General features: G+C 38.7%; 1 protein-coding gene across 1 annotated transcript; it reads left to right on the top strand.

Annotated features, from left to right (window-relative positions):
- Positions 1-11,392: 11,392 nt before the first annotated feature.
- On the top strand, positions 11,393-43,993 carry LOC137272843 (glycine receptor subunit alpha-2-like). The gene is made up of 8 exons (XM_067805250.1): positions 11,393-11,552; positions 34,948-35,021; positions 36,556-36,623; positions 37,114-37,334; positions 39,630-39,712; positions 40,168-40,305; positions 41,006-41,388; positions 42,531-43,993. The coding sequence occupies exons 1-8, from the start codon at positions 11,476-11,478 to the stop codon at positions 42,753-42,755; spliced, it is 1,269 nt and encodes a 422-aa protein (XP_067661351.1). The 5' UTR covers positions 11,393-11,475; the 3' UTR covers positions 42,756-43,993.
- Positions 43,994-72,089: the final 28,096 nt, after the last annotated feature.

Raw genomic sequence — 72,089 nt, forward strand, 5'->3', positions numbered from 1 at the left:
TTGTACAATTTTCCTGATTGTTCTGTTTAAATAGCAATGATAAAGGTATGCTTTTAAGGGGCAATTTTAACCTTGAAATCACATTTCAACAGACAGATCTGTTGAGTCAGATAAGAAACAAGGACGAACGCCCTGTCAAAGTGGAGAAGGGTTTATGTCCTGAAAGAGTTTGTTCCGTTAACATTTAACTCGTAACGATAACCACATATTCTGAAGCAATATTGTTCATTTCTTATTAAATGTTGTATGTTGGTTTTAGGTGTGAGTGAGGTCGTACAGTATTCCCAATGCCTCCTGCCAGCGAGGGGAATCTGATCAGGTTGTGTAAGACGTTAACCTAGGAGTGAGTAGGTTGCTAGGGTTAACTAGCGTGCGAACCCCTAACCAAAGGTTTCTGGTTAACTAAAGGAATAACACCACGGCTCCGACAACTGGACTATCCGTGTGGCTTTGCTGAGGCATTGTAATTCACTTTCCCAATAAATGAAGTACAGATTATAGTACTTTTGTGTCCAGTCATGAATTCGAACCAACTCTTTCGAGTTCTGTGATTTGTCTTGGTGGAAGCCACTATTGTATTGCTGGCTTCCATATCTAACCAAAGGTGTATCCCTTAGGTGCTATATCTAGAAGCAGTGCATATAGGAGAATAAGAAATTATTCCCACGGTGAGAAAAACGGTTACAAGATGTCTGCCATATAATACAACACGAGGAACGTTCATGCAATATTGTTTCTCACTCATAATGAAATGCAACATGCGTTCCTCATCGTAACTAGTGACCATTGTCAGTATTTTCATATTCTTCTGTTACAGACGGGTGAAAGCATGTTCCTTTGAAAATACTAGTAAATTACATATAGAACAATATCTACACTCAACATTTGTAACTGTTTTCAACTATATAAGCATTCCGAGTCCACAAGACACATTCAGACCATAAGCTTTCACATAAAAGCTATCAAAGTAAACAGAACTTGCACTATCTCACTAAGACATGTTTAAATTTGCTTATCAGCATTATAAAAAGCTTATAATTGCTAACTGATTGTTACAACCACACCGAAACAAATGTATGTGTTATATGCCTTTGTCTGAAAGGAGTCCCATGCATTTTGCATGCCCGTTATCTTTTAGCCTGTGGCTAATAGCCGTTGTCTCCTCGTGGTTAGACGTCAGTCTAGACGCGATACATAAACTAGTATCCTTCTTTAGAGACACCATACTCTACCCCACATAGCGCTCTTATCAATTTGTGACTTCCTTTTAGACCAAGAGACGCTTTTGCACATTAGAATCGAGTAGAAGGCAGTCTATTAAGCGAAAACACTAATCTTTTGGTCACATATCATCACATTGCGTTGCTCCTGTTTGCAGTGCGGTACAGAGTATAGACGAATGCCAATCCATTGTCCATGTGTGTTGCATATAGTACCTTTCAGCGTGTGGGCATTTATGAGAATGCCTGTCAGTAAGCTATTCTGTAGACGACACACGATGAGCTGGTTGGTTACTAATGACTGAACAGAAGTTTAGTAACACTATTACAACGTGTGGACCTGATATTAATATCGTCCTGCAGGGATACGAGTATCCAGATAATCATAGACGTAGTCTTCCTTTGTAGTTCTGAAGGAAAGTATCAATTCACAAACGAGGTCTAGGCGATGATGGACCACATTATGAGGCGCATCTGCACCAACGCGGTCGTATTAAATAATAACACGAATCTAGGCATTCCGTGACACCAAAATTCCCGTCTGTTGCTAATATAAGTGTACGTACTTCAAACAGAGTAATAGCTAGGTACACACAGACAGCCTAATCCCAAGGCTGACACCAGATTCGTTTAACAGCGAAGACCTTGTGTATGATTGGAAGTGTAGACAGTGAGTACATAAGACATCAATGTTGATGTTAGGATCACAACATGACCGCTCCAAGATTTCGCGTATGTCTTAAACGACTACTGACCATAACTACAAGTGGAAAGAAAAGAAAAAACCACCGAGAAACGACTTGTTGCTTCTAGCAGTTGCTCGACCATCTACATTTCAGAAGTCCATGCAATCAGTATATCTATGGTGAATGCTTTCTGCAAACATTTCCGAGTTTGAATCCATTGTCATTGAGCACTCACCAAAACGCACCAAAATGTGTTTTCCCCAGTCAATGCAATAAATTGTGAACGGGAAGAAATTCATGCGTTTCCTTTTGCACGCACATATCATGCATCATTTCCAATAAAAGTTGGCCAACACGTGATCGATCCCTTGTGACCAAGCCCGCTTAGGACAAGTTTATTCGGCTTCGACATTTGCGGAACAGGTTCACCACAGCATCCTCAACAACATCGGTAGTGCCAGGACTCAGCACAATCTCTGATCAGACTGTGAGGAACCGCTTACGTGAGGCTGGTATTCGTTCCAGAAGACCTTTGCGAGGACCTGTCCTTATACGTCAAGATCGGCATCAACGCAGACAGTGGTGTCTCCTATGGCCATAGCAAAGGTGGAGAACTGTTATCTTTAGTGATGAGTCACGTTACATGCTGCGATGTCCCGACTGAAGAGCACGTTTATATCGACGTTGTATCGAACCCTATTCTGCATATTGTGTACAGGAAGTGGACAGATTTGGTGATGGAAGTGTCATGGTTTGGACTGGAATCTCATACAGTGGCAGGACAGATCTCATTCAGGTCGAGGGAAATTTGACAGCTCGACGTTACCGTGATGAAATCATCAGGCATCGTGTCCTTCCTTTCATGAACCACCAGAACGTCATTTTTAAGCATGATAACGCTAGGACGCATACAACAAGGAAAAACAGGGATTTCCTTGCCCAGAACAACGTTCAGGTTCTTGATTGGCCCTCACGATCACCGGATCTTAATCCTATTGAATATTTGTGAGACGAATTGGATAGAATTCGTGTGCGATGGCGTATAAATTGATAACAATTTTCAGCTATGCGTGTCTTTTTTGTATAGTATAGCATGGTTATACTCAGCAATAGATGTACAACATTAACATTTAAATGTCGATCAAGGACGGCACTGGAAAAGAATACTGAAAGACGAGATATCGAGCTATTACATTTCTGTGAACTAAGCCACCGGCTAGATTGCCACCGTATAGATTCAACATCAAAGGTTAATGCAAGTGAGAGATTCATCCGTACATGAGGGTTTAGGATCTATAATTCTGAAGAAAGATACCAAATATGTCAAAATAGAATCATGCCGCCATAAACGTACATGAATTCGACTGTCACTTTTGTCACGACTGTCGAAAGTGATACTGTCAGTCTGAGAGGACGAAGAAGCTTTGCATTTGAAAACTAATCAATATGACAGTGTTTTGAAACATGGCGTAAAAAATAACATACAAAAGTTCCAGGTTTGAAGATGTAGCGTTCCTCTTCACTCACATTTAGGAAAGATTTGTAATGTAACTGTTGCTCATAATATTGTGCAGTTATCATGTACTCTGTACTGCGATTGCAGCTATGACGTCCAGCTGATGCTGCTGTTTGACAATATTCACGTTTCGTTTATGCCTATGAGAATTCGATTTGACGTTTTTACCACACAGCATTGCAAACGGTTGGGTTTTTTCGCCAATGACTTTAAAATTCCATGCCCCCATGTGTTACGCTACCTAATAGAAAGTACTTGTAACTTGTCAAGTAATAACATAATGACACTACTGTATATTAAAATAACACAAAACATGTCACAAAACATTGTATAATCACAAAACATGTTATTAAACAATAATTGTTTGATGGATATCTTAATAATATGTAACCGATGAACCCCTTCATCTCTTTTAGTACCATAAAGGAACGCAATAACGCTAATTTTTATTAATACACAACTTCGTGCACAATCATGAAATAGGTCTTAAGAGGGTCACTATTTGATCCATGTTAGACCTTTTCTCGTCTCTATAGCTATCTTAAACAGTTAACAGATTCATCATAATAGCGCATATACTAAAGTATATTTTATGCATTAATCAAAGAAGTGGCTTAATTTGAATTTGAAATTTGACTCAGCAGCTCTCTCTTTGATGGACGGAAGACCTCTTTCTCACTATCTGTAATACATTGGTCAAGCCGGTGATGCACTTTGAAGCTGCTTGAACAATATTTCCAAAATATAATTATGAAAAAATGCTTCTGTCTAAGGCTTATCCTACCTACGAAACACGATTTAACTTGAGTCCAGTGTAACCCACTACTGAGTCAGATATACCCTCTGAAAAGACCATGAATATAGACCCCAATTACCCTCCAAACAGACCTCACATATCCCCACAGAGAACCACGCAACCTCCTGACAGACCTCAAGTCCAGGTTTAAATTGTCTTCAAACAGCCCATCCATTTAGGACATCTATTTGCAAAATTCCACGTAGTTGTATAGCTTAAAAATGATCAGATGAATTAGGAAAAGGTCATCTGATGTTTTTTTTTCAACAGTCCACTTTCAAATCGAATGTCATGTTAAACGCGCAACACCATCCATGTGTCCGTCATAGCTATCATCTACCATTGTCTAGCCATGGTGATCCTGTTGTGTGTCCTCTTAACGAACTGACATTCTGTGCTGAAAAACATTTTGTCCTTTGCTTAAACTGCAATTCACGTGTTATTTCCATCTCATTATGAGGTATGTCCGTGAGCATTATTATTGCACTTCAATCCCATCACATTGTTTGCTGTTTTCAGTGGAGTTTATGGTTACGTTTTACCGTCATTAATTATTTCTCTTAGACGAAGTTTCTGGCTTGGAAGCAGGTGCCCCGGCAGAATTTAATGTCTAAACTGCCCTTACGGAGCTGTTTACGCAACAGGTATTGTTTGTATCCATTAATCTTTTCAAACTGGCATCCACCCCACTTGCACATGTGTAGATTTGTAATTTCAGTCGGTTGGGTTTTATGTACTAACAAACAAGGAAAACGTGTTGCTTTCGTGTATATATTTACCTGTTCGGATGTACTTGGTAATGTTGTAATCCTTACTTAAGTTAGCATGTTTTTTCATAGTAACATTGTGTTAATAATCGTTAAAAGATCATGTGTTAATTTGTGAGAAGGACAGCCATTTGATATAATTAACAAGACCTCCATCGTTTCTTCTCAAAGAAGGAACAAGCGAAACTTTTCAATAGGCACCATTTCTACTCGTTTATCATTACATATGTTTTAATAGGTGCAAGTTCAAAACAATTACTCTGTCTGGTACTATTCAGTTTCAAGGACATCGGTCTATCAAACTCACCGAAGGCACATTTGTTAATCATTGAGAAAAGGATTACGATAAAGAAGCACACCAAAGCCGTCTGCTTTGCTAATGGATTATTGCAACCAGGATGTGACAAGCGAAAGTATTATGTGTCTTAAGAGGTTAGACCCTGTCTGAAAGGAGTTGGGTGCTTCCCACAAAATCCTCATCGACTCTAATGCCATTGTCTCATGGTGGTTAGAAATTGGTATAAACATAAACTTGTCTGCATCTCTGCAAGTGACATATCCTTTCACATATAAATTGCGGAGAACTGTGCGTTAAGCTTATGGAATTTGAATCTTTGGAGACGCTTGTTAGAAGGCCTGTCTACATGTTGACGATGCAGTCATGCTTAATGCCCGTACAGATTGACTAAGGGCCAGACAGGAACATGTATATTTGAACGGTGCAAGAGTAACTCATTTGTCCATGATCGACAGTGCGAATACAGTTGTGATATATATGCAGCCATGAAAAACAGACTAGCTTCTTTGACGAAGTAGTGAAATATAAGAAGTAGGTATCCATAATGTGTGTTCAGTTGTGAGTTCCTAGATAATTCCTAGAAAAGCATGCAAGAGAAAGGAATCAATTCAGGTCTATGACGTTGATCATTTGAGTGAAACACTTGGGCACAGAAACCAAGAAACATAATCGAGTTGACCCCGGCATTTGGAACATGAATCAAAGGTTTTTGGATAATTCATTTTTAAACACAAGGGGGAACAGCTGAACAGTCTTGCTTCAGCTTACACTTCCCCAGTAACTAGTACAGATTAGAGTACGTCTGTGGGTCCCATCCAGCATTCAAACCAACTATAGCATAATCTCTTTCGATACAAAGTACATGCATGTCATAGTGTCTAACACTCCTCATGACCCAAATGCGTGGCCCTGAAACCATTATCATTACATATTCTTTTGTCTGCAATGAATGACTGTTAAAGTAGAAGTTACAAAACGTTTATGGTATCGGCTATGCTATCCAAATAAACTAGATAAATCGCCAACCTTTAAAGAATCTGGTATATCACACATTCAAAACAACATCTACTCTCAACATTTTTAACTTCTTTCACCTCGAAGCATCCCGAGTCAACCAGAAAAATCAATGCACTGGCTGTCACTTATAAGGTCACGGTATCAAAGACATGTTTGCTAATCAAGATCATAAGAAGGTTACACAGAGGAGCATAGCAAGAACGTCTGAATTGCTAATTGATTGTTACAACCAAACTGGGACATACGTAAGTATTATGTCTTCGGAAATATCACTTTGTCTGAGAGGAGTTCGATGCATTTCACAAAACGTTCTCATTTATCTTATGGCTCATGGCTGTTGTCTCCTCGTGGTTAGATGGCAGACTAGACGCGATACATAAACTAGTCTCCTTCTTGGCGATGCCATACTCTACCCCACGAAGCGCCCTTGACAATTTGTGACTTCCTTTTACCCCCAAGAGACGCTTCGGACATAAGAATTAAGTAGATAGTACATTATTAAGTGGCCACACTGATCATTTGGCCATAAATCATCACACTGAGTTGCTTCTATTTGCAGCGCGGTATAGAATATAGACAATTTCCAATCCAATGTGCTGCATAAAGCAACCGAACTACAAAATCTTGGAAGACGAAGAGTTAACTTTCATCCTGTGGGCATTCATTAAAATACCCGTCTGTAAACTATTTTAAAGACGACGCATGATGAGCTCGTAGGTTTGTAATGACTGAACAGAAAAGCTTAGAAACATATCGTCTGGGTCTGACGGTAATATCGTCCTGCTGACATGTCACACGAGTCGCCAGATGAGCATAGAGGTATTGCTGTCGCCAGAGTTTGCAGTTCTGAAGGACAGTGTCAATTCACAGACGATGTCTAGGTGACAACTGAGCACACCTTGAGGCACCAGGAGGTCATCTTAGATAAATCACACCAATGTAGACATTCTTTGACACCACGAAAGTAAAGCGTGCGTACAGTGTATGTTATTCGAAGAGAGTAATTTAGTGGTTGAACACAGTCAGGCTCGTTAGTCCAAATCCCGAGGTTGACCCAGGGTTCGTCATGACAGCAAGGAGTGGACCTTCTGTTTATGGTTTATGGAATGTACGCAGTGCGTAAATAAACACATATCAAGCGTCCATTTTGTATAAGTGTAACTCAAAGAAGTTGAAACGCTAACCTAACCACTGCTTGACCATCAAAATGTCAGAAGTCAGTCTGAGACAACTGATTTCTATGCTATTATTTTGCTACTTACGCTTAGGACTATGAACTGATGACATCTCTTGTGCCGGTTTCACCCGGTCCAGGTTAGATCAATTTGTTAATAACTGTTCGATCAAGAGGAGAAAATGTTTGCTGAAAACCTACATGATACGCTAACAAATTAGTGCTATAATACACGACCGTATCCAGGGATACATATGGAACATTTTAACGTTCATAATGTCGGTAAAGAACACTGTAAGACAAAGAGCCATTTTATTCCTGTGATCCAGGCCACCGACACTGCATAGATTCGACGTTAAAGGATACAGCAATAATCATGCCATATGGTGGCGGTCTGTAAATAATCGAGTCTGGACCAGACAATCCAGTGATCAACAACATGAGCATCGATCTGCGCAATTGGGAACCGACGACATGTGTCAACCATGTCAGCGAGTCTGACCACCCGATCCCTATAGTCGCTCCTTACGACAAGCATAATCGCCTTTTATGGCAAGCATGGACTGCTGAAGGCCTATTCTACCCCGGACCTTCATGGGGCTACAATTGATAGATTCAGCCGTCTATGTGGGTTCTAATTCCGAAGGAGACTAAAAATGCCCAAATCGAGTAATGCCGCCATATACGAGCAAGACACTGGGCCATTACTGCCCTTTATGGAAGTGTTATTTTCAGTCTAAGTGGATGAGGGAGCTTTGTATTTGAAAACTTAACAATACGTTAATGTTTGGGGATATGATATTGTTTTGAAAAACAGAAACGTTTCATGTTCAACCGTTTAACGTTCCTCTTAAGTCGCATGTGGCAAATGTTAATGTTTCTGGTGCTCATAATAACGCGCAATCATCATGAAGCAGTGACCTCCACTGAGAGTTGATGCTACTGTTTAACAACATTCACATTTCGTTTTGTTTGTGGTCATGGTAATCAGATCTGACATTTCACGCATGTACATCAGAATGAGTGGGATGTTCCGTAGCATTGACGTGCTTCATGTGAAAATACTTCATTCACTTGTCCAGTATTAATAGGCCATGCAAAGAATAACCTGAAATAACAATATTGTTTGGTAAATATACTGATAATATGCAACCAATATTGATTTGATTACGTTTTTGAAGACGTCTTTGTTTAACTGTATCACCACTAAGGGAGACAATAAAGCCTTGAATTAGGGAACTGCAGTGTGAGGACAGTTATAAATCAAGACCCCAGAGCATCACTACTTGATAGACATAAGGCTTTTCTTACACAGTAGCGAGGCTTGTCATACCATCGAATATGGCATATTCGATACACCATTTAAACCGGTTTTCTCTGAGTACCATAATTGGTTTCATTCTGAAGTTCATTCTCGCACCTCGGAATCTATCTTTCAGTTTATTGAGAAACTAAACAATGGAAACCGATCTGAGTCTGATCACTCTCCATTAGAACTGACCTGTAATTTCGCATGTACACTCTCCAGTAGAAATACTTCTAATCTAGAAGAGAAAATTGTGTGGAATGATTCACTCAAGGATACATTTTTATCCATCTTGCGAATTAAACTATCTATATTGCATGATGTAATCACCGATACGTTAGATATTGACATAGAACTAGCAATAAGCGACTTTGTCAAAACTATTTTAGAAGCCGCACAGTATATGAGGAAGACAACTAACCCTGACTGGAAACCTAAAGTTAAACTTAACAAAGAGTGTAAAGCAGCTACACAACGTGCTAGAAAAGCACTCAGAATATTTAGATGTAATCGCTCTAATAACAATCGAGTTTTATATTGTAGTGAAATAAATAAATATAAAGCTTTTTGTAGACAATTCCAAATACACAAGTGCAAAAAGAACCTAAGAAAGTTAAATGACTCTTTACATCATCTATCCCTTTTCTGGATACGAGTCGGCTCACTGAGACAAACATCAGGCCCCAGTAATCAGTTATCAAAATCAGAATGGCTTGTCCATTTTAAGTCAGTCTGTAAGAATGGCAGTATCTTTCAGATTATCCAGAATGAAGAGATCTGTACAGATGACCCCCTATACTCGGTGACATAGACAGACAGGTGCTAAGCTGCCAAATTACAGATAGCGAAATTTTGAATGCCATTAACAGTCTTAAATGTGGTAAATCACCTGGTTCTTGTGGAATGTTGAAATGTTTAAATTTAGGTAAAGCGTTTAATCTATTCTCAGTAATAGACTTACAAAGTGGAAAACATGCAAGATAAAACCGTTAATGTCGTAAATCATTATAAAAGGATATGGGCCGGTGGCCTCACATACAAATAAACATATTTTGACTTTGACTTTGAATAACGTCCTCCGCCGAGATATCGCTTGAGTATTTCTTAAAGAGGTGTAAAACAAAACTCACCCACTCACTGAAATCAGGAGAGCAAAGGCCACGTCACAATTCACAGACACAATGAAAGCAAATAGAATATAGTCCCAAATATAGGCCATCCAGTGACACTATCTCAAGTTTATGGCTAACTGCTTAACCAGTGCGTAGTACTACAAAAAAACCAACGAAACAAAACAGGTTTTATAAGTGTCAGGAGTAACACGACTGAGTCCCAAATACACATAAACAAACCCAATGCACAGATCCTAAACGCCGTCCAAACAAACTCCAAATACCCTCAAGCAGATCCTGGTAACAGAAAGACTGGCAGTTTCGTGACTAATGCAAGAAAAGACAGTCCTATAACGAATGAATCCACCAGTAAGGATACCTGTTTTTAACATTTAAGTCAAATATAGGTCTTGAAATTTAAGAAACAAGAGATCAGCTATAACCTACTTTATCGAACTCTAGATATTACGGTCGAATTCATATTTACTTTATGTTATGTGATTGCCACTTAGTGTCAGTAAAATGATTTGGGGCTTGATCTTTAACTGAATTAACTTCTTAATTTAAACACCCAACTTCTCTTTCATCCAACAATTTAGATATTCTACGCTCATTCAAATCAAATCCTAAGAATATGGTAATGTTGTTACATAATCATCAGCATTCATGTTGATGTAATTATAGCTACAGAAATGTGGGTTCCTGCCTGCTCGCGCTAACAACTCCCAGTATTTACCACAACCACTTCTTTGTTTAGCTCAAATGTGTCGTATTATAAAAATGACCTTTGATTTCAGAAACACCATTCAGAGGTCTTTGCTAGCTTCACTGGGTATATTTTGGCATCAGAAATGAAAAGCAATCATTCACTAGAACTGAAAACATTCAGACGCGTGCAGTTTGAGGTTTAAAATTGCATGTAAAACGAGCAATTAACCCCATTTCGGAAACATATTCAGTTTGGGTACAAGATAAGGAATCTTCGGTTTTATTTTCACGTAAATAAGTCTTTGAGATTGTAAATTTCACCAGGGGACCTGACACCCAATAAAGGCTAACCTTTCAATGGCAGCGTCTTTACCAGGGAGCCTGGTTGTACATCCGTGACGAGAGCCATCGATCGTCTCACAAAGTCTAGCTCGCACTTCCCAAACTCATTGTCCGGGGGAGCCGCTGTAGAGACTCCAATGGGCTTGTATCTGGACAACAGTGCACCAAACTAAGTTGGTCTGTTCGGGGCTGTTCTGTGTAATGAGACCACCACGCATGATCAAGGACAACTTTGCTCCAGGAAATTCTAGACGTCATTAGTTAGTGTTATGGCTATATGATTTATCCAACAAGCCAGAGATCGGTGTGGATCGTTGGCAGTTTATAATTTCTCTTCTTCTTGGGGCTTTTAGTATAAGCAGTAGTTATGTAGTGACAAAAATGATGTCTTTGGGGATGAAGAGATGTGGACTTAACAAGACAGATGAGCTGCGAAGAATGTGTGATTGATTGATCGTTGTTATACAACGTGGAGAAGTAAAAGAGGCAGGCAAAATGTGATCTTTTCTTTGCCCAAGGATACCTAAACAGACATGACTACATCCGTCGCACTCGTCCTGAGTTTGCTGCTCTTCCACATAGGAGAGTACCAAACCCTGGAAGAAAAGAGGTAATATAACACGTGCATGATTTTATGTAAACTTTCAGATACAATATGATATTCCTGCCAATTATTTAATCGTACATTCGTGTTCAATGATAATTAACACAGCAATATATGTATTCAAGATCTGCTTTCATTTTCAACTGCATGGTGTTTCTACTGAAACGAAATCGTATTCCCTTCGGATGGAAGGAATACTGTGTCCCATATTACATGCTTACATGCTTGTGGTTGCTTTACCTTTTCTGGTATGATCATGGATTTAAACACTAAAATACATCTGGGTACTATGCAGATACACTGTGCATGTCACTGCTGCATATTTCTCTACTTTGTCGAAAGTAAAGAACCCGTGTTCCTTTTGTCTTTGCCGAGATTCATACACACCCGTTACTGTTTCTAAGAGAAGCCTGCCTGCTTAAAGACTCATTTTCTTTGTCCTAGTGAAAGCATGTTTTTAATCATCATATAGCACTATATGATTATTTGTAGAATGTGTTTCAAAAGGAAATTTAACCTTCAGTATGTATCTTAAGGGTCAATAGAAAAAAAATGTTCGCCTGTAACCTGATTTGCACCACGGTACTGCCTGCAGGCGTCTTTGTACATTTGTATGTTAAATACATGTATGAACATACCAGTCTAGTCAGACGTATATAAATTTATTTGAGGTTGTTACCGAGGTGGCATAATGTGTTAGAATTGCAATTGTTCGTGTCCTTTCCGATATGCTGATCACATCTACAGTACATGTGAAGGTGTAGCGGTGTCTGTAATTTATTTTTATTCTTTCACGATGTGCTAGTATATCGTTACAGACACAAAGCCACAATCAATGTTTCATTAGATATTTGAATGCGTTTCGCCAGGGAGAAAAGAGTCTCATTTCTCCTCCCGAACAACTGTTGTACCCACTGATAAAAAATGTGTATTCAAGTGTTATATCATTTGTAGCTGTATTTCATGATAGGCTTATAATGCCCAACTTTATCTTCATATAACTCGCTCCTTTCATCTATCACGGTTGTTCAGGCTTAATGAGCTGTCAATTTTGATAAACGTCACTTTTCTCGACTTTAGTAGTAAACACATCCTTAATGGTTGTTCTTCAATCAAGAAATATGTCCGCAGCTTGGCAGTTACTGACTCGACCTAGCAACAGGAACAATTGATGCCCGGTCACAGGGTGAACAAAATGACCCGTCCTTTAACACAACTTTCTAGCGTGATTAATGTTGTCTCGAAGAATGACGTTGCTTTGGATAACCGTAGAGGTAAAACATTGCACCCAAAAAGCACCAGCAGGCAATGCAGCAGATCCACAGAATCATGATTCTCAAAGTGTGTGCTTGACTGAATGATTTAATGGTAAAGTTATTATTTCTGAATCTGCACTTTCGCAATAACTACCACGTATTTATTCGTACACGTAGCCCTTGGAGAGTTTGAATCGATCAATAAGATCATTTTAAAATCATTACAATTATGAGGAGGCTGCACACACTAACATGTTTTCACGACGTTATCTGTACGGATTCCGTTTGGCGTTTGGGATTGCCTGTATCGATTTGGTGAACACTAATATGAACAAGCTTCCAGATGTATGTGATTACTTTTCCTGTCTATTTTCAATCAGCACTACGAATACTAGACAAAGAGGCCAGCTACTATATGGTCAGCCATCGATTGCCTCGACTTCAACCACAAGTAGGACTAAACTAGTTACGCACTACTACTACTACTACTACTACTACTACTACTACTACTACTACTACTACTACTACTACTACTACTACTACTACTACTACTACTGATGCTGCTGCTGCATCTACTACTACGACTACTACTACTGTTACTACAACGATTACTCATTATACTACTACGATTACGCCTCATTCCTCACTCTGTTTTGGTATTGACGGCACGTTCCCCATTATTCCACAGCCAAAGTGTATAGGCATTGGTTAATATTATTATTTGCACTGTTAAACCATCGTGGGATAATGGGAAGCAATAAAACCTTTCACGGAGCTTGACATAACCCACAGTGAAAGCTACTGGTATAGCAAGATATGCTCATCCGTTTCTTGTTCGCTCGGCATTCTTAAAGTTGGCTAGTTAAAATGAGGTCCTCTACTTTATGTAGAAACAACTATTTTCGTTTAAATCCTTAGAACGTCATCAAGTTTGAATCTCTTATTAGAATATGTATGGCTTCAATGACAGATATTTATATTGCCTAAGATTATTGTTGATAGCCAACACTCATTGCCACGATATAGCTGATATACTTTTAAATTTTAACTCACCCACTCACTCAAAATCACATCGATACTTTGTTGCCCATCTGTTTCGGTTGTGTGAACACCCGGTGTCATAATAGTTAGTCTTTCCTTTATTTTTTCTTACATTTCTATGGGTACATTCTTCCAGCATGAATAGAACAGTCTCTGAAACGTGAGTGAACCATCACTAGCTTCCAAAACTACTAGTCTGAATCACTGAGGAATTCCGCCGAATTGTCATGAATTCTGAATAAACCAATAGTAATACATTTGCTATATGATTATTCAATCATTACAATACAAACAATCTGACGGTAGAATTACACAATTACCTACTTTACGAACGCAACAAATACAAACTAAGACCTGTCCACGCCATTACCGGCCAACGGACATGACCTAAATTTAGTTTTAATTCAGTTCATGCTAATATAAACTCAAAAGCCATTCAAGTATAATCACTTGCAATTTGTTAGTGCTCACAATCAAGAAATTAGAGACAGATATAAACGGTAATATTATGAGGAGTGTGGCCTTTGGATACCTTTCTGAACAGATTCCAAACAACCAAATAATCATGAAAATGATCACTGAAAGTTATCGATGACACCGGGTGTTCAATGTTTAGGCCATTTTACACGTGTTCATGGTGTTACGTTGAACCATTCCAATCAGCCAGTTCACTCTAGGAATTTAACTGTGGTTTGAAACTGCTAGTTTGCCAATCAGAATCAAATACTTAACAGATCATTCACGTTCCACCTTCTTTGTGATATTGATTTTGATATTCCTCACATATTCAAAATCACCCCAAGTAAATTATGTTATTCTCTTGCTTCTACCTTTGCATTTATTGTCTTTTCATAACGGCCAGTTGCTAGATATTTGTGTCAAAATACGTTAAACGAAGTGAGGGTATTACGAACTAGAATCACTGGCAACATTATGTTCGTGATAACAGTAATACACTGCATGTTTATTGCAACAAATACTACCACGAACAAACGTTTCCTACTTCAACCAGATACAATTTTCAGTTATTTATAAACATCAACCCTATCATGTTGTCCCAGGAGCCCACGTAGTCCTCGTTAATCTGAAGCACGTCTAACAGAGCAAACGGAAACAGTCTCCATCAACAGGAAACTTGCAGTTTGTTCTCAGTGCATGAACGACCATGTATGTACCGAAGCACCACTCCCGTGATGTAATAAGCGAGGAAATGATAACACTGAGCTAATTTCGGTTGTGCACATACGTCATTTATAACAATGATATAAAAATGGGAATACCAGTGGAGTTTGCTTGGTGTTGAGAAGAGGAATAGGCAGTTCTATTTGATCTTGCTCGATCTAATTGGTCTTCATAAAGACACTGTACCAATGAGAATTTAATAATGTAGATTTATGACTTTGATTATTTCTGTGACGGCAACTGTTGGGCATGTTAGATAGGGGTGTCTGATGCAGTTAATTAACTTGTAGCGAAGGACCTGTTCCTGCAGTCCGTCATGATCAGTTGTGATAAACGAGACTGCGCAAAGAGATTTTAGACAATTGTGGATGTTTAATGCAACATGTCAGTATCGGAGCTCTTATGGTAGATTCTGATTAAAAACATAAAATTTGATAATGTTTCTCCTTAGAAATTGTGAGCTGGGAACTGAATTTGATGACAGTCAAAGATTTTGAAATGCCGATGAGGTAAATTGTACTTCTTTCTCATACGTTATGAGATGGCAACTGAATTTGATGACATTCAAAGATTACAAGATGCTGATGAGGTAAATGTTTGTTCTTTCTCACACTTTGTTAGATGGTAACTGACTATGATAACATTGAAATATTTTAAGATGCCGATGAGGTAATTAATACTTCTTTCTCACACATAGTAAGATCTTGACTGAATTTGATGACATTCAAAGATTACAATATGGTGATAAGGTAACTATTCCTTCTTTCGGTGTTGGACAGGAAAGGAAATTCGGATTTAAGTTTCTATTTCTGCTTTTCACTTGGTGTATATTTATAAGAAGCATAATGCACCCATGAAAGGTTCAACCCTTGTCCACTGCATGTCATTTGCAACCTCTACTCCACCATAGGGTATCAAGATCCAATGCGGAATTATTACCATTGTTTCTGATCCATCTGATCCTATGACCAGTGATCATAATATTTGAACCTGTCACGTGGCTTATGTAGATGTAAGGTAACATTTTTCATCGTTCATACAACTGCAACACATATATCGACGTTTGTTCTTAAACTACAAGATGTAGAATCAACCCTTGCCTGGATGCGCTCAGAATCTGATATCCAGTTTAAATATTGCAGTAATAGCAGCCATTCTGATTAGATTAGATTGGGTTACATCAGATTAGATTGCAGGGCCCCCATTGCACATTATTTTGGAATTAATCTGTTTGAAGTGAAGTGGTCTATCCTATGGTTTTATTTTTATTAGTTACACTTACAAGTCAAATGAAGACTTCACGAGCAATCTTGGTCTTGTCTATTATCTATTAGCTTCGATAATGCAGTTCGGGATCTATTTCCGGACATCATATTAAATAATGAGCGGAGCTGTGTTTGTAAGTATAAACATGATAAACTGGTCAAGGCGCTTGATCGCTAATGATTACACTCATGCTTTTACGCAAACTGGTTACTCGTTTATGTGGCGTTAGACGACGTTGTCGTAATATATACAGGCGTCATATGATGTGAGGATAGGAAACTACAATTGGATGCACTACTCCCACACCACAGTATCTCAGTGACTAGAAAATGTTTTATTACATTATTGCAAGTAGCAAATTGTTTTTCCTAAAATATTAGTGATAGTATTTATAACATTAATTTTACATCATTCTATAACATGAGCCTGCATCCGTGGTGCAGTGGAAGGAGCGTCTGCCCGGAGAGTGGAAGATTCATTTATGGTTCTTCTCATACAGAAAGAAGCAATACAACGCTTGCTATTACCCTGAATGACGCTATACATATATGGAGTACACGAAGATGTGGTTTTGAGTCACAAACCCTCGTCAAATATCTACAAGAAACAACATGAGATGCCACTTTTGTAATGGTCATTGGAAGATATAAGGTTCAGCCATGTTGTGTTGTGAAAACAGAAAATCCCAAACATGACATATTTCTAACTGGCATCGTGTAATCATAGCTTCTGGCCATGGAAGCGGTGCCAAGTTACATTTATCAGAGGCTTACACAAAGTACACAAAGTACGCAGTACGCGGTGGCTGGTCGGGCTGAGCGTAATCCCAAATATGACAAAATCACTAGTTTCAATGACCATAAGAAACCATTTTCGGTATGTCTGAATAAAACTATAGCAAAAGGCAAGAAAACCTTTCACTCAAACGTAACAGGATATATAGAAGTCAAAATCTCCATGTATATCATGAAATATTTAATGAATAATATGAAAGTACAAAGCCGTTTGCACACAATAAGTTATGAAATGTTTGCACAGGTTTAACAAACAGAAAGGTTTTGTTGTTATAAACTGGTTTACAGGATATTTCTACATTTGATGCACCTTCTGCAGTGAATAATACATTAATATTGATTTGTGACACAAGGATGTGTTATTAATTTGTTGAGAGATATCTGTGATCTAAATTACACATTTCTTGAATTTGAAATGAGTAGTGTAACTTTTGTTTCAGGCAGTGGATGTTCATGTAGACATAGACATGAGTATATTCATATACAGCACAAGGACCATCAAGACAAATAGACAGAACTTCATGTGAACATGCCTTGGTGAATGTGGCAATGACTTTAGCTGTGACAGTAAGCACAGGGTCCACAATGATATTTTTTCTACAGACGCTAGAAACGAAATGCCACAACTGGTTTTTACACATATTAACATCCTTAACATGAAAAGGACGTTGACATGGATGAGATCATTAGACACGGTGTCAATTCACCATAGCTAGTGCAAACGTTCTGTCAGATAGTGTTCAGCAAATGGCTGAATGGCTGAACGGCTGAACGGCTGAACGGCTGAATGTAACCTCGTAGTAATTCTTGTAATCTCGGTAGGTCATAACCTTGGAGTGACTATGGCCTTACGTTGCTTTAGGCAACAGCTAAACATCGTCATGACTGACCACAGCAGAAATGACCATTTACACGTAGTAATGGAAGTGAGTACGCGCAATTAGTCGTGAAGAACGGTCACTTTAATCACCATACTAATTCACCACCAAACACTGTTTGATCTGCGATGAGGACCCATACAATTATAAACAAATTGTACTCAGAGTGTGAGTATGAGTAAGTGTATCACAAAATATTGTTCGTGAGTTTACTCTACGGTGTGTGGGCTCGAATCCAGCATGGGGCTCAACCCTTCAAGAGTACTGGAATCTGTAATTTCCCGAGAGTGTGCGATCTCAAATGTAATTTGTGTTACTTGAGAGTATTTATTTTGCTTTCAGCAGTGTTTTAGGTGTATCAACAGTACGAAAGCCATACAATTTTAGTACCTATTAATATTTATATTTCCTAAAGTTATTAAAATAATAAATCATATCTAGTTGTTCTTTGGAATATCGGTGCATTTTGTTTTAAGAGAATTTAAAAGGGTCGATCGAGATAATACAAATCCACATTTATCTACAAAAGACCTTTATTACGAATATTTTCGATCCGTATATTTTAACCTATTTACATGTTACATTAACATCGATCATAGGAGCAGTTTATTCAAATAATATTCGACGAAAGGGTTCATGTGACCCGCAAGTTTTTCACGCCAGCATTTTGAGTCGGAAAGTCCTACTTATGTTACTATCCGCTTGAAACGATCAACAATTATACAGTCTTCAGAGGCTGTTGTGTTTCTCGTGTATATTGGATAATATCCCCATCTGCCCTTGATCTCACTTAAAATGAATAAAAACGTCTTCATAGCATCGGTGATACGCTGAAATACGTTTTGTATTAGTACGGCAATCCTGATTACTTGAACGACCGTACACGTGGGAGATGGGCCTCTATAGATCAGGAAGATGAGGAAGAAGTAGGGAGTGTGTTGATATTTGGTTTGGTTAATCAACTGATAGAATCACGGGTGCTCATCATGTCTAGTTGTGGACGTGCTCTTAGAAATCTGGAATTTCCCCAGAAGCACCATACCTTCATAAAGTAACTAAACAGTGTAGACCTACAGCTCAGATCAATATCAGAAGGATTCGGGGCGAAGAGGGGTTGACGCTTGCCACTTTGGTATTCGTTTATCAAGTTGTCAACCATACACTCTGACAACTGATTGACTGACTTTTAAAATAAAAGCAGTGTCAAAAGCCTCGGAAACATTTGGAAAAACACAGAAAGCCTCGAAAATATGAGTTGGCACTACCTAATACCAGTCTACGATACATTTGCTGGTGATTGATTTTGAGTAAACCTGTATCCTATCAAAGGAAAATGGCAGGACGGTTTGGGGAACATGCTAAATTACGGAATTAGATAGGAAGGATGGTTAATGCCGTAAACATTATGTTTTATTCATGCTTTAGCATTTGGAGAACCTTTTTTCTTTCTTGTGGCATCGAGATAATGAATACACAATGGTGTCAGGTATCTATTGTTTAATGCCAAAGCAAATAGAAAAATGTCTTTGGAAATGATAGATCGGCATCATATGCTGCATCACGAGCACCAGTCCCGTGGGCGTGATAGAAACCATGTAATGGAAGAGGTTAGTGTTTGCTATTTTTTATATGTCCAGATACACTACTGTACATGTGTAACATTTTTAAGGATACCATATCAATGCTATCATAGACAGTTGCCTTATTGGCTGCTTGATTTGTTTCTTGTGTAACGCCGCACTCAGTAATTTTTCAGCTATATCGCGGCGGTCTGTAAACAATAGAGTCTGGACCAGGCAATCCCATGACCATGAGCATCGATCTAAACAATTGGGATACGATGACGTGTCAAACCAGTGTCAACGACCAGGACCACCCAACCCCGTTAGTTGCGACAATCATGGGCTCCTGAAGGTCAGTTTTAACTCGGATCTTCACGGGTTGCCTTGTTAGTAGGATGCTGAATATGTTTTAGGGAATACGTAAAGTGACGTTTATGCCTTTGTCATCAACTTTATAGTCGGCTTAGACGTAGGCGCAGGCGCAGGCGCAGGCGCAGGCGAATACATCAGAGGCAACATCAGTAGTCATCGAAGTGAAATGATGACAGGAGCCGGGTCACATCTCAAACCTACTCTGTTAGTTGATCCGAATACGAATACGAACCTTAAATGTTTGACATTGTATTCATTCAATCCACATTTGTGTTACAACATGACTCACTGCTGTTTGATGCTGTTCACTCCACTTAATTGCAAGTACTTTATCACTTGGCAGACAGAAGTTTAATAAGTCATGAGAAGTTTAAGTAATCTGTCCCAAGTGACTAATAAATCATCCTCGATGAACAAACAAGCATTTTACGGCATTACCAACCACATAGACATCTCTAGACTTCTGCTATAATGGTCCGAAGAAGACGTGTTGGTAGGGCATTTTCAAGAACAATGATAATGCTCTATAGTTTTTCCGATCGGCTCAAGCCTTAAGAAATATAGCAGGGCAAATACGATATTTCCATAACCTATACTAATCTAACTAGTGCTACAGAATGTATCACCATAACTTGCAATAGACCGGAACATGTTTCCAACGCATGACCTTTCCCATTTCTGATCAGATCTGGATGGACGTCAGCTGGATGGGATTTATTGAGTTCGTGTATACGTGTATAACATATTGCCGGGTAATCGTTGGCCAATAACGTACTATGTAGATAAATTGGGTAGATATATGTAATGGATTTGGAGATAACATTTCTGACATTTCGGAAAGACGCCGAGGCACACTGCAGAACTCGATGAAGTCAGATAGACAGCCATGTCGGGGAAACTAATCAGAATGATGAGGGCAGCTGGAGCCATTGAATTACCCCTTGACTAAAAACTCTACAAAGTCTGAAGAAAGTTTTCTCGTAGTACCTTTATCATGTTGTAATAAATCAACATTAAAGCAAGCTTTTGCGAACACGAAACTAATCAAGTGAATTTTAAAAGACTAACTAAAGCAATGATTTTTCTATTTATCCTTTGAAATTGATTGAAGTTAACTTAAAGTCGTTCAGGACGACATAACTAACTTATATCACCGATCCTCTTGACGAATGTTTTCTACTAGGTAAGCATTACTGGCAAACACCCGGTGTCTGCACCAGTTGCACTGCTTTCCTGTCGCTTACGGACAAATGAATCTGTTTCTGCTTGTATAGAGACATGTAATACCCCCATATATGGAGTTTTCAAACATTACATTTGGTCTCTGGGAGTCATGATTTACAGAAACACAGTGTATGCAGCACATTTGTAATTAATAATTAGTACTACGACCGTAGTTGACGTAAATACTCATAACAGTACGAATGTCAACAGATATATATCTGTTAATAAACTGTTAATTACCAGAGGCAATATTTGGAATGTGTATTTTTTAATCACCAGAAGAAATCACTTGCTTAACTATATCTATGTATCCACCTACCTACCTACATACCTACATACCTACCTACATACATACACAGACAATTAGTGCACAGACAACTGGAATATATACAACTTCATATTTAATGGTGCATCTTGTCATATTGACAGAAGCTCACCATGTCCTGATGAAACACGCGTTGTCAACTATCATTAAGTGGATGCTTTGTTGTACGAAAGGTCACTGGCCATCTTTATCAGCCACTATGCAAACAAACAGCAATTTCATAATGGGGAGCTGCAGCGGTATTGCTCATACATGGGTGTTGCACGTGCTCGTGTTCCATGCAATTGTATCAACAGATAAATACGCTAAAGGTTCTTGCTGTGGAGATTGTAATGTCAGTCATCTGTGAAAGTGTGACATCGCTTATGATTACAATTCCCTATGCCTGCTGAAATGAGCACATTTTAAGAAAGTCGACTCATCAGAAACGGTGGTGCTTCACTAGAAGAGAACTAGGCCATGTCCACAGTCATGTGCATCTTTTTACGGACAAAACCGGCACAGCAGATGGCATATGCATATGATGTGTATTTTCGCATTTGGTTTTTACGTTATGTGTTTTAAGACAAATGCTTCCTTCTTAGGCGACCAGTAGATGGGTTGCTGATTGGGTGAAATTAAATAGGAATGCAAAATCACTTATTGGCCACTGGGCATCTCAAGCTCTAATTGGGCTGTAAACCCCAAAGGAACTGAAAATGCAATTTGTATGCACATTGATCCGTTGACCGGGGGCATGTACGTCCCTTTGTGGTGTACGGCCTTGAGTTTTATATCTGGTCTATTAGTATTTATCACTATTATTGTGATCGGAACACATGACCATTCTGAAGGCTTTCGCGTATAGTTCTGAGGCAGTCACTTTTCATGATTGTCTTGGGAATGAAAACCTGATGGCAGCGATACCAATTCACTGTATGTGATTGGATGTATTTCTATGATAGAAGAGGAATATGGTCTTATAATGTAATTGCTTCTATATGCTATTCTAAGGGTTATATGTACCTTGCATATATAGATAAGTAGTTGTAACAATCTGAGAGTTGCTTACAGCATAACGCCAGGCACTGCCTCAGGTAGGCAAACAGCCCTAACAAGCTCAGTTGTGTTCATTAGCGCTTCCATGGGTGGATAGGATTCAACTCCTCGACCAGGTTTTCAGCGGCGGAATAGTTATACAAGGGACATACCAGTATGTACATGTAGGTGCAATGGCTTGAAGACTGCACCTAATTATCACTTTCGAAGAATATCACATAAACAAATGACACCGAAGTGCACAGATGTATAAATGTACGCGCTTGTACTTAAAATTAAAATTTACAAAATCTAAAACTGGGACGGCTTCAACTCTTAACTACTGTTATAGTTAACCCATGAATACATTAAAAACGAAACACCTTTCCTCATTGAACTAAAACAAAAAAACATGATGAAATTTTCCTCCCAGCTCACATCTTTAACAAAAAACAGACAGAGTGCTATTAGTTTCTCGATGATCCTTGCAAACGACACTGATAATATCGTCCGTCCCTAGGTATACTGTTGCAAGCTCTTTTAATACCCACCAGGAGGTCTGTCTCCGCCATCGCCCACAATCTTACTGATACTGCCATTGCAGCCAGACGCGTGCCTCTGACCAAGTCAACAAGTCGTAAAGGATGCAACAAGTCAATGCTCTGTGTCGGTGTAGTGTTACCGGGAGGCATGCAAGAGAAGGAATCAATATATAGTTGTATACGAGCATTTACGTTCAATAGTAATGATATTTGCCTTGGTCGATCTGTGATGAATTTCCTGTGCACAAGAAGGCGATAACTCATTTATTTCGGACGAATGGGATGTTGAGTCTTGATGAGAAGATGAAGAAAGTTTCACATGGGAAGAAATTAATTGAACAGTGATACTTTAGTTTTTAAACTAAAACATGAACTCATGATCGTGTTTCTTTAGAATACGTTATGAATCATTGAAACATAATCTTTATCACCGGCTGTTTGATTGTACAGATTCACTGACTGAAACGTTGGGAAACAGTATCGTTTAATGTTAAAAATGCAAACGTGACTTTGGACAATATTGAAAGAAGAAATTAAATTGGAGATTTTGTGACTGCAACTTGATAACGTTTTCCATACTGGAAAGGAAATTAGCTGTCAGTATTGGCGATGAGAAGGCGCAAGGCATGTCTCTAAACAAGTACAACAAAAAGTTGGATTCTCGGTAAATGTTGTTATTTGTTTCTTTTGATTGTTATCGATTGCAAACTTGGTTGTTATTAAGGAGAGTTTATCACAGGGAGGCAACTTTTTGAGGAATGAAGTCGCATATCAAAACATTGATTACAGAACAGTCTCGTTTCCTGGTTACTGGGTTTCGTCCTATTGCGCAACTCTGCGCTCCTTACAACCCTTGCAAACACGCCGTACAGCGTGCTCTGTAGTACAGCAAGCTCTGACAAACAGAAACCTGGGGATCGGGGAAGTCCCAAAACGAGGCTCTGCCGCTAGAGACGTTTGGCGGTCTGGTACGGAATTGGTATTTTATCAATCACATCGTGCATTACAAAACTACACTGAATGTGCGTAGAAAACACATGACAGGTGTAACCAGTGAACCAGATGCTTTGTGAATCATTTTACGACCTAACAAACATGAGTGGTCTGTGATTTCTTAGTTCAGTCGTGCTGTCAAAACCTCGACATAAAATATACAAATACGGTGTTGCTAAAGTTAAGTTTAAATTAAAATTCATTTGCAAATATCATTTTCTGATGCAACAAGGACCTGGAATTCAGTGTAACCAAACTTGTTTGTGGTGTCTAATTTCACTTTCATATAAAATTCTGACCGGCTGAAAAGTGAGTTATTGTCTGAATAGGTTTATGAGACTCATGTTTTGGTATGATGAACTTGTAGGCTTCAAAGCGATACAATAAGTAAACGAAGACAACTCGTATTTCTAGAGAATCTAGTAGTTCAAGAGCATTCAGAATATTACTTGACTTCGTATTACCAGACTGTACCTTTGTAGGTACCTATCTTCTCACCAATCCCCTAAACATATGAAAGAACGTCAGACTGAAAGAACACATACCATATGTCCGTATTCCGGTCCCCAAAATCAATTGCCTCACCAAAACTGAACTGAAAAATGTACACATCTCATCAAACAACATAAAGGAGTCCACCAAACAGTTCCCATCCGTCGACAGAAGCCCTTAGTGAACAGAAGCATAATATCCCTAATCCTATTTGCCCATAAAACATTGATAAACTCGAGGACTATGCCCATCGTCTCCAATTAACCTTATCGACACTGTATATTTTGCAGCTGATCAGCTAGGTTTCCTCCAGATGTCACTGCAATAATTACTAATAGCTACTGATATGAAAGGTATTCAAAGTAGATTTCCACAGCTGAAGATACACAATGGTGGTTAAATTGGATTCCACTGTGCATTAATTGTGAAGACTTGATACATGGACCAATCATGATCCAGTTGTCATACGTTTATGAATGTTGAGATGGGTGTGCTGTAGACTAGGGATTGCTGTCTTGGGGATTTAGGGAATCCGTAACTGAACAATGGGACCATTTGCAGGCTATGGACATATATCAGGATACCTATGACATAGACGTGTCATTTGCGAATCATGGGTTGCCCACTTAATCACACTGTTCCCAGTCTGTCTGGAACGACATGAATCTTGGCTCAGAACAACTGGACTTCCAGAAATAATGCCTGCGAACAGTTGCAATCTTATACATTAAACTGATATGATAATGGTAGGATATACACTTAAATACAAAACTGTACTAACAAAACTAGGAAGTGGACAAAAGTAGAAAGATGGAGCTTCTACCAGCACATTATCCACGAACTGCGCCATTTTCTCCATGTATCAAGAAACAACATGATGTAAAGTTGGTCATAACACTTTGGTTTGCCGATAACATCGATTACACCTTTCAGCGCCAAAGGTTAACATATATGACGATAGGATTACGACCTAATAGGTACAGTTTGGATGATTGGCGCAGATCCACCGGAACAAATGGTTTCTCTGGGTCGCTCATGGAGAAAGCCGCTAGCCTGAAACGTCCCATCTCAGCCGGACAATCAATAGTTGGCAGGACATGCTGTAATTTATCAAAGCTTCGACGCCGGCGGGGAACATCATCTCAACGTTTGTGATACTTAAAGTAAAGCACCGGAGTTACGACTGAGCGTGATGGGTATTCAATCAAAGGTGCCGTAAATTGAAGAGTTGTTGGGTTTAACGGAGGACTGTGAAAAAGGATTTGTAACGTCGGACAATTTCTATTCTGTGCCATTTGTAAGCATGGTATAACGACTGTTGTATTACAATGATTACATGTTACGTGAGGAGACTTTGGAGACAAACTGTTACAGCACCGTCGGTAAATGAGTGAGGTCTTTCTAAAGTGGTCCAGGGCCAGGGCCTAGATTTTCGAAGCACTCTTAGCGATATGATAATCGTAAGTGCCATACATTAACATTAACTTACGACTTAGCACTAAGAGAGCTTCGAAAATCTAGGCCCTGGTTTGTTATCCCGTACTTGATAATTTAGTATATGAAAGACACATATGGAAACGTATTTCAGTTATTATGTCCGCGCTGGTTTAATATTCATGCGGATGTAAAAATGGAAAAACATGTCTGTACTTGATGAAATTGTTTGATGGAAATAATTCAGCTATTGCCCGCTTTCAAGTGTTATATGACGAACATATTAAATAAAACTAACATCACAGGAGTGTAACCCTGCTTTTATGTAATTGTGGTGAGCCAGTGGATCTGTTGGGTTGCAGAAAAACTCAATACGGCTATATTGTTCCTGTTTATTCACGTTTACGAAGTGTGGGCGCAAAGAAATATCTGCCTATGGGGGTTCCCGGATTAATGGGCATTCCAAAATAACGAGCCGCCAGAATAACAACTTTCTTTCTAAAGGAAACTTCACGGTGTCCCATTCGATTACCACCAGACGATTACATGCCCTCTATTTTGGAGACATGATGGACACTGCAGACATCAATGCGCTGGTCATCGTAGTCAGTAGCACGTTATCAAATCGTTTTATACGTGCTACTTGAGAAGTTAACTACAGAGCAAAGAAAGCATACGCGCATGTTTGATGGCGTCTAAAACAAAACCAATCATGAAATGCTTTTTCGATGGCGATGTATTAAATACGGACATCAAACTTACGTTCTCGATCTTAAGTTCGTAGAGTTGCAGCCTCTTATCGTTTTGATAACATTTGCAATGTTTTAGTCTAATCCAGGTTTCAAATGTGGGCTTCTTTTCCCGGACTGTTTCTTTAAATATTGCATTGCTTCTACAACTTGTCCAGTTTCACCATTAGTTGATATTACCTCTCCGAGAAGCATGCAAATGTCAGCCTACCCTATCTCATCACTAGCAAACGTCTTTCAACCTCTAAGCTCGTTATACTTTGCCCCTGACAAGTGCCTTTGGGCAACATGAAACGCAAACATGTAATTCAAGTCAGTTGGAAATTCTGTGATTAGAATGTCAATATTACAAACACACAACCAAAAAAAACTGTGTTCGACAGAGGCAGAGGCTGAAACAGATGTTTAATGACTTTGTCAAAAGAGTTCAATATGACCTTGACACAGCGTCGGATTTGTATAAAGGGCCGTTGATATAATCTCCAAAGTGATTGCTAGGTGGTGTTTAATGTCATCAATGTTTTCATTAATCATTTGACTGTGCCTTTGCCTTCGGGGTCGTAGTGTGGGTCGAGCGCAGATTCTGAGTAAGTGAGTGAGTGAGTGAGTGCATGCGTGTGTTTTACAGTACATACTCCATTGGCAGCCTGTGGATAATCGAGTCAGGACTACATAATCCAGTGATGAACGGCAAGATTAGTAGTAGTAGTAGGAGGAGGGGTATTTTGGTGTTGGCCGTCCACAGCAATATATGGCGGCAGCCTGTAAATGTTCATGTCTGGGTGTGACAAACAAGGGATCAGCAGCATGAGTAAACTGCCAAATTGGGATACGATGACCTGTGTCAACTACGGCAGCGAGCCTGGCCACCTGAGTTAGTCACCTGTTACAAAAGTAAAAGTGCATGAGTTACTGAAATCATTTCTATCCCGAATCACCACGGGTCCGCAAATATTGTGTTTTGAAAGGCGAAAACCGGTAGAGGCTTAGGGTACATACAAGGGCTAAGGGTTCTAAGCCATTCACTGAAGGAATTGCGTAATAATGGATTCATTTCTTGTGGACATTACATGATTCCATAGCCACTACAACTATAGAGTCAATACAAATACTAGTTTCACCGTGAAAGCCTCTGGCGTCGTGTGTGATTCCATAGCCACTACAACTATAGAGTCAATACAAATGCTAGTTTCACCGTGAAAGCCTCTGGCTTCGTGTGTGAAATATTTCACTTTGATAAAAAGAAAATCCATGAACCCCCGTAAGAGAAAATGGAGGTTTCTGATTTTTGTTGCTTTAATATTATGTTCACCCTTTATTGTTTCTTGTTGTTCATCGGAGTATGTACATGTACAGCTTTGAGAATGTTAATATAATATGTAAGAATACATGTACGAAACAGTTCCAATTCAATCGATATGGAACAGCTAGCCACATTTTCAGGTATAGAAAGCTATTGATTTTCTAATGAGAAACGTTGCTGCAGCATTAACCCGATTAGAAATGGTTTCTACTCTTAACATTAGAGTCGTCGATGCAAAAAGCGAGAGGTACTACAATCATCTGCTTAAATGGTTACAACGGCACTCTTTCGTTTCACCTTAAAACATGTAACATATTCAAGCAACATCAGCATTTCGCATGCCTTAGAAAACTCTATGTTGATATTACAGTGTCTTCCATGCGTGATGGCTGGACCAGGTCATGAGATGGCACGTAATACATTACCATAATTATACAGACTGGTGATCTGTTTATCGGATTCAGGGCTCGGTTATTGACCTGTCATTGTAAGAAATGTCACGTTAATCTTACTCAGGGTCTTACGATGGTCAATTTAGTCTTGCTTGACAGTTCTATTTAGGGTACGTCTTGGCGTTTGGAAGATATGTTCATACCGGTTTCGTCCCAAAGGACGATTCCGTTAATGGGACTGTTTTCCATGAAGGTCGTAAACCATCTCGGCTTCGTTTGCATAAACATGGCCTTGGAGGCTGACATTAAAACATGTTTATGACCCAAACTCTATCAAAACAAAAACGGGTTATTGAAATGTCTCGGTAAGGCTGTCTCGTTTGAAAGAAATGTTCAGCCTCTTTGCAGGAATAATGCTCTCGGTCACGTTCATTTGGTGGCTGTCCATCACAAATGCATTAAGTAAGACTTCCATTGTTCGGAAGACGTATGCACTGGTTTCCATTAATCAGTTCTATTGTATTTTGTGAACAGATAATAGAAAGTAAAAGATATTAACTTGGACTCACTTCATATAACCAAACCTATAAATACCACCTTGCATAAAATCCATTAGTTAGTGGCTACATGCTGTTAGACAACATTGGTAATATATTACAGAGGTGAAAGTGAAGATGGAACTGAAATTGTAAAAGGATATATTGAAGTTAATTGTTCATCTGAAGCCACGGCTTTGATAATCTGAAATAGAAAACAAACTTCAAAGTAATCATTCTAAATGATGTGAATATTATATGATTTTGAGAAGTCGCAAGATAGTGAAATGAAATCTCCATTCTATCAATGTTTCACGATAGAGGAGAACAGGTACACATGCGATCAAAGAAACAAAATGAGATATCCCTAAACGATGTTTCGAGACAAAATGAAACTTTGTTCAAGATTGATGAATGAATTACCATGTTAAACAGTAACGATAATCTCAATTTTCCTGGTTATCAACATTTTCATTTTGTTCTCATTTGTTAGACGTCTAAAAATTGGAACTGAAAATAGATTGACTTCATTTGTTAATAAAGGTGGATGGTATCGGATGTAAAACTCATTCGTGTATTTTTAGGTGCTTAGAAGCTATTTTAATATCATTTCTCATTTTCTTATTTTTATATTTTCCTTTCTCCCATGCAAGGAGGAATGAAGTTTGTTTACATGTAAAATTTAGCAAACGAAGGAAATATAATTTTAATGGTACGGTACGTTAACAACGAAGCGCATTCGTACTGAATGCACCCTTCAGTTATCGGTTTTGCTGCATTTGAATTAAATATATAAATATTATAGCCATGTAATAGTTATGATATAGCCTTTGATTATATAACGATGAATAGTCGTGATCAGTCTTGATGTTTTCATTAAAATAGCCACCAGTTATGATGATCGGTGAATCTTTTTCGTTCAGTTTCTGATTTAAGTTTGAGACTTATATTGACAAACTGGTCAAAACCTTGTCAACCGCCACCAGACATTAAAACATAGAGACGGAGAGCTCGATCAGAGGTCACGTTAAAAAATGGATGAATAAAACTTCTTTATATCTGAAGGACACGACACTCATATAATTGTACTGAATATATGTGTTCCAATATAGCATATACAAAGGAAGTTTCATTTACAATCTTTTAAGTGCCTCCTCCAAGTAATTGATCCTTTGTGAAGCCAGGGTTGACTTATGACAAGACAGTCTCGGTGTTCGAAAGCATACAAAGAGTAAACACAAACCTGCATATCTTGACGAAACGTTCCTGTCAAGATCAAGCTTTTGACTAACAGTTTTCAAGGGTTCTTCAGTTTCTAAAGGAGAAGTAAAAATGTTGATCCGATGAGGCGTCATTGTCCTTATAGACGTCTTTGCTTACATATATCACAACATACATTCAATGGCACAAAATAACATAATAAAACTATGAAACCAAAAGGTGGCCATAAGAGAGGTTTTGAAAGCTAAAAGCAACGCAAAACATTGAATATTATATTATTTTGCATTTTTTTCTTCTGAACATTCCCCTTGGACACAGTCGCACATAAGGTAGCAGACTTTGTGTGTGACTTTTAGCAAAATTCCAGCTATATCGTGGCAGTCTGTAAATAATCTGGACCAGACAATCCAGGGATCAACAGCATGAGGATCGATCTGCGCAATTGGGAACCGATGACATGTGTCAAACAAGTCAGCACTCCTGACCACCCGATCCCGTAAGTCGCCTCTTTATAGCAAACATGGGTTGCTCAAAGCCTATTCTACCCCGGACTTTCACGGGTCGTAGCAGACTTTAGCTACTTCAGCACGACTTTCATTCTCCCGTTTCACTGTAAAAAATACACCGGAATTAATCTCATAAATTCGGCTATCGATTTCCAACAAAACCTGTTCAGACTTAACTGACGTGTATTGCGGGGAGAGGCTTTGATGGACGGAGTTTTCATGTTGGTAAATGAATAATACATTAAAATTGCTTCTGAAAAGTCAGTGGAGCGTCCCTTAATCTCTGTGATGTTCTGGCAGAGTCTGCATCTTCCGCGGCTGACTGCCCACAATTTTCCAAAAATGCGAAACTGAATCATTTAATCAGTCGCATAATTGAGAAAAAAAATGAGAAAAATCTCCGTCTGCATTTACAAATGTGAAAGATCCGCCCATTCTTCCTGCGTTGAGACAGAAAGTTTAATCCCCATTCCCTCGGTTTGTGACTCAGTGAAGGTTTGTTGTAGTCCATAATTTGTTGTTAACGGTCATTGCTGGGGTGTTTGATGTAACTGTGTATCTCAAGGGGTGTGTCGTTAAACTAAATTATACTCTTGAGGAAAGGGAATTTTGTACGGTTCACGGTGCTTCAAGGGTAGTTGTTAGTCATTTTGGGTTTGCCATAAGGATTGGTATAGTATAGGTAATATTGAACATGCTTCGTCATCGTGCGTCAGAGGTTGCCTCTGCTCCCCACCCAACTTGAACTGGTACTGATGTTATTCTGATACCAACAATAGTTTTTCACTAAAATCGTATTTTTTTTTGTAAATTAAATAAACCACCCAGTGTACAGTATACCTTCTTCTACTACTAATTCTGCTACAGCTAGTACTGCCGCTACTGTTACTATAGTCTATGATTTTTCAGACTGTTACTGTTACTGTTACTGTTACATCAGCAGCTACAAGCACCACTACCGTCATAACTACAACTACTATGGTTTACTGTCAATAATATTAGGTTGTACCACAACAGCAGAAACTAATACAACAACAACAACTACTACTACTACTACATGACCTTGTATCCCAAGAGCGATACTCATTTGTAGAGTTCTTTCTACAGAGCGCCGTCATAAACAACTGCGAGGTTAGTAACTACTACCACCGCTCCTACAACTGCTAGTACCACATATCCTTAAAGACCCAGGTTCACTTGTAGAATTCTTTCTACAGAAGTTAATAACTACTACCACCGCTCCTACAACTGCTAGTACCACATATCCTTAAAGACCCAGGTTCACTTGTAGAATTCTTTCTACAGAAGTTCATAACTACTACCACCGCTCCTACAACTGCTAGTACCACATATCCTTAAAGACCCAGGTTCACTTGTAGAATTCTTTCTACAGAAGTTAATAACTACTACCACCGCTCCTACAACTGCTAGTACCACATATCCTTAAAGACCCAGGTTCACTTGTAGAATTCTTTCTACAGAAGTTCATAACTACTACCACCGCTCCTACAACTGCTAGTACCACATATCCTTAAAGACCCAGGTTCACTTGTAGAATTCTTTCTACAGAAGTTCATAACTACTACCACCGCTCCTACAACTGCTAGTACCACATACCCTTAAAGACCCAGGTTCACTTGTAGAATTCTTTCTACAGAAGTTAATAACTACTACCACCGCTCCTACAACTGTTAGTACCACATATCCTTAAAGACCCAGGCTCACTTGTAGAATTCTTTCTACAGAAGTTAATATCTACTACCATCGCTCCTACAACTGCTAGTACCACATATCCTTAAAGACCCAGGTTCACTTGTAGAATTCTGTCTACAGAAGTTAATAACTACTACCACCGCTCCTACAAGTGTTAGTACCACATATCCTTAAAGACCCAGGTTCACTTGTAGAATTCTTTCTACAGAAGTTCATAACTACTACCACCGCTCCTACAACTGCTAGTACCACATATCCTTAAAGACCCAGGTTCACTTGTAGAATTCTTTCTACAGAGGTTCATAACTACTACCACCGCTCCTACAACTGTTAGTACCACATATCCTTAAAGACCCAGGTTCACTTGTAGAATTCTTTCTACAGTGGTTCATAACTACTACCACCGCTCCTACAACTGCTAGTACCACATACCCTTAAAGACCCAGGTTCACTTGTAGAATTCTTTCTACAGAGGTTCATAACTACTACCACCGCTCCTACAACTGCTAGTACCACATACCCTTAAAGACCCAGGTTCACTTGTAGAATTCTTTCTACAGAGGTTCATAACTACTACCACCGCTCCTACAACTGCTAGTACCACATACCCTTAAAGACCCAGGTTCACTTGTAGAATTCTTTCTACAGAAGTTCATAACTACTACCATCGCTCCTACAACTGCTAGTACCACATATCCTTAAAGACCCAGGTTCACTTGTAGAATTCTTTCTACAGAAGTTCATAACTACTACCATCGCTCCTACAACTGCTAGTACCACATGTCCTTAAAGACCCAGGTTCACTTATAGAATTCTTTCTACAGAAGTTCATAACTACTACCATCGCTCCTACAACTGCTAGTACCACATATCCTTAAAGACCCAGGTTCACTTGTAGAATTCTTTCTACAGAAGTTCATAACTACTACCATCGCTCCTACAACTGCTAGTACCACATATCCTTAAAGACCCAGGTTCACTTGTAGAATTCTTTCTACAGACGTTCATAACTACTACCATCGCTCCTACAACTGTTAGTACCACATATCCTTAAAGACCCAGGTTCACTTGTAGAATTCTTTCTACAGAAGTTCATAACTACTACCATCGCTCCTACAACTGTTAGTACCACATACCCTTAAAGACCCAGGTTCACTTGTAGAATTCTTTCTACAGAAGTTCATAACTACTACCATCGCTCCTACAACTGCTAGTACCACATACCCTTAAAGACCCAGGTTCACTTGTAGAATTCTTTCTACAGAAGTTCATAACTACTACCATCGCTCTTACAACTGTTAGTACCACATATCCTTAAAGACCCAGGTTCACTTGTAGAATTCTTTCTACAGAGGTTCATAACTACTACCATCGCTCCTACAACTGCTAGTACCACATATCCTTAAAGACCCAGGTTCACTTGTAGAATTCTTTCTAAAGAAGTTCATAACTACTACCATCGCTCCTACAACTGCTAGTACCACATACCCTTAAAGATCCAAGTTCATTTGGTCTTCAGCAACGTATGCTTGTCGTAAGAGACTAATGGGATCGGGAGGTTCGCTGTTTTGCTGACACATGTCATCGTATCGCAGTTGCGTAGATCTATGCTCATGATGTTGATCACTGGATTGTCTGGTCCCGACACGAATATTGACAGAGAGCCTCCATATAGCTGGGATAATACTGGGAGCGCGCGTGAAACAGCTAACAAACACCTACCCAACTTCTTCTTCATCTTCCACTACTACTACTACTACTACTACTACTACTACTACTACTACTACTACTACTACTACTACTACTACATTACAAGGGATAAATATTTTAAATCACGAACGATGAAGGATCTTTTTAACAATATCAGTTCTCACTGAATTATTGCATTTTACAAGAATTAGACTTGTTAAATAATTTGTAGATATATAGCTAATATATTATTCCTGGTAGTTTAGACTACGTAACTGAGATTGTTTGCGATTGTACCCTCACAGGGGGTTGAAGTATTGTTAAAATTATTGTTCCCCTGAGAGGGTACATAAGTCCCATATCATTTGATGTAAGTTTAAGTCTACCAGGTTTTCAATTGTGGTATTCTTGTTATTTCAATGTTGGCTAACATTCTTGCAATCGCCAGCAGCTGAAGGGGTGGTGTAAATCTAACTAGAGCCCATGCAGGCAGCAAAGTTTGGTGATCTGCCTTCAGCTGTTGGCGATCTATAGCCTGTTTTATATTGTATCGTCTTCTATAATTAAAGTATTTTAGATTTCATTACTAGTTTTAATACACATCTGTGATAGACTAGTTGGTTTTACTGTCCTTTGTCGGCAGCTGTTTTAAATCAATTACTTTGTTTTCATGGCTGTGATATTGCCGATGAGATGTAAGTTTTTAACTCACTCACTCACTCATTCACTTCCACAACATTAGTTCAGTGAATGGAAGTAGACCACTTTTTTCAATTCACGTCTCGATTCTGAATATTGGAAAGGTGCACTGGAATCCAGATCGCGTTTACGTAAGGTGCTATGGCATTGCTGTTAATGGCATATTCTTCATTATGTTATTCAAGCTTTCTATAACCTAGCGTTTCCGGTTTCAGATCCAAGAGTCTGACCACTGTTCTACAGACGCTTATCGACAAAGACAGCAAAGTGCCACCAACCTTTGACGATGGTAACTTACTTTTCCTTTCTTCTCCTCCGCAAAATGACTCGCATCTTAATGACACACGGAAGCAAACGTCCTCGGTGCCCATCCGCAAAGGGAGAACGCGTGATGCATGCGTGCAACATGCTCAGATAGTATATGACCTATACGCACGGATCTGCTCAATTTATGCAATGGAGCATGGACGAATACACGTAAATCATGGACACCAAATACGCTTCGTAACACTCCCCATTGCAGTCCTATCTGGAACAGAAATGGATCCTTCCGCTGCACGCGTAACGCGTTGTGCACATTAACATTATTAGCCGTTTATTAGCAATATTGCGTCAATGCTAACCAGTCTGTCTTGCAGAGCACATCCGTGTACATGTAGGTACAAATACCAGTGGTAATTCCCTCTTTTTAAGGCGGTGGGGTAGGACAGTGGTTAAAGTATCAGCCTACTACTCGTTTTCGATTCTCCACATGGGTACATTGTGTGCAGTCCACTTCTCGTGTCCCCCGCAGTGACATTGCAGGTATATTGCAAAAAGGCGGCGTATAATTAAACTCACTCACTCATTCCCCAAGTCATCTTCAGCAGTCTACTCATGCTCTTATCATCACTAAGACGGGTCGCCTCGGTTGTCCAATGAAATTATTCTTTATTAACCTAAGCCAGACATATTAAAGTAATTACTTGTCAGGAGTTTCTTGGCAAGTAGTATCATGGAAGTTTTTCAAGCCGTGGATGGGCCTTCCACTAAGGGTTCGCCCAAGACGTCTTGTACATGCATACATGATCAGCTGACCTGAAGTACCGCTCATCAAAATACAGAACGATCGCCTCATCCAATTGACATAGGTATTTTACGGGCGCCTCAGACAATAAACTTGTGCGGTTATTTCAATCAGACAAAGCAAAGTTCATACGAAACAAATGAATATCATGTCTGAATGAATGCTGAATTAATTGTATCCCATATGAAAATAATCTATTCATGGTGATGGAAACATCGGAACCGTTTCTTGTAGTTTACTCTTCAAGGGAGTGCACTCTTGCAACACTCAATACAAGAAACACACCTGACACAGTTATTCCAAGTCGCTCAACAAACTGCCACACATCTTGCCATACCAAGCCCCGTCGTCGCTCAATTCTTCCATAAACAATGAAAAGGGTTGTTTCCTGTGTGTTTATTTCAGTGAAGTACGCATACTAACGAGTCTTCATTATTAATGGTACAAAAGCAACCAACGCTTCATAATAAATTGACTTATTATTCAGTGTTTCATGAAATGTCTCCTGAATTTACTTCAGTGGTATTTTGAACACTACTCTTGTTGCTAGAAGCAAAAAACCTGGAAACAGGTTTTGAACACGAGCAGATACATTTCACCTTCAAAGTGTTGAAAGATATAGTTGTTCCAATCCGATATATCCTGAGAGACATCAGTTACTGAGTAAGAGAAAAAATATACTTAGCAAACTTGTACCTTTACTAGCTCTGCCACCTCTTTCAGCATACCACTGACTTTGTGACTTTGTGTATTTCAGAGATACCAACGGAGGTTGAGTGCCAAATATATGTCGACAGTTTCGACTCCATCAATGAAGCTTCTATGGTGAGGCTTGCAACCATGTCAAAGTTTTATTAGGCAAGCTTTAACTGACAAACAAGTCGCTGACAAGTAAAATCCCGTTATTTCGGTAGGGCACTTTCCCAGTCACACCGCTGGTGAAAACAAATGTCTGTAGTAATGAATCATTGTTAAATAGGGCTCTCCATTGAATAGGCATGTTTATAGACCAGCACCTTGAAGAACAGAGGTTCCGAATAATCGGAGTCCACAATAAAAGGATTTAGTTGTATATTATGTCCGTATGTACTGTTAATGGAGTAAACTACGAACCTTCACTTCAAAGACATTCTGGTTAATTGCCGAACTCATTTCCTTCAACGTATTCATTAATGTCATTGTGAAGTGCTTCATAAGAAAATGGTTTTGATTAAATAATGCCATTACCAATAATTCTTTTTCGGTTTGTCAATCCGCCACTTCCTAAGCTTAAAGATAGGTGACTTCTAACCTTTACCTGTTTCATCTTTCTTAGGACTACACTGTCAGCCTCCTTCTGCATATGGAATGGTCAGTCCCATATATCAAATACCATTATGATGTACCGTACTTCGAGGTAGACGCCAAGAACAGAGAAAAGATATGGGTTCCAGATCTGTACTTCCCCAATGAGAAGAAGGCGTCCTTCCACAACATCATGATGCCTAACAAGATGATGAGGATCCACAAAGAACACAAACTGTCCTACGAAGCAAGGTACACTTTATGATATGATATAGGATATTTATATAGCGCACATATCCACGCACTAGTGCATGCTCAAGGCGCTGGTATTTTTCCCTCGATCACTGGATGTCGATCTCAACAGCACCTCGTATTTCAGTCTCAACTCCCTGGGGAGTATACAACTCTTGCAGCTACTAGGCGCACCGAGTTTAGTGTGGCTATCTCATCCTAAGGAGGTACCCAGTTGACAGCTGGGTAGACTGGGACACATAGTCACAGCACTTTGTCCAAGTTTACTGCACGTTGCTGTACCCGCAACTAGCTATAGGTGTGTGCACATGTTCATGTGGCCACCATCTGGTCATATACCAACGGATTCGTGGTTTTTTTTAAGTGCACAGGGTTGTGTTCTGTACACTAAGGGTTGTGACAACACTGAAAGAGTCTTCACACAAAGTTGACTCCAAGGTTTTTACACCCGGTCACAGGTGTGCTCGATCCTGAAACCTCAACCTCGCTGGATCACTAGCCTGGCGCCTTAGCCAGCTCGCCCACCATGGTTAGTGCCAGATGGAAAACTAGTTTTTGCAAGATGAAAAAAAGGTATTTATTCACGATTGTGTTGATACCATGTGTTAAATATGTTCAAGCGAGGATGCACTTAGAACACTCCTACGAAGCACGGTGTATGTGGGCTGTGCCAAATGCAAAGATTACTAATACTACAAGATAAGGAAGAGTACTGTTTCACAGTAGTGTTGATACAATGAGTTTAGTATGTTGGCACGTGTATACTGAGAACATGTAACTCTCCTAGGAAGAAGGGTTGTGTTCAGAGTGTATGCTGGGCAATGATTTCAGACGAGTGTTTAAGGATAAAGATGGGTATCTATTATTCACGATAGTGCTGATACTGGGTGATAATGGTGTTGAAACTGAGATATACTAAGAACCACCATACACTGTCCTGTAAACAAGGTAATGCGTCGAATGTTCCTAGGTTCCAATATGGATACACAAGAGAGATACAGGAAAGGGTATACGTATAGAGCACGACATCATTGTTACTGTGACATATTGACCTTGATGTGTTGCTACACAGGTAATTGTGATTACCCTATGAGGCCAGGTAATTTATTCAATGAGTAATTTATCATTGTCCTAACCGAGTACAGGCAAAATGTGTGTGTGTGTGTGTGTGTGTGTGTGTGTGTGTGTGTGTGTGTGTGTGTGTGTGTGTGTGTGTGTATTACGTTTGTGCATTATAATGTTGATATTCTGGGAAATATAATTAGAAATGCTATTTTTTGAGGAGGGAAAACTAACCGGTCAACAATGCGAGGTATACGTACTTTGATGTTTTGCAACAACGAAATATACATGATTTAGAAGGAATGGTAGCCGTTTATGGTGGCAGCATGTTATTTTTCTCCATAAAATAAGCTAAGATAGCATTGGTCTTGTACAGCTGCACGTAATGTGATGTCTAACCAGTATTTTTATACATGTAGCAATCAGTTGCAAGAAAAACGTAAATTAAGAATGTTTGGTACCTCTTCGTCAACATCTGACGTCGTTTTAGACAAATAGCACTTGGTTGTACACCAACCGCAAGACATTGACACAGAAGTCTTGGGGGAAGATGAAATAGGCGTTATGTTGTTCTTGCTATAAAATGTGAAGAAAAAGAGGAAACGTGGAGACTAAAACTAAAGGACACAACGGGTTGAGTATGTCATGTCATACCGAGATGACAATCATGTGATGCATGCTTGATACCGATATCACAAAGGATGGTACTTTGTCACTGTGTCCACGACTGTAGTATATGTGATACACTATCTAGAGCACGGTCTCACAGATCCTTGTGCCTGCTGCTTTAGCTCAACACATCCAATGTGACAGATATACGTTCACTCATCTCAAAGAGATTCATGTATATGGAGGACACAATACGATATGTGAGAAAGGCCAGCTTCGGGTCCCAGATGATAATAGCCACCTTCCGAAACTGAACTGGATTGAACTTTACAACACGCAGAACTGAGTTCAGATCAGAAACAAAGTACGCAACGAGTCATTGCTATTGCTATTTATAGACATTAAAATGTATGCATTCTGTACGTCTCTGATCACATGGTTCCATTTTCAACACTTCCATTGTTTTAAGAGACGAATCAATTAGATATGAATAATTACTAGTCCACGAGCACACAACCACTACACACACTTGATATTTTGAGACATTTGTCGAAATGGTAAGTTGACGAATGAACGTGTCCCACAGCTCCTTTGTCACATAACGATGTTTGCTTCGTTTTCCAGACTTTCACTTACCTTGAGTTGCCCTATGGATCTCCGAAACTACCCGTTTGACAGGCAGATATGTGCCATACAAATGGAGAGCTGTAAGTTCAATACGTGTGTACATGACACTATATTTTATATGTAACTTTGTTACTTTTATTGTGAAAACCTGATCTAAAAGCGTTGTCACATTCCTCATGTGATTCTATTATCCTTGTGTTAAACTATGCAGTGTCTATATTTACGTTCAACGGTGTAGTCTCCCCTATACTATTATCTAACATAAAGGGCGTTCTTTTACGTCAACGGTCTCCTGCATGTTATGCTTGTAATCATGTGATATAATTTCTGACGTATTACCACAGCTATAACACGTCCAGACACGTCCAGAAGTAGGTTTGGCATAGACCATATAGCATGCGATCGAAATATATTTAATTGCTTATTCGAAGACAGCATGTCTGCAGTTTATGTTTGAAACACCTTAAAATGGATAAATTGTAATCAAGGCTTCACGACAGAAACATAATTTCAACTATGAACGTTGTCCTTCCAGTTGGATTCGATGCTGATAAGGTATTGCTGACGTGGAGGAATTCCACCCCTGTGGACGTCAACACAGAAATAATTTTGCCCCAGTTTGAGGTGGTTGAGACAGATTATGGAGACTGTCCTCAAACTCGACGTAGAATGGGTGATTAATACTTGTGTTTTTTTATTTACTAAAAAGGTGTACGATGGCCTGATTTTGTACAGTTAAATCAGCCATGTGCGTTGTGTAGATCACAACATGAATAGCATGTATCTACATAATTCATCACAACATCTACGGGGCACAACATGGACAGGGCCAACATGCTTAATGTACACTGTGATAATGTTTAGTGTCCTTATGCTGCCCAACTCGACATTCGTATTATAGAAAAAACCCGACATACTTAAAATGTCATCAGTACATCCGTATCGTTCACCATGCCATGACTGTAGGTCGTCGTTATCGCTGCACTCATTCCAACTACAACACGTGCATTGGTGGTCAAGAGTCGACTATTAATGGGATATTGTCATGCTAATGCCTTTAATACACATTATCTCCGACTCGCTAATTTGAAATAAAACGGGACGCAGATGGCAGAATGGCGTCATTTGGGCTTGTCAAAGGCCAGAAGGCCGTGATTGTGAGCTCAATAAATCGGGTTTTTTTCCAAATTTTCAGGTTGTCAAACGTCTGAAGCATACATTCCTCAAGCTGATAAAGCAGAAATACTGTTCCAAGTTGCGTGAAGCAATCGTGATCATTTACATATTTGTACAGAATGTAGACAATCACTAGTAACAGACAATTAAAGGACGCTTTGTGATGCTGTTGTACGTGTTAATCTCTCATTCTTCAGGTAACCAAAGCTGTCTCCAAGCAGCCTTCCATCTGGAGCGCAACATCCAGTACTACATCGTGCAGATGTACATCCCCAGTATACTGATTGTCATTGTCTCCTGGATATCCTTTTGGCTCACCGTGACGTCAGTGGCAGGGCGAATCTCACTGGGTGTTTTGACTGTCCTCACCATGACAACACAGAGTTCAGGAGTCAATGCCTCGCTTCCACGTGTGTCCTACACGAAGGCCATTGATATATGGATGTCAACGTGCTTGCTGTTTGTATTTGCAGCCCTGATCGAGTTCGCCGTGGTCAACGTTCTCAGTCGCAGTGAGCGACTGAACGGACCTAGATGTCAAAAGCAAGACACTACTGAGAATGGAAATGTATATAGAGAAGTATGCCATGACGCTTTTTAGTTCACCCCTGTATTGTCTGATTTGTTAAGCGGCTGCTGTCCAGTTGCACGAGGATGATTGAGCGTTGTTATAAAAGGTGAACTGGGTAGAGAGTGAGTGTATGAGTAAATATGGTTTTGTATGTAGTAATATCCCACCAACATCACGGTGGAGACACCAGAAATGATCTCCGAGCGGACTTTTTAACGTGGCTACAGCTCCAAAGGGCAGAAAAATACATGATTACACGTTTGACGAACACATAGTATCATAGATTTTCAGAACTCATTCGATATCACTTTGAAAACGTTTGCTTGTTTACTCTCGTTTGAATCTGTTTCAGTTGATAGTCTAGTCTGTTTATCCTCTAGCATTGACGTACAAGTATATTTCAATGAAATCAGGAGAGGTGAAAAACGTGTATAGATGAGCAAATTGTAAACAATGAAGGTTGAGTTGTCTGGGAAAATACAAAACAACAAATGTAATAAATGAGCTGTAATAAGCACATTATGACGTTTACAGGAACTGTACACGTTCCTTTTTGACGTGGCAACTTTGACATAATTAACCATGAAAGAACATGTTCCTCTAAATCTTCGTTGCATGATCTAGTAGCATCATATTTAAAAAAAAACAACACTGCTGAAATTCACGATGTTTCATGAAATGCCTAATGATATCGTGAAACACTTGTGTTGTTTGTATTGTATATACATTAGCGGTTTTGCACACTGTCAGGGTGTTCGATAACAAAGAATCTGAAACAGAAAACAAATAAAATGATGTTTTCTACAGTTGATTAGCAAAGATCAAAAGGAGACGCCTATCCCCAATCAGTTTGTTCTAAGTATGATAACAACGTCTTCAAACAGAACCTACCTTTGTAGTCTATCACCCTTATTTGAACTTCCACATATGAGGTTTGATAAAACAGCCATTATGGTTGTCATTTTATTTCACTTTGGTAAACGCCTGCCGACCCTTGAGGAAGTTCTTATATGCAATCCACGAACAATAAAAGTGATAATCCCAAGTGTCGAAATAGAATTCTCCAAAGGTCCTTTGTATGTTACTACAAAGTGTTTTGTTGAAAGACTGCGAAATGTTTAATCACATTAGCCTATTGTATTGTGTTTCAGACTTTCGTCACCCTGGAGGGCGAAGTGCAAGTTGAAGGCAAACCTACACATAGACCAGGACGCATAACTGGTATATCGTGCGCCATGTTTCTAGATAACATGTCGCGCCTTGGCTTTCCCTTGGCGTTCCTATCATTTAACGCCTTCTATTGGATGTACTATCTGTCCAGTGGACAAGGTAAAAGTCAGTCAGCAAGCAGACAAGCAGAAGGTTCCTTAATGTAGCAGGATTGCCAGGACGAGGGAGCACTACTGTGTTCAACTGGAAAAAATAGAATAGGAAATGTTTCTACAATTTTCTTGAAGCAAAACACAACAAGTAATGCCATCAGTCAAAGACACGTTTTCAGAGGTACAGATATTTATTTCTGGTTCCTCGAAAGAATAGGCAGTATATCTTGTTTCATTAGAGGAGACACTTAATTGTCAACCAGAGAAATGGTTGCTTAGTCTTGCAAGACTAGGTGCATATTGACGTATCCGATGTGTTTAACTTTGACACGATAATTATTAGACGCCAAACAATCTATATCCGAGCTTTGGGTAGATTGCATCGAGAAAATGATTTTTTAGTATATTTGTCAACGCTTGCAATACAACACAGTGATTAAGGTGAAAAGACGAAAAGAGTATGTTGGCAAATATAGAGAAAAATCCCAGATATGAACACCAGTTGGATGCATGTGAAGAGGAACCATGCCATACAGGCGAATACCATTACGAAGAATATTCATCAATATGATGAAGATGATTACATGAAGATACTACAAAACAGATGGTTCGTAAACCTGACGTTTATATGCACAGCTTCGGATCTTCAGACCAATGCTATCATATAAACGTAGAATGTGTACACCTGTTCACCAGTGATTTTGATATACAGGTATCCAAGGTGCATGTACGTAACTGAGACATGTGGCATCTTCAATGCGTACTAATGTATGTGTTTTGTTATACTTCTTCTTTGGATAAACGTACTATAATTCCTGTCTCCATGCCCAGATGAATTGTACTGATACCGGTAAATTACCCATAGCGACATTTGGCGTGTGAACGTATTTTCAGTAATGTCACAATTCGTCATGCTTTTTTGCTTCATGAAAATTGGCCAGTTTGTGGCAGTTACAGTACCGTTGTTTTCATTGCCTGCGATGATGACCATGAAATCTGACTTTGAATACATTGTAGCAAACAACTGTAGATGATGTCATTCATTTTTCATGGCGCTTTATGCGACATGTTTCCAACAACAGACAACCTGAGCTAATGTGTCAGCCTGAAGAAAAGAAACCAACATTTCTGTACGATTTCTCAGAAAGAAATATATTCCATGTTCCATATATTCAATATTCCATGGCAGCCAGTACGTTATTTATTACCTCATGATCCAAACATGTCTGAAATTCCTTTTTAAGAACTGTGGTCGTAGATTAGCTATCTATAAATGTCTCAATATATTCCCGTACTCCAGCAAGAAACTGTGTTATTCTGTTACATGATTAAATCATTTGTAACGTTTGCAATTTCGGGATTTTACGTATTTTCTCTAGGTAGTTGCAAAAGCGGATCTCCACACTCGAACATGAATACGAGCCTGGCTTATAGAATGCAACTGCAACAGCCTCAAGGGAAAAAAACACAAAGTGAACCATGATCAGTGAGCAGTGGATATTGAACCACCATTTGTCTTCCCTACAAGTATTATAAAGTACATGACTTAGAATACAAGATGATAATAAAAGCATCGTTTGCATGCACTGGACTTGAGAAACGACATGACCTGATATGTCATGCACATGAACCACATATACTACGGAACTAACTGAAATGAAAATTGTGAAGACATAACCAGCTGACTACTCTCAACAATACTGACTTTGCAAAACAAAATTGTTATGAGAAAAACATACCTATTGGCACTTGTAAAACACGTGTTTAACAAGTTTCACATGGGTGTTGGGATTCCATGCGCGTGTGATGTATGTGTTGTAGCACACCACATCCTTGCTATGCTGTTATCATTAATAGCTTGGATCACAGATAAGTGGTCGTTGGATTGTTACAGGTTGTTCACTTTGTATTATATTATTACATCACTGTGATTGTTCTGAGACTAGTTTGAGGACGTCTATCATATCTGACGCAAATATGCATAAAGATATTTCACGCTCTTGCATGTGGGCCTGTGGGTATTTTTCGCTGCAATATAAAGTTCTGTGGTGATTCCCTACTCATAGCGTTTCTCTATGCCATGCTCTCACATCGAAGTCTGTGATTATGCCATATGATGTTATTTGGGAATTTACGTGTTTCGTGTAGGTAATCACATTTAGTCTGCTTGTATTTCACTTTGTGATATTTAACGATGTCGCTATTTCATACTGCTATGTATAGGAGGATGAGCATTTCACCCTACCTTATAGTCATGTATTTCATCTCGGACTTGCTATACCGCTCTCTTGCGCCTAGGTCTGCCGCGTTGACTTATCTATGCATTCAAGTACTTGGTGTAGGTTTTCACATGTAAGCATACTGGTATTCGTACTGTCATATGTAGGCCTCTCAGTATTCCATTCTGTCGGGCATATCAAGGCCCCTGAGTACTTCATGCTATCATATCTAGCCACGTGAGTATTTCATTTAGTCTAATTGGACATATGATTACTTCGCGATGTCATATTTAATTTCTGAGTATGTGATGATGTCATATCTAGGGCTATTAGTGTTTCATGCTATCATATCTAGGTTACCGAGTATTTCATGCTATCATATCTAGATCTCTTAGTATTTCATGCTATCATATCTAGATCTCTCAGTATTTCATGCTATCATATCTAGGCCTATTAGTATTTCATGCTATCATATGTAGGCCTATCATAATTAGTATTTCATGCTATCATATCTAGGTCTCTGAGTATTTCATGCTATCATATCTAGGCCTATTAGTATTTCATGCTATCATATCTAGGTCTCTGAGTACTTCATGCCATCATAACTATGTCATATTTAATTTTCTGAGTATGACATTGTGATGATGTCTTATCTAGGGCTATTAGTGTTTCATGCTATCATATCTAGGTTACTGAGTATTTCATGCTATCATACCTAGGCCTTTTAGTAGTTCTTGCTATCATATCTAGGTCTCTGAATATTGCATACTATCATAGCTAGGTCTCCGAGTGTTTCATGCTATCATATCTAGGCCTATTGGTGTTTCACGCTATCATACCTAGGTCTCCGAGTATTTCATGCTATCATATCTAGTCACTCTGTTACGTAATGACCACGTATATTTCATTCTCTTACATGTGGAGATGTGGGTATGGTGTACTCTCACATCTAGCTATGAAGGTATTCACATTACCATATCTTGCCCTGTGTATATTCCTGATATATCATCTAATCACGTCCCTTTTAGCCAGGTACTTGGTCCATCTGTCGCTTGTTATAGTGAGCACTGGCCAGGCTAAGGTACAGGCGTGTGATCTAGACAGGATGTATAATTCTAGATCAAGATTATTACCAGAAGGAAAGCTATGATCTTGTGTGTCACAAAAGGTCCCATTGACCGTGCTGAATATTAGGTGTATAATATGATTACATAAAATATGCTTGATATTCTATTACATGTTTAGACTGTTGCTGATTGGCTCACATCATTCATATGATATATGCTTAAATATGTTACAAATATCATATTAGACCGTTCGGAAGATATATTTGTTTAAATGTTGCCTTTGAATGCTGTCGTTGACATAATACTATAATTTATATTTCTTATTCATACAGGAACGCGTTGTTTTGTATCACCCTGTTAAAACCTGAAAATATATATTTATGTAGCGCGTGGTCTATATGGACAACGTATGCTCGTGAAAACAAATTACTTCAAGCATATCCCATAGTTATGTAAGATGTAGATTATTATACACACGTAACTCCAAGATACCACTGAGTAGATGTAGCCTTTAGTTCTATGGATACGATATAACACTATGCATTGTTGTACCTTGTCAAAGTCAATGTGATAGAGATGAAGACAAGTCTTTTTGTGTTACTATCTGTATGTGACTGGCATCTTTACTTATCTTTACCACTATGCAATTACATTATAGATAAATACGCCTATCATCGTAATAAGATTTCGGCTCAAGTCAACTACTACGACTTATTCCACACTGTACGAAAACTAAACATGTACTTTGTGTGTACGTGTATCAAGAAAACACCGTAGAACAGACGAACTATGTGGCTTATATGACTCGAATCTTGTGTATTGTTATAATTTTGAAGCAAGTTATTGTGGACAACTGACAACTAAGGTACCTAAGTGGCATTTAGGAGTGATACACATAAGGATGAGAGTTTTATGGAGGAGAATCATCTGATGAAGGAGTAAGGATAATCCGCACTTCCAGTTTAACATCCATAAAACGCTTTTCCTCGTGTTTTCTTCAGTCATTATGAATCATTTGTAGGAACATGATGCTGAAAGGCATTTGAAGCCAATAATGACGCCCAAATGGTATGTGAAAATTTATAAAATGATACAGTTTTTCCATTGTATGAATTCTTGTTGGATATTAAATAATGACATAGTATATACCATGATGTATCTCTCACTGTTTATGTACCGTTCCCTAGCTTGATTAATCTTTATTATTTGTGTAGATTGATTGATATGTCATAGATTCGTTTTCAACTTTCATCTATTTGTTTGGTATTCGATGGGCTCGTTTTTCCTTTCTAACTGGTTAGAAATACGTATTTATGTTACCACCATATCCAATAAATATCTGCTTATTCGATGAAGTCTCTGTTCTTTGTAACCCTTGTGTAAATATAGAATATCAGTGCAAACAAATACCCAATCTCGACTGTCTTCAGAAACTAATTCCGTTTGGGGTAAAGGAAAGTAGCTGTGAAAATTGCATAACTGGATCACTGAGAATCAGTGCTGACACCACGTGTTCGTGAAAAGGGTAAGGGTGCCACGTTTTCGTGCATATACACGACATGCAGACTCTACACGAGTCATAGCTTAAATACGGTAAGGCCGATCTAATCTTGTTCGGACGTTGGTGAAGCATCTGCTGCAGTTACGACTTCTTCTACCTGCCATGACTTAGTCGTTTACATATCTGTGGTTAAGCGATCTAAATGTTGACATGTTTGTGGTGGGTGATACGTTTGTCGGAATAAAGACAGTTTGCATGCTTAATGACCAGGCTGTTTATATGTTTGTAGTTAGTGATACGTTTGTCGGAATAAAGTCTGTTTGCATCCTTGATGACCTGGCTGTTTACATGTTTGTGGTTCGTGTTAGTGGTTCCGAAAATACGACTGTTTCTACACTCTATGAGCTTGGCATTTACTTGTTTGTGGTTGGTGATGCGAGTGTTGGAGTAACGACTGTTTCTACGCTAGAGTACTAAGTCTTACAAGCTTCTGGTCAGGGATAAGTGAGTGTGAATTCCGACTGTATCTGAACTCTATGACTTGACTTTTTACAGCATTAACGTTTTTTCATGTCTGCATAATTCTTCTGGTGATACAACTGAATGTCTACTGTATCTATACTCCGCGGCCGTATGGCTTACATGTTTGTGGTTAGTGTACATCTGTTAGATTTATAGCTGTTCTTACACTTTATGACCTGAGTGTTTACATGTTTGTAGTTGGTGATGCATCTTTCTAGGGCACAACTCTTTCTACCCTCAATGACCTGACAGTTTACATGTTTGTGTTAAGTGATGCATCTGCCGGGATTTCAACTGGTTATGAACTTGGTTTTTACGTGTTTGTGGTCGGTGAGTCGGCCGAAAATTAGACTAATATCTCTACTCTTTCTGACCTGACTAGTTACTTGTGTAGTCGTGATGCCAATCAGATTCGATTGGGTTGGTGGCGCCAAGCATCTTATGGCCCATCCTGTACCATGATTGCGACATAATATTACTTGACATTTTCCATGATTGTTTCAAATGTTGTCACCTTGCTGCGTGAGTGGCAATTATATGGCCAATGTGGTCAAACTTTGCCAAGCTTACCATATTATGAAGTGATAAGCGAGTAGCTGTTCAGACAAGACCTCCTGTGTAGATATGTCACATTTCTCCTTCTAAAAGGTTTAACCTCGCTGTGGGCAGAGCGAACAAGTTTATGGATTACTTTCTTCATTTTCGCTGTAGATGTGTTCATCTCTATCAAGCGAGTAACGTTTGATTAGCTTGCAGAAAATATTCGCATGGCTTGAAAGCATTAATTGAATTAACGTCCAGGACCATGATAGTGTAAAAGCTTGTGAAAACGATTAACACAAATATTCCAATATTTTGACCAGGCTTTGTAGAGCTTATGTTAAGACCTCAGAGGGAAGAAATTGACCAAACCCACTGTCTCACTCATAATATGAGTGACTGCATTTTTACACGTATTTGTGACGAGTGCCTCCTATGGGGTAGACGCCTTCATAAATTCGCAAACACCTGGTAACATCATTAGTTGATGGTGATTGATACACATAGGCTTATAATGTAAGTGAGTGAGTGAGTGAGTGGGTGAGCAATATTCTACCTATATGGCGGCGGTCTGAAATAATTGAGTCTAGTCCAGGTGATCAACAGCATGAACATCGATCTACGCATTTGGGATACAATGACGTGTCAACAAAATCAGCGAGTCTGACTACCCGATCCCTTGAGTTGTCTCTTATGACAAGCATTGGTCACTGTAGACCTATTCTATCCCGGATCTTCACAGGTCGGCCCATAATGTAGAGAGAAGCGTACAACCGACAGATGCTTTCATCGTCATGGATATGATGTGTCACGTCTATAAATACATGGGTTCAGAGGCATTTGGGGTGGTACGGTGCGCGATAACACAGCAACAAAGATGCCACTTTGAACAGAATGTCATAATGTTAATGTCATGTTGATAATGCATCAGGCCTTATTTGCTTTGTTCATTGTACACACATACCGGTGTTATCAAACACGGTTATACACGTAATTGTATGTACACTAATACAGATAATTTTCGAACGGCATAAATTTCTCTGTAAATATCGCATTTACATTACAGAATCATAACCATAAGCTTGAGCTATCTATAGACTGTATATATTGGAGGGATATTTGCCGTTAGGAAACGCGCTGTATCCATATTGGTACAGTTCAGCCCTTGATTCTCTGAAGAATAAATATGATAAGGAGAATTTACAAGTTATTTGCATTATTTGATTTTGTCTCTCCAGTCACACAGAGCAAGCGGACTCAGGGGACATGTAGGGGATACAGAGGGTATGTTCTGCTCCCAGTGGTCGTGCTTGTACATGCCTGGAGTATGTACACAGCTTAAACACTGTGGTAATGTTCTGGAACAACGCGAGGCATTAAATTCAGCACCATGATCAGGGACCTCCAACTAAGAGTTCGATGCTGTAGTTAGTCAATGAGAAAGCCTTGTTGCATACATGCCACTTTGATGACATTCCAGGAAAACAAGGAGATCTTTGAGTAGGTTACTGCTCTTGTTTTGTCAGATATTTGGCTAAATATTTCCATCAAATGATCGCCTGTGTACTATATTTGTATAGTGTGCTGAAAGGAAATGTTTAACATTGTTTGACATGCAAATTACTTGTTTGGATTCGACACGTCATCACATACAATGTGATTAATTGAAAGGTGATCACTTGTAGTTTGGACGAGAATCCAGTGGTCAACAGTATGAGCACAGTTTCACGCAACTGGGAATATAATGACACGTATCAACCAATTCAGTGAGTCTGACCACCCGATCCGGTAAGACGCCTGTTACGACAAGCATGGGTTGTTGAAGACCAATTCTAACCAGGATCTTCTCTGGTGTTGTCGGGTACTTTTAAGCCACACCAAGTATAATCACACCAATGGTGATCCACATTCCAAGCCTTCGATACTCAATGACAAATAATCAGTCAATTAACCCATAAAAGTGTCTCGCCACCTGATTCTCCAACTGCTAGCAATACACACAGGGTTGGAGAACCGAGGGTGCAAATGTGAGCAGGTTCACGAAATCATACAAGTTCACAGTACCTGAAATCTTCAAAATGAAAAATAGAGAAAAATAATTCCAGTTCACTACTACCGTTTTGCTTGATGGCTTAACGCATCGCCATTCCAGCCGACATTTGTTACTTTAGAGGTTTCTCTTGTTCAAAGTTATCGTTCTCTGCTGACCAACATTGAAGTTATTTTTTAACATGGTTTCTTATGGAACTTGTTCCACATACCACTTTAGATCTTGTTTCCCTGCTGTTGTATTCTTTGAGGTATCTCTGACAAAGTTATCTTTGGTAAAGATTTACACTACGCTGTTTGTGAACCTGTCTGGAGAGTGCTTTCAAGGCCAGCAGAAAACGAACAGTCTGATTAGATAGATAAAACACACGGTTTTGAATTTAGGAAAGTCTAATAGTGTTCAAAGAAGTAAATAACCTCAGTTCAAACACAACACATATCACATTCTAGGTGTTCTGGTGTAGATTAGTTAACTGCTTTTAATTAAAAAGTCAAATACATTTAAAGTATCGCAAAGAAACCATCAATAAATTCACAATCTCGGCCTTTTATCTGACACTTTTGTTTGATGAGTAAATAAGTATACATTTATAGGCTATGGCAAAAAAGTCGCCTCTTAACGAGAAACAAAAAATATATTTTCGCATTTATTAGCTCAAAACCACTGAAACGAGGAAGATGAGCAAGTCAGTTATAGAATCTGATCTCTTATACAGGTGATAAATCATATCTAGTCGACGGATTGGAGCCGTAACTGAATACAGAATTCAGAAGGCGACGCTATTGAACGCCACGAGTGCCGATACATACAAACAAACAGCCAATACATCAGTAACAAAACCGTTTTAAACAAACATCCGATAGCTGACCAACACATAAGTTGTAAAATAACCTTGTAATCTCATCGACTGATCCTGATTAATACAGGAACGTTGTACAATGCAGGAGAAATTGATCCGGTTTATGCTTCTTTGCCCTATTTTTGTAACATTTTTTTCGTTTAATCCAATAAGGAGACGGAAATGAGTAAGGGGATCAATATGTGAAGAAATTGTTGTGGCGCCATTTTTCATTACACGTATTTATAAACAATTCATGAATTAGAGTCTGTATTGTAAAAATGTGGCAATTTCATCCGAACAAGAAGCGTGGATATTTGATAATCGTTCCAGTCCGGTCTGTTGGAAGCGCTTTTCGACTTGTTTTTCGGACACTTTGATCAAACGTCATTCAAAAGTCAAAATCTACATGTTATATATGAAGAACGTAATGAACACAAAGATGATGCATACATCTTTAATCCAAGAAGATATGGATCGTTGATATTACAGAAAGTGGAACGATCTCTGTAAACTTGAACTGTCATTAATCATAGCGCCACCAATATCTGGAGTTCGGTGGACATGACACTGTCATTCAAAGATGTGGGAGACTGTTGAAGATGTTCTGCATTATGGAGCAGATAATGCAGATAATGCAGATAATGCAACACGATTTTGTTAAGCACATAGTCAATGTGTCAAAGTCAAGCTATTCGCTTTTTGCATCTTTGACTTGAATATAAGCTACTACATTCACAGTAAGAAGCGACAGGAATTATTTTACGTAATCGTTATGCAATATCTGTCAATGTAAGAGTGGCTTGTAGAATTCCCGATTTTGTCATAACCCTGTGTTTATGAATCACTATCACTAGTGATGGTGCCACGTGTATACCATGCGGATCCGGTGACATCCGTCACAAACACATACACAGGCATGTCAAAATTATTTATATTGCCGACATCTTACATGATTTTTTAAAATGATAATGGAATTTCTTTTTGCATTGAATTATTATGCCGAAACAGTTTTCCGTGCAAAAATGCCCTAGTTTTGTATTTTGTTGAAAGAGCATTTTCGTTTATGAATGAACGTAAACATAACTGTATGTACATATTCTAGAAGCAGACTCTGTGACCTCGACGTTTGTACGCCAAACATATTACATAACATGTAGTGTACGTGTATTACCACAACTGTATAAATTATTATCATGTATTGGTCAGACAGTTGCCATTGCCGTTACCTTTTTATAAAAAAACTTCTGAGGTAAATCAGAAGTGTTTTATGTATTGAGAGATTGCCAAATACTGTCATAACGGAAAAGGTTCCTTGTCCAATATTGGCTTTTTCAATATCAGGTTATGGATCGTTCACCGTCTCGCCATGGGATGGATATCATCAAATGCTCTTATATATACTTATTACATGCGACATGATCACATGTTGATACCAAATCAGTAGGATGCCAAAAAGACATAGGTAAAATAATTGTACTCTCAGAGACAGAGAGGCGTTGTTGGCGTTCCTTTCGCGGTTCACAACCGCAATCAGGTTTGATATGATCGCTTTCATTAAGATTTTCATATTCTATATTTCTGTATTCTACTCTATATTCAGCACACATGTACACGTGGAAGCTGCCTCATCGAGACAGAAGAGATAATCCAGTTTAGATAAGGTACCGGATCATAAATGTACAAGCCACAGACTGGCTGAGATCTTATGACGGTGGTGACTACTTGCCGGATTGGACAGATGCCGGGATCTTATGACGGTGGTGACTACTTGCCGGATTGGAAAGATGCCGGGTTTGAGTGCTTCCATTGTATGCCATTTTCTTCTACAGTTTACAGCCCAGTAATGAGGGTGAGGTTGAGTTAAAATGGTACTTTGTACTATAAAGTGAAAACTCACATAGACAATTTTCCGCCATACACTGACTAAAACATATTACTCCAATAATTTAATCAGTCCAGTTCAGTTATCTATTCTGACACAGTGTAGGACATTCGGGTCATAATACAAAAAACTTCATTCTATTGTATCAAGGTATGAGGGTCGAACGGGATCATGACGAATAACCATCTCGGTACGGTGTATACGGATAAGCCTACATGTATGTGCTAAGGGGACATACACAGTAGTGTAGATAGAAATCTTATACAATTTCAAAGTGATGAGTGGACAGCTATAAAATGTTTACTCAGCTGTATGTAATAATAAAATCATTCAGCCTACTCTTGGCTATGTACTGCTATTTAGAGATAGTTACAAAGTGCAATCCTTTAAGATCAACCGCCTGTAATTTGCAATGTAGAGTGTTTGTTTAACGTTAGATCCAATCTATGTGATTTGTAATGGGGAATAATTGTCTGTACTCAAAACATCTGGTTAATTGCGGTGTATTCAGTTGATTTTCGCGAAAAATACTAATTGGGTTATATCACGAACATCGACCGTTTTTTTCTACTCAGATTTGCGTGTACCTTTTCCAACTCTACCTTGTACTTTTAGGAATTTATATTCAGCCTCTATCACATAACATGTAATCGTTTTGGTAAATGGGAACAAGTTAGGTTAAGAACATCCTCATGTTGGCATATACAGAGAAACTAAACTTCGGCCCTAGTCATACTTGTCTCAACCTGAATAATTAATGCACCTCCCAAAACTATCCCACAAACAAAAAGTACGGGAACACTCCAAAATGTGACAGTTATGTATAAACTAAAGGTGGTGAGGTAATTTATACTCTAAAATAAATGGAACTTTTGAGTGCTTCCTGGGCACTTTAAACGACATGAGATCATGCAATGAAGCAACTGATTCAATATTCATTGAGTTTGAGTGAAATGAAACACTTTCGAAACAACGAAAAACAAGGGTGCTGGACCACACCCGCACCATGTTTGATTCAACCCCCCAAACACTACAAGACAGTGCATGGGGAAGACACATAATGATGATATAGAACGGCTCGATAAAATTATGAATCGAAGAATACATATAAATAGGAATATCACGGTATGACATCATCACTTCCTATACGGGTAATGATCTTTTGTCTCATTTCCCACAATCAGCTATAAATCTTTCCTTTGTAGTACAGTAGAGACGCAAAAGAAACAGGACCTAAGTTACCATAATCAGTGCGGTGAAGTATTTCTCGACATTTCGGAATTTCTTTATGTGATGTTGTGTATTTACCCGTGGTTTTGTAGTTCTCGAAAGTTCGTAATTACGTTTCACATTTTCAAAGCTGCAATATGTAATTAGAAACCAAATGCCCGAGGATTCCCAATGGCTCGTTTTCAGCATTAACCTGTGGATGGTGAATGCTGTGAAAGTTCAGGTCAGTTTAACCTGTCTGACAATAACGTGGATGCCTGGAGCAGACAGCGTCAAGCCTGCCCTGACCGTACATAAACCCTGGATACACAATGGATTGCAGTTCACTTCAAAAGTTCAACACTAATTGATTCTCGCTTTAAGGGCAGCAGACAGAGACATCATCTACGTCGATTACTTGTGGACGACTGTGTCGGTAGTCGATATCAGTCGTGCAGGTACATTCCGTTTACCATCATTTGAACATGAGTCAGTTGATCCCCTTGATTCATCAGATCACAAAGAACCATAAGGAGAAACACAAAAGGCCCCGTCGGTTCATCTTCTTTCTAGAATTGCAGCCGGGTATATTTTATCTGATTTCAAGTCCTTTAAACTTTGTTCTTGGTGTAATGGTGCTCTCAGTAATATTGACAATATTTCCATCTCTATGACAGCGAATAAAGTTGAAGACAATCCAGTGGATGATCACAATCCCCATCTATCTACAGAACTGAGACATGCTGACCAGGTGTTCAGTCAATGTCACTCACGAATAGGATGGGATGCTGATGTGGCACGAAAGAAACGCAATATCCAATACATGGCATATACATGTTGTAGCTCTGTGGGTTTCAGAAAGATCAGGTTAAATATTGGCACATACAATCGTAATTTGCGTCTAAACATGTTTTGTTTGTTTCTTGTCTAACACAGCAATATTCCAGCAACAAGGCAACGGTCTGCAAATAATCGAATCTAGATCAGACACTCCAGTGATCAACAACACGTGTTTCAATCTATGCATTTGGAATACCAGACTTCTTTACACTGAAGTTAGTATTCAGTAGGCGACAACTTACAGAATGAAAATTATCCAAAAAACACTACTAGTATGTTACTGAATTGTAATCTGATATCTGGGCTCACGTGGTTGATACACATTGTATAAATATATATCAGAATGTACATGTTGTGCAACTAACGCCACTGTTGCCCTGGGGTCAGTTCAGATACGATGACATGTGTCAACAAATTCAGAGAATCTGACCACCCAATCTAGTGTTTCGATTAAGAGCAAGTGTAACTCGGGTCTAAAACTAGATTCCGTCTAAACTAAGGATGTGTGCATGGAACATCGGGCCCTGTTGTACACTCTCGAAATCTTCCATCAGACACTTTCCATCATCCGGAGGAGTGTCTTTCTTTATCACAGGGTGGGGTACTCTTCAAGAGGTGCGTGAGGTTTAAATTCTACAATATTTCAGCATCACGGAATACCGGAAATGGGCTTCGCAGATTGTACTAATGTGGAGAATCGAACCCGGGTGTGACGGGCGAACGCCCTAACAACGAACCTGTGTCTGCATGAAATGACTCGACTCGACTATTTTGTCTGAGAACCCAGTAATGATTCTTACTTATTCTGATTTGTCATGGCTTAAATAACAATCAATGCATCGAGATAAGTAAGAAAACAGCATCAGATTCGGCATTTCATTGTAATTCTAAAGGATATTATCCCATATCGTGTATTTCTTTTAGGAATGAGAGTAATGGATCAATGGCAATTCAGTCGTAACTCTGTGTATCATAGTTCTCAATCTGCAAACAAAACGGTCAGGTTTTATTGGTAATCTTAAACATGCAATGTGACTCTATCTGTATTATTTCAGATTACATTCGCTGATGGAAATGTGTGTAGGCATGAAATGCATAAATAGCCTTCTAGACTCCTGAACAAATGAAGAATAAGAAGAAATAACTGTAAAAGCCGTCTTTTTAAATCGTTCAGTGAAATGAATAACTGAAAATAAAATAGAATCGGCGTGCTATAAAGGAAGCACATTTCCAAAAATGATCAAATAAATAGTTTCGAAGGAGACACATTAACATGCCACTTGGCTTGTTTATGATAACCCACTAGTTCCCAACCAGTTCCCCGTCTTTTAAAACCCGCTCCATATGTTTGCAAAGTCACTTTTTTGGTCCATTTAAAGAAAACACCCTTAGGAGTTAACCGGAATGCGAACTTCTATTTTAAACTAAAGACTCCTAAATTTGTTTATTCACAATCACGGTGAATCAATTGTCAAGTCAGGATTCATTGCACAGAATATGAGTAATACATTTCTGTTTAACTTTTCAGTCAGCATCAATTAGCAAGCCTTTCATTGTGAACCTATCTTCCTACGTACAAGTAAATTAAGCAACGGATGGAGCTTCAGGTGTTACAAGACATCCGGTTGACTTATGTTTCAGTATGCTTTCATGTACAATGAGTGGCTGCACTCATTGCCGAGAAGATCAACCTGACTTTCAAAGTCCGTTTCCGTTAAAGAGTATTTGGCAATTAAATCACTTCCGTGTAAACTATTTGGTTGTAACGCTTTGTATGTTCAGGAAATCCTGGCGTAAGTGTAACTGTAGATTAAGAAGGTTATGTTATTTGTCACATTACATTGTGGTGCAGTTTTGTCATTACTGATCTGTAAAATATATTTCATGACACAAGAAAGCAAATATTGCTGACAAAAAGCATTTGCACAAATACAGGGAATGTCTGCTGCAAGCCATAGTTCACCTGAAAAAAATACACGGCCAAAAGTCACAAGAGGATGTCAAACACAAATATGATGTTACAAGCACACAATGGCCGTGAAGACCACATAAATGGTATATTTTGAAATGTCTCTCTATTTGGGTGACGGATGGGTCTGTCGTAGAAACCTTGTGTGCAGATCTGCGTCCATCAAGTTCAACTGTCACATATGATAATGGACTGAGTCCCCGACCACCTTTACCATGTCCTTGGTTTGTCAGCGTCACCAAGAAATTCTACACTTTGACCCAATGCATAATTATCCCGACAGTTCAGAACTATATTCGAATTCCCTAATCTTATGAGAGATAAATCGATACATGTGGGACAAGCACAACTAATATATTCAAGTGAAAGCAAAGATATGGTTCCTAGCCACGCTCAGGTTTTTTTCAAAGTTGCCAAAAAGCCACTAAACAGCCAGGGAAACATGCAAGAGGGAAACAAGATCTTGTGAAATTCTACTGGCGATTTGTTTGCCAATTAAAATCCAAACAAGAGTCGATGTGCCGCACAATACGATGTCAAAAGGTAGAGAGAAGTGAAAGAAAACATTTTTGAACTCTTTCGAAGATGCTCAAAGCCGTTTATCTGTAAACGTATTAAATAGTTATTGGAGGCCAAAACGACAACAGTAGTTACCAAAAGATACAAACCTCGCCAACCATGAAGTCAGACCTTTTGAATACTTACGTAATACCTTGCTAAATTTCTGGGTTCCTTTCCTTTTCAATGCCATGTTCACTCAACTATGACTGCTTCCTATCTGGTATGACTTCATCTTCAGTGTTACACACAATGTGGCAACGCCAAAAATATATAGTTTTCTCTAATCGTCTCTACTTCACACGTGCAACTGCATGGATTGCACGAGATCACAAGAATCTGCAAGTACTAAGTATTCAAAACGTTTCCAAGGATTACGAACTAGATGAACATACAGTGTCCAATTGGAGAACCAAGGTTCAAAGATGACTTCAACATTAAAGCTGGTTAATTGTATTTGTAATGAATTCACTGACTGACTTTTTCTGCTACATATCTCCTATAACTGATTAGTGCATAGTCTGATTCATGAATATAATTAATTCAAATTAAAAAGTCACGGCTATTTCTTTCAGTAAATCCTGGATCGTAACTGCTTTGATGGTAAAATATTTCCAGGATTATGTACTGTAAATACTTTCATGTATATGTTCCTAGAAGAGCTTCATTTAAATGCTTCAATGTACCCAGTAGACACGTGTTGCCTTGTTGCTGCAAGCCGTCAAAGAGAGTAAAGTCTCTTACATGTGCAAGAATCCAGTGATTATAGCTCACTGAATCCCAGAATCCCACTCTGATTAATAAGATTTTCACTTCATTAGCAAACAGCCGATATCATTCCAGACCTTTCTATCTATTAACCGTTAAGAAGCAATATTACTGAATGGTGTAACAGTCCAAAAGACATTAAACCCAGTTCGTTCACTGTAGACATGAAAACTGATATGACAGCATGATGTGAGAACAAGAGCGTATATGTCCTTGTATTTTGCTTTTGTTAGAATATGATATCATCGATTATTAATGTAAAAACGAAAAAGAGGTTATGATTTTTACTTTACTCGCCCTTCTGAAAGGGCACCCACAGTCTCAATTTGAAGATTGCACTGGAAATTTGCATCGTGGTGGTCGCATACCCTGCAGACACAAATATTGATACTGACTGAACTGTCACAAGGCGATGTATATCAACAAGGCGGATGACATTCCGTTCATTAAATAATGTGACCACTGCTTGCCGTTGTAACTGATGGATGGAACAGTCTGCGGATTATATGTCTTGTGCGATTTTCCTCTTTTCTTCAACGCCTTCACCATTTGTACCATTGGCGTGTTAATTAGAAAGACAGTGCCCGTTAGTTGTGTGTTGTGTAGCTGTGTCACACTGTCGAACGTACTCTGTCGGTTGATAAACGAAGAAGGTGATGTTAAAGAACTTTCCTGAGTTGAGGATGTCTCCCTACACCATCACACCAAACCTGTCTGGTACCTATTGTTTGGCAGTTTACGTATATTATGATGTCTGCAGACACACGTCTTGGCGTGATTAATCACTAAACCCGTTTCTTTCCGATGGTGTTCAAGACGTCTCAATGATAGGCTGAGGAGTGGTTTGTTTCGTCCTCTGGGCTGAAGTTGATGAAACACCGACGTGATACTCCAGAAGATGTACTAAGGCGATGTTGAGATATTCTCGGCATTTCCCCATTGTCGCCTAACGCATGACAAATTGTTGGCAAATTAGTCATAGTCATTGCACATGATTGTAACAGCAAGTTTTGCATTCTGCTTCTAATATTCTGTCCATAACATATTTGCCATGATGGAAATTGCGATATAAGGCTATAAAAGTTTAAATGACCCCGCTCGTGCAAAACAGCAGCTCGCAAACATGAGACATGATAAAACAAAGATTGCATGTGTATTACATTTTTCACAAATCAAGTAAACATTCTTTTCCCATTTACTACCGATATAGTTATTTTTGTACAAGTAATCAGAGGAGGAATGCCTTGGCGTTGTTCGGAGGCCCTGGTGACCTAGCAATACCGGGCGATAGCTCAAACTGTTATAGAGAAAGCGTCCTCAGCGGAATATCAAAAAGAGCTTAATTATGCTTCTTTGTCAGCAGGCTTGCGTGTTCATGAGTTTCAAGAAGGTAGTATATAGCTACCACTTGCGATACATTAGACTGTCCCGATATAACACTTAGTGAAACACTGTTTACTACTACTATTACTACCGCCACCACTCCCATTTTAACACCACCACCACCATCAACACAAACATCCTAGTACTATGACTTTTGTGAAATGTGAAATGTGAAATGTATGTATTATAGTATCAATCACGTAATCATTACCTACATTACACAGAAACTCTATTTTGTCCTCTTAAAAAGAAAGAGAACAAGACGAACAGTGAACATGCGTTTTTACATCACTTCCGCTACCTTGCATTTTTGCAATGTGAGTGTTATTGGTTCCCTGCATAAAGGTGTTAGGTGGGTGCATTATGTAACTAATGAAGACGGTCAGATGGTTGTGAAAGGGTTCGTACGTTGCCCCCTATATTCCTACTTTTACTCTTTGCTATGTGGCTTGTACATATGGTTAAGCAGCACCTGTGCCACTGCTACGCAGAAATATATTTACCGTACTGTTTGTTTTAATCACAACTGCAGCGTCTTCAACAACGTATAGCAATTCTATATCGAAGAAAAGATAAATGCTGTCAATTCGCTTTCCAGTATATAAACTACTTAGCAGGGTTCTTTTACTGAATGATCCAATGCTGCAGTGTACTTCAGTGTTCTTTCATTTCGTTACTCCGGCAGCAATGCTGTTTGAAAATATTTCAAAAGCGAGAAAAAAAATTCTATTTTGGATCGCTACATTTCCGGCAACCGCAATGCCATTACGGGTCACTTATAAGTAGAATTTGCATTAAACGAGACATGTCCTGTCTAATCGCACTAACCAAATTAAACATGCCTTTTTTTCAACAAAGCATTACCATAAATATTTCTTATCAGTTATGAATTTCAATTTTCAATTAGATCTCGTTTTCTTTTGCGAAATGAGATAAGCGAAGCACTGCAGAGGTGCAACGCTAAAAGATACAAAATATTTAGAAGCTTTGCAGAGTCTAGGTTATAAGGAACTGTTTGACATACATTTTGGTCATAGTACTTTGCAACATTCCTCTGCAATGTTAAGTTGAAATCATGTTCACTAACATTGTTGAGTAACATTACGTTCGGTTTTTTAACTGACATTCACTTACAGTATTGTCATGTTCATTCACTGTATTAAGTATATTTCACAGGACAATTAATCACATTACATTGTGAAGTCATTTGGATTTAGTGTCTATTTGTATTCATTAACAATGCCAAGCAATATTTCTAATTTTCTAACTACAGCAAATCATTTCAGGTATACTTGGTTATCCCCTTCATGTGTTAACATTGACTTGTTGAAGAATTTTAGCGAAAAGATTGTTTTACAGGCAAACAAGTATGACTATGTTCTGAGCAATACGAGCTTAATTGTCACATTTCCATACATTATATTTATCAAAGGCTGGAATCAAGCAGCGAGATGATAAGCATGTAAAATATAACCCCCAATTTCCTGCTGACAATTAGTCTGGAATTTGTACTCCAGTGTGTTATTACGTCATAGTTAATCAACCACAAGACTATTACCTAATCAATAGTGAGCCACTGTAATTAAGTAGCTGCAGGAAGTGTATACATGTGCATTAAAATCTTTGTAAAATTTCTTATGATGCACATATGCACATCTTTACATTTATAACGGATACATTTATAACGAACTGTCGAATAGATACATGATTGTATATATATTGTCCGGATACCTCTTTGTACAGTATAGTCGAAGCTATAGCAGATTGGTGATCACTTTGAGTCCGTATAATCGTATTTTACTGTATGTATTTATTACACAACGCTCATCGTGTGTGCCGTTCCGGTTCGTCAGTGTGTTGTTGTATTTGTGGCACACAAACGCACAAGTGGCTGATATTACGAACGATGACCAAGGTAAAGATCCTGGGCCCCGTTCAACAAGGAGACCTTATTGCTAAGACTATCGTAAGTCTAATAAGGTCTATGTCCAAGAATGGGAGTTACGACTACCTTAGCACCGCTTTCAGTGACGAGAGCAATGTTACCCATCACCTCTCAGGGCCAGCATCGCTTGGAAGATGTATGTTATGTGACTCTGGAACTAATTCACCAATGTGTGAACTGAAACCATAGAATAATTTTCCTGAGAAATACGTAACAGAGACAACTACATAATCTTGCCATGAAGCTACTTAGAGGTATTAACCGGTATGAATCCAACCGAACTTGCTGAAAACTACCTGGTCACGTTCATCACACGACGCGTGAAGATCCGGGTTAGAGTTGGTCTTCAGGAACCCATGCTTGTCGTAAGTGGCGACTAACGGAATCGGCTGGCCAGGCTCGCTGGCTTAGTTGACACATGTCATTGGTTCCCAATTTCAGTATTCATGCTGTTGATCATTGCATTTTCTGGTCCAGACTCAGTTATTTACAGACCGCCGCCACACAGCTGGAATACTGCTGAGTGCGGCGTAAAAGTAACTCATGCACTCTTTTAATTCCAGTTGTAATTATGTCAAACTTGATAATATACATGTGTATGATTCTTCGATTGACTGAAATCAGATTACGTCTGATGAAATACAATACAACTGAATTACCCTTTTAAACAATAAGTAATCATAGGATATTAATTTATGATATGATTATCAAGGTCGTATGGCCAATAATGGATTCATAATGATCAACCTTTTTGTTTCCTATTATATTCTATTTCAGTCCTTTTATGATATTATTGTTCAAATTACTTGTTCAGTTGTTACTTATGAGATTAATAACAATTGGTGATAGCCGATTCATGAACAAGTTGCCATCAATTATAAAATTGCCAACTCTTAATGTCTGAGGCGATTACAAGCGATCATTTGATTATATCACAGAGAGTTGCTTAAATCCGGGTCACTTGCTATAAAGACGTGACGTTTGAAATGTCAAAGAATGTGATGTGCAAGTTGGTAGCCTGCTAGGCGCCCGGAATGAGAATATTATCTCCATGTGGGTTATCAACAGGAAAATGTGGCAGTTAGATGGAAGCATAAAATGTCTTTCTACGCCTTTGCCTGTCTGTCCCATATGACTGTTGATCTCCTTCTCCCTCACACACGCTCTCTCTCTCTCTTTTTCTTTCTCTCTCTCTCTCTCTCTCGCTCTCACACACACGACACCGGCAATAGAATTATTTTTATTAGACTACCTGTATGGTTACAATGAGTGTCACCCGCTGTGTTAGAATGTTTTGATCATTAGTTTGCTATTTATTCATGTTAAGGAATACACCTGAGCTGATTCAGATTCTCAGCTCTTCGGGTTCTCCATTGACGTTACGCTGATACATCATCATGCATTATGTTAAATGAAAAAATAAAAGCTCGTTTAACCATGTGCTCCCCGTTAAAATAGAAATGTGATGAAAGCGCCATGAATTGTAGGATTGATTCGTATAATTTAAGCTGGAAGCAAAACCAAATTCTGCGTTGAATTCAAATTTCAGTTACTGACAATTAAGCAGAGCACAGTCGCCCTTACGATTCATTCCTTAGTTGTTTTCGTCTAGACATTATGGAAAGAAAGCGTTTATATTTCAAACGTAACATTTCCTGTAGCACCTGTGTCAACACGATCGCTGGAATTCAATACTAGCCTCAACAAATAAGGTCACGTAGTCACGACTCTGTTCACAGTCATTCTTAATAGCGCGTTTCAAAACAAACAATAAAAGATACGTACTTTCCAATTAAAATTTTAGTTTTTGCTGAATGTTTTTGGAGGCTGTGTGTTTTAGTTCAGATGAAAACAGTGTAACGTCAAACGCGATAGTTGAGTCCATGATGAGCAGTGCATGTGTTCAACACAGCTGGACAAAACATCCCCGACTAACACTTGATGGTAATGCATATTCATCGACGTGTTCGATAGTACATGTGGAATCACTAGAGATGTATTTCTGGAATTAATCATTGAGGGCGGATGATTTTGTAAATTGTGATGAGACGAACCTGTTCTTATCACTTCTAATGTCGCTTAAAACTCTCCTTCTCGCCGATTCAGTTGTAAGACAGCTAGGCAGTGAAGGTACGACATTTTCGTGCTTTCAGGAAGCTCCTGGGCCCGCTTGCACAGAGCAATCTTAGTTATAATCAATCTTAGGCCCCTACAATCAACTTTACAATCACCATACAATTGCCCTAATCCACTTGCACAAAGACGATCTTAAGACATCCTGGATTTAAGATCGCGATCTTAATCAAGATCAAACTCTTCAACGTTGGACGTAGAAATTTCTTAAACTCGACTCCTGTCTACAGTTGTCTTCAAGTGCGCATAGCATGCAGCGCAAATACAACGTGGAACTGGTTACTGCACACAGATGACATTCCTTCTTTAATCGCACCTTGCAGATTTTTCATGACAACAATTATAAAAAAACCCCAAACAAACAAAAGAAAAACCCAAACAACCCCAACTCACAAATCTTTGAGGTAAATAATAACTTTGAAGGAAGCGATAACGTAGAAGGTAACATGTATAATCACTCGTACCTCAAGGGTTATTCTCTACATTCTAATTTTTTTTATGAACTAAACATGTGATACTGCAACCACAGAACTATCATGTTTTATGCAAATACTGAAATACAAACAAATAGATGAACAGATTGGGTCTTGAGTTATTGACCTAATAATCATGAAATTAAAAGATAACACATAAATAAAATTTCCTTATGACATAACACCTAAATGTACCATGATTTGCCAGTGACTGTCAGTTGAACATAGTTTGGCATCGATGTTATTTGGAGTAAAATCCCATGTATATCCCACAAGCATTATATTTGTAAAGATATGAAAGTGTGACATGACTGTGGGAGTGTTTCTCGATAAGTATTTTTGTCGCTTTGTTAAAAAAAAAGGTCACATACCCTAAATAGTGTATTTTTCCGTTTGAAAAATACTTGTATTATATTTAAAATACATAGATTAAAACTCTTGTCTCTCGTCAGATTCAATTTTTACAAGTAGAAAAAAACATAATTTTGTACTTTATCCAACTGTAGATTATTTCAATGATAAACTAAGACAAAATCATTAACCGAAAAGAAATATGTGGATATCAGGGCCCGCTTGCACAGAGCAATCTTAGTTACAATCAATCTTAGGCCCCTACAATCAACTTTACAATCACCGTACAATTGCTCTAATCCACTTGCACAAACACGATCTTAAGACAGCATGGATTTAAGATCGCAATCTTAACTAAGATCGAACTCTTCAACGTTGGAGGTAGAAATTTCTTAAACTCGACTCCTGTCTACAGTTGTCTTCAAGTGCGCATAGCCTGCAGCGCAAATAGAACGTGGAACTTGTTCCCGCACGCAAATGACATCCCTTCCTTAATCGCACCTTGCAGATTTTTCATCAAAACAAAAAAAAAAAAAACCCAAACCCACAAATCTTTGAAGGAAACGATAACGTTGAAGAAGGAAGCGATAACGTGGAAGGTAACATGTATAATCACTCGTACCTCAGGGGTTATTCTCTAATTTTTCTACATTGAAATTTTTTATGAACTAAACATGTGATACTGCAACCACAGACCTATCATGTTTTATGCAAGTATTGAAATACAAACAAATACGTTAACAAATTGGGTCTTGAGTTATTGATCTAATAATCATGAAATTAAAAGATAGCACATAAATAAAATTTCCTTATGATATAACACCTAAATGTACCATGATTTGTCAGTGGTTGTCAGTTGAACATAGCTGGCATCTCGTAGGTGTTATTTGGAGTAAAATCCCCAATATATCCCGCAAGCATTAGATTTGTAAAGATATGAAAGTGTGACATGACTGTGGGAGTGTTGTGGAAAATTCATGACAGGGAAATATGAAAACGTTATTATTTCGTGTGTGTTGTATGTGTTGTTGAATGCTCATCCACAGTATATTAATTACTTTATCCTATTGATAATTATTTTTTTTCGTTTTGTCAAAAAAAAACCTTTTATGCAAATTTCACATACCCCAGCAAGTGTATTTTTCCCGTTTGAAGAATACTTGTATTATATTTAAAATGCATAGATTACAACTCTTGTCTCTCGTCAGATTCAATTTTTACAAGTAGAAAAAACATAATTCTGCACGTTATCCAACTGTAGATTATTTCAATGATAAACTAAGAGAAAATCATTAACCGAAAAGAAACATGTGGAGATCTGTTCTGTCACTACAGAACATGCATTGTATTTGGGCATGGCAGATTTTACGGCAACGGCATAATCTACAAAGGGAAACCACTCCCATCTTGCGTAAAAACTAAAATTAGCTGCCCTTGAGTTATTGAAAAGGTCATGACCACCGCTAATCGCATGCAGACCCCTTTCGTTAGATCTACTATCCTTTCTTTGTTTATCAAAAAGGTATGGTGTTCATACTTTTTCCAACACTGAACCGGGTGAGAATTGTACTCTATGATATCGACTCGATAATGATGTTGTTGACTACCGCAAATAACGATATTTCTGACGTTAAATCGATGTTGCATTCTCTGTGTCGCTGAAGTGTCAAGGCGAATCATACAGTTTTATGCAATATGAAAGCAATCCCCAAACGTAAAGCTAATTATTTGCGTGAAATTGACACCAACTTGGACGCCATTTTGCTACAGACTACAATGGTCTTAGCTCCTTACAATTGGTTCCGACCAATTGTAAGTTTTGATTGTAACTTACAATGATCTTAGCCTACAATCGCTTTGTGCAAGTGGATGGCGATTGTAGCCGAAGCCTAAGATCGCGATCTTAAGGATTTACAATAATTGTAGCTCTAAGATCGTTTTGTGCAAGTGGGCCCTGGTCTGAAAAAACGTTTTTGTAAGATCGCCTTCAGTGAAATTCAGTGTTGAGGGTGATATGTCAAAACTGCATGACCCTTCTCCCGATGGTGCATCGGCTTTAATTGAATTCCCTGCGTAGAAGACTAGACGTGTGTGGTTTTAAGGACATTTGAAAAACCTTTCAGGATAGATGAGGGAATACATTACATTTCTTACTCTTCGCAAAAAAGACACATAAACTCCAGGGTTACGTATACGTAGTCTGTGATCACAAAAATTCGCATTTCATGACCAAAAAAAATAATCGTCGCCGTTGGCGTTATCCATAGAGACAAAGACGATGTTGTTATCTTACAGAACCAGGAAGTAAAATTGTCATAAAACGCAGACTTGGTGATCTATTGCTTGGCATAGTCTCTTCGTTAATAGCTTCTTGGGATGACTAACCAATTGTTCCACTGCATCACAGTCTTTGGACATGATGTTTCTGGGCTCGAATCCAGCAATCCAACCGTTACAAATGTTTACTTTATGGATTCACCAATGTATGAGATGTCTCCCATCAAAATCGTTAAATATTGTGATAGAGATGGGTGGATGTAAGGTGGTAATAAGCATTTGTAAATTTGCATTGTTCAGATTCCATTAATCAGACGTTCATTCCAACATTCACGAATCCCATCTCCTGTGACCCTCGTCGTGATTTTGCTGGAATATTGCTGAAATCAGCATTAAATTTTCATTTCATCTAAAACTTTGCAGCCCCACGTGTGGTCAGGTATGGCGGTGTTTACATGCAAGTATATTTCTTCTACAAACAGTGTTTAACTCAAAGAGTGTTTAACTCAAAGAGTGTTTAACTCAAAGAGTGTTTAACAAAAAGGCCCGATTTCAGCGATTCACGGTTAATTTGAATAAGCAATATTGAAAATAACAGTGAATTTTAGAAAAGGCATGACTGTTTTTATGTTATCATAATCTCCTTAATAGGATGCTTATATCTTCACTGTTATGATACATTTGTGTCACACATACATCCGACACAAACGTGAATGTAGAATCTTCTTACTGTGAGTGTGGTTGCATGCATACGTGTGTGTATGTGTGTGTATGCATGATTGTATGTGTGTGTGCGTGCGTGCGTGCGTGTGTCCGTGTGTGTGTGTGGTGTGTGTGTGGTGTGTGTATGTGATGACTAGCACAGACCCACCTTTTGACACGGATACCTCACTCAGACACATTATCCTGAATCAGAGACGATCAGACTTGGTTGATCCTATTAATTCCGATTGCCAGACGTAGTTTTTGGTAGCCATCGACCCATCTCCGGACAGATTTTCAATGCTCTAAGACGACGGACGAAACCTACCTGCAGCAAGACATCAAGGAAGTGGGCCTATCGGAACCACCTTACGCAAAGCGGGATAAGAAGCATGTCCCTGATCTAAACTACGTATATCACTATTTTGAGCAAACACGACTGAGGTGCAGTATAAAATGTTTGGTTCGACCTGTAGGATATACCTGCATATCAATGGAATGCATGTTGCAATTTGACGACAACAACAATATTAACATACGTTTTCAAAAACAGAATGACTTCTTTGGGCAGAAATCATGTTTACCTCGTTACTAAAATATTCAAAACGTAAATTCCTGAAGGTGGTATGTAGGTTTCTCTACATTTAACCCGAACATCAGCTGATTAAAGTAATGACGCAAACCCATACAAGACTGACCAGTTTTATGGATAACAACTTCTTTATTACGTTAGTGCTAACTAAAGAAGTTGTTATCCATAAAGTTTGTCATTCTTGTACTCACCAACTTCTAAAATGCCACTCAAAGGAGCAAACCCATATGTTTAAGAAGTTCTTAATGTGGATATGATTTACTCCTTGTGTGTGGATGAGTTCATATATGTCCACAAGCCGATGCTTCAGTCGCAGTGTCACCCTTTTCAAAGTGTGTCTGCCATTTCAACCATACAGTTACTTTGATGCTTCAACGGCTGGGGAGAACTTTCACGCTTGAGTCCTCCGTTGATAGAAACAGATGAAAACACAAAGAGCACTAGCGTGCCTGTAAAACCCGTGATTTGAGATTAATCTTAAATATCCTTCTCAAGTTGTCTGCATGGTTCAATATCCTCAGTTTCGAATTACACTAACTGAACATTTTCCATGAGAGCATCTAATAAGTTCGATAGATTGTTGTGTAATCATTAGTGTAATAGATGATGAAGGTATTTTGATTTCAAGTTATCCCGTGTTCTGATATTGCTGGAATATTTCTAGCGTAAAGCCAGCCACTCATGTAATGTTTTGGGTAAAACAGAAGACGCGTGTTTTAATATAGGCTTATTGCGAGTACTCAGTAAAACATTGAGAGGAAAAGAAGAGCTCACACAGATATGGGAAACAGTAATTGATTCAGAACATACTCAGTAGAACATTTATTTTATTTTATCGACTTTGTATCCGACTGATATATTCGCAAGCAAGCATAATTTGCCCGAATAAGTGAGAGAGGAAATGATTATTTAAGCCTGTATCTGCGATGTTGCCGCTTTTCGTGGATAAAGAAACAAGCGATGACGAAGATCACTAAAGTCCCAGTCCATTACTAGAGAAAGTACTAAAATTCAAAATGTGAAATCGAGTCTGGGCCCGACAATCAAGTCATCAACAACATGAACACCGATCTCCGCAAATGGGAACAGATGTCAACCAAGTCAGCGAGCCTGATCGTGACCACCCGATGCCGCTAGTCGACACTTACGACAAGCATAGTCGCTTTTATAGGGCAAGCATGGGTTGCTGACGACCCATTCTACCCCTGGTCTTCACGGTTCCACACATTTATGGAAAGAATTACATATACAATATATTATTTTTATAATTTCATATAATTGTTGGTAGTTAACAAGGAAAGAAAAGGTATTATTCTATTAAACTTGTTTTTCTTTTGTTTAGAATGCATACAAAATTTGGATAAACTTAGCTTGTTTTTATTCTTCTGTTGTGTGAGTAGTTGTTAACAGTAAGGATAGACACAACATTTGCACGTATTATGTGTGTGTTTCTTAACTTATTTCAGGAACATACTGCCAACTGCATTGCTATTTTAAAACTTCTGTTGGGTATGATTATTAGTACTTACAATCATTTTCACTGACCAAAAATGGACATGTAGCACTTACAAATATTTGCAAAATGCACACTGTAGTTCATGTTAAACTGCAATGGCTATGAGTTAAATTATTTCATAATCACTCGTTTAAGAAAATTTCCAGTTTCCTTTTTACAGCTTAATTACTCAGTATTTGATCCCTGGCGTTCACCGAGCATGTCTTCAGGCAGGTTTGATCTCTCAGCACAACCAATACAGTTTACAGAGGTACTGAAACAAGACCATTCCTGTTCTATCGCTTTGCCTTAATGTAGCCCAGAAGTTATTCAGTAGTCATTTGGCCCTAAAAGTTAAAGACATGCACGCGAATGTTTTGATAGTTTTACCTGATTACATATCGCTGGGAAATTGCTGTACAGATATACCACTAACTACTCCAAAATATGCATCAAATGTTGAGAGTGATTCGATTTTCTTTGAATTTCAGAGATGGGAATGGTAGGACACTCTACAGATAGAGCTGAGGTGGGACGAGAATATGTGGTGTAGGAAACGGATCTCTTATAGATGCCTCATTCAAAGTATTTATGGCGCTGTTAAATAGAAATACCACCCCAAAAACTACTGATTTGCGCGAAATGTAATGAAGTTTCCATAGCAATTCTAATCATACTTTATATTTTAATTTTTATCGACTGATATTTGTCGGACAAAAAAGGGACTGTAGCTACAGATTTACTGTTCAAAGTAATGACCCTATACACGTTATAAGCGGAGACTCTGATACCTTGAAATAAACAACGGAGTGATAGATCTAATCAAATGTTGTGTTTATCATCTGTATATTTCGAGAAAACGAAGAAAACAACTTCATACCACAGCATTTATTACTACTTTATTTTCCTCTGGATAATGATTACGGTTTGTTCACAAACTTTATGCAGTCATTTGCGTTTGTGAGTCATATAATATGTGATAAAGTTTATTCGGAATCGTTGGCCTTCAAGTCCATATTTCACAAAGCATATCCACACACACGCAAGAACGCACGCACACATGCACACACATACACACTTCATATATACGAAGTCATTGTTTGTCAAGTATGCAGTCATTTGTACGACATTTGTGAGTCAATCATTCTAATGATTTGAATAATTCTATTCAAAACGTCAGTGCTGGGGAATCATCACTCAGATTAAGAGAGAAACAGGCAAAATATTAAACGGGTGGCTGAAAATAATTGATGACGCCAGGTGTTAGATGAAAGAGTAAGCCCTTCCTACCTACTAAAACGTCATTGAAACAGTGTACTTATCTCCCGCCATTTGCCACACTCGGCTGTATGTAGACAGTGTGCCTTGAACTGACAACTAACTGATGGACACAACGAGCAACGAGCAACACCTTCAGGTGATCGACGAACCAATTACGGTTTTAGTAACATATTTTCCTGCGTTCCGTGTTTATGACATCAATGCTTACCGTTATAGCCAGGAAGTAGCTGTTTCCGGGAAAAGACGCTTTAAATCTTTATTGCCTGAGGGAATAATTACCTTTAACTAGAATGAATTAAAGTAACCATTGTGTTTAGGGACTGACATTATATTTCCACGTCGTTTGAGTAAATTTGCCACTTATACCACATAGAACACCTGTTACTCCCCAGACACAAATCGCCGAATGTCTGAAACGTAAATTATACTTTCACTTTCGTCAAGGAGAAAAGCCTGAAGTAATACAATTCTTTAACATTTACTACTTTTGTAAACCCATGGTGATGAACTAATTAAGACATATATACCCAGTGCAATCTGAGAACGTAGCACGCTTCAACACAACCAATACACAAAGGTAGGATTTGAGTGGTCAGTATCGAGGACTAGATAAGCACATGATACCACGTCCCAGTGTTAAGGAATGATGCACATTCTCTCATAACATGGTGTCTTTTTGCCCAATCTCGATTATTTAAAGGCCCCCGTCGTCTTGTTGGAATAGTTCTGACTGCAAGAAAAACAGAATTTGCTTACTTCTGTGCAAGACTGATGGGATAGAAGCGATCCA

Source organism: Haliotis asinina, chromosome 2, assembly GCF_037392515.1.
Source record: "Haliotis asinina isolate JCU_RB_2024 chromosome 2, JCU_Hal_asi_v2, whole genome shotgun sequence".
In the NCBI taxonomy this organism is placed as follows: domain Eukaryota; kingdom Metazoa; phylum Mollusca; class Gastropoda; order Lepetellida; family Haliotidae; genus Haliotis; species Haliotis asinina.

Excerpts from the sequence above, each read along its gene's own strand:
- LOC137272843 (XM_067805250.1), top strand. The coding sequence starts at position 11,476 with ATGACTACATCCGTCGCACTCGTCCTGAGTTTGCTGCTCTTCCACATA. Across the intron at positions 39,713-40,167 it reads TGCCATACAAATGGAGAGCT|TTGGATTCGATGCTGATAAG; the intron begins GTAAGTTCAATA and ends TTGTCCTTCCAG. Across the intron at positions 40,306-41,005 it reads TCAAACTCGACGTAGAATGG|GTAACCAAAGCTGTCTCCAA; the intron begins GTGATTAATACT and ends CTCATTCTTCAG.